Consider the following 72,089-nt stretch of genomic DNA (forward strand, 5'->3'; position numbering starts at 1 on the left):
CAGGCCATGGACTAGAAGATGACATGAAAATCAACCTCTGTCACGTTTTCTTTGCTTACCCATCCTGATTATAGAGGTGAAGGCTTTCACAGGGTACAAAACAAGAAGTTTCATGATTCCTTTGTTCCAACTTTTTCTTCCAGTGCTGGAATGTTTCAACACTCATACCCCCCCCCCTCCTTAAACCAATACCAAAAATGTAAAATGCAATGTTATGAGTATGACTTCACTTAATGACTCTCAAATTGAAAGATTCAAATTGCCGGGTAAACACAATTTCTACACTATTTATTCTGGGAAAAAAATGATGGTCGTGCATTTTTGTGTTTTAATGAGAACGCTGCAGGGCCCCTGGGAACACACTACCCTTGTGTCTGTCCTGCGCACTGCTGAATTATTGATGCAGGAACAATGTCTGCTTGACAAGAGTGTTTCCAGAAGTTCTGGACTCTCATTCCATCGCAAAGAAACTGACTGCTTTCCAAACAGATATCTCATAAGTAGCTGCCTTGCTAATCAGGCTGGTTATGTAAAGGTTTTGTGACTACCGGGCCCACGCACATGTCTGAATTTTAATGCCCGCACATAAAGATACAACCATTTCCTCCTTTCCAGTTCAGTTCCAGTAAATGGACTGCACTTGTCCAAAGCACTTTAAAATCGATGCCTCTCATTCACCCACTCTCACGCATGCTGATAGGCTGCCATGTAATGTACCAATCAGTTTCTTGGAAGCAATTGGGGGTTAGGTGTATTGCTGAGGGACACTTTGACACACCCAGGGGCGAGATCGAACCGTCAACCCTTCGACTGCCAGACAACTGCTCTAAACCTCCTGAGCCAATATCTTCCCCATTAAATTCCTTTGTTGTGTTAAAAAAAGCTAAATTAGAAAGACAGCATACTTATCTATTTGTAAGCTGTGCCAAAATCCAGAGCAGGATACATTTGAATTCATTTCAACTATTCATTTATAAAAGTGGAAATTTAGTGAAGTAATTTAGATATACAGTTATTTAAACATGATACTGCACTACTACCATACAGGAAAGGAGGGTGATTTTGCTTTTCTTTTATTCTTCTTCTTATTCAGTCACATGTGCACACACATGCAGTACTTTGGCAAGGGCAGCCTCCATCTTTGCCATGCAGAAGTTTTGTTAACCTTCTTCTTCACCAAGATGACAGACAAGAGTTGGAAAATAACAGTTCAACATCCCGCAAATGATTGCATGTGGGGGTATTTTTCTGGAAAACTGGCAGTGGCTCGGGTATTAAAAGTGAAATTGCATAGAAATCATGGAAACACAGACACCAGACAAAGACATTACCCAAATGTGGAAACTATCCAAAAACAAATCATACCCCCAGAGTCACACAGACATTACCCAACTGTGAAAACGTATACATAGACATGCAGACGTTACCTATCTCACAGAGGTGATTAATCTACAGAATGCACCTCAGACTTAAACTGAGCATGGTGCGTTTTCAATCTAAGATAATTTTGCAACCAACTCGGTGACGGCCAATGAAATAAATGAATACAGGCAGAAAGTATGCAGTTATGAGAGAAAGAATGAGTCTGCACTGACAGAGGATACAACATTAGCATGCTTGGCTGACATTGCATTCAGAGCTTAATGACATGGTGTACCCTGGCTCTCTCTTTGCTCCTCGGTTTTAAACTTGCTGAGTGAATGAGGGACTAACAGTTGGCTGTTGCTCCCCTCAGCAACTAGTACTCCCAAAAAAAACAAATATATTTCCACACCAAGCAGTCATTTCCCCCGTTTAGCTGGTTTCTACTCCGTTCTGTTTGAATTCCTCAGGCTGTGTAGTGTTGGTCAACACTGAAGTGATCACAGCTTGCACTTTCACACTCTGACCTTGCTCTAAGTCACAGCATACAGGCAGAGTGGATCACGTGGAGAAGGTGTATGCCTCTGTGTGCATATGTGTGAGTGTGCGTGATGTGTGTGGTGTGTGTCTGTAAGTGTGCGTGTGCATGCATGCGTTTGTATGTGTGTGTGTGTATATGTGTGTGCATGTGTGTATGTGCGTGTGTATGTGTCTCTGCGTGCATGTGTGTTTGTGTATAGGATCATATTCACTCCACCATTCCCTTGGTCATACTCTGGACACAGAGCTCCCAGCTCCATGGCCCTGGCACGTCAGCAGTCTGGTGAGAACAGTTCAGATTCAAACAATGAAAAAACTCTTCACAAAAAGAAAAAACAGGTCACTACTGTTTCTGATACGCTGCTATCAGCCCCCAGAACAGGGAGCGGCCATTGCAGCAATGGAACTTTACACACAAACAACCCTCACTGTACGCTGACTCACCTTACATGTATGATGTCATACTTGTATGGGAAAGCTCACCTTATCTAAACAGACTTGGTACATAGTACACTTGGGAAAGCAGCATTCAGTGTGAATGGACAATCAAAGAGTTACAGAATACGGATGAAATGCGGTGTTTCCCAAGTTGAGCCCTTTTAGAAGAAACACGGGTCGGGGATTAAGAATACCAACAGCGTTGGAATCAATGCTGCTCTGTCTCTCTTCAGTAAGAGTTGTTGTCAGGAGAGGAAGACGTAATCTGAGGAGACATCATCTTCTTACCGCTTTAATTTTTAAGACCAACTGCCTGCTTTCATGCAACACTAACAGGTTCAGACAGTTCCTCCGTTGGGCGAACTTTTCTGGAGGTTAATACTGCAACAACAACACATTAAACATTTTTTGTGATATTTTCTTTTTCTTTTCTCAGATTTTGGAAAAGTCCAGCCATATTCATGTGCCAGTAACTTCACTGCGATGTTCTCTGTCAGTTCTGAGTGTGGACAGGCAAATGCTCCAATGTGCTGTACTCAAAGTGACTGCCTTACTGCAGAATTACTGCGCAGCTAAGCTAGTGAGCCACAGAAGCAGCGACTGGACAAAAATACATACAGCTTAAGGATCATACAGCCATACAATGGGCCAACAAATACATCTTGAAATTCCACTGACATATTGGGGATAAACATTGGTTAAATAGCTTACGGCAGTTTGGGCAAAGAACAAGACTTTTGATCTGATGAATGTTGACTTCAGGCTTTTTTTGATAGGACATATTTTGTAAGTAAAATAATCCCAGAAGGAAAGGACATATTTTGTAAGTAAAATAATCCCAGAAGGAAATTTGCACTTCATAACATACATTGATCACATCTGTCCCTCAAAGAAACTTAGGAGAGATTAGGCGACACCAGATCAGCAGTATAGAATGGTTGTGAGAAACGTAACTGTATAAATAAATATAATAAATAATAATATAATATAATAAATATATAAACCCCTTGTTTCAGTTGCTTTAATGTTAAAAAGAGGAGGACAGACCAACGCACTTACAGGGACTTATCTTTATGGGCGAGTATCTCAGTCCTGGCCCCAAAGGGTCTGTCTACCGCAAGTACCTCTTTAAATCCTCTCAAAACGGGTGAACTTGGTGAACAAGGCAAGGACCGAGTTACTTTGTAGATGTTGGTAACCCCTGTAATCTGTATGACTAGTTCTCAGAACATATTACATTATAGTACGTGCCAGTGTGAGCCAGGATGCTTACATAGCATACATACATATGACACATCGTCACACTGACCGAAGTGATTCAAGATAAATATCACATTCCAGGTTACAGCAGTAGTGTATAACCCATTCTTTGATAAGTTCTACACACAGCCACCGATGCGAGAGATAAGATATCTGACACCCTCCGTACCTCCAGGGCCAGCCTCCGCGCAGCGGAGAGGAAGTGGGGGAAATCCAGAGACGCTTCCGACCTCATGACTTACCAGTCTCTCCTGGCGGCATTCTCTTCCGATGTCACTGCCGCCAAAGCAAAATACTATCAAACGCAAATTCAGAACTCTGCTTCTAACCCCCGGAAACTTTTCTCCATTTTCTCCTCTCTCCTCAACGCACCGCCTCCTCCTCCTCAGTCCTCCTTCACTGCTGATGACTTTGCTGATTTCTTCGATGAGAAGGTCGCAGTCATCCGCAGATCCTTTACAACCGCCGCCCCCCTCACTGTGCCCTTCCCCCCCTCTAGGCCCATCCCTTCCTTTTCCACTTTCTCCCCCCTTACAGACTCTGATGTTTCTCAACTCCTGCTCTGCCACCGCCCTACAACCTGTGCCCTTGACCCTATCCCCTCTTCTCTTCTCCAAACTATCACACCTGACATTCTCCCATTTGTCACCTCCCTTGTCAACTCCTCCCTGTCTTCCGGCTGTTTTCCGGCATCCTCCAAGAGGGCCCACATCACTCCGCTGCTAAAAAAGCCTACCCTGGATCCCTCCATCATCCAGAACTACCGCCCGGTATCTCTTCTTCCTTTCCTTTCTAAAACTATAGAACGAGCCGCTTCTACTCAACTTTCTTCCTTCTTTTCTAACAACAACCTGCTAGACCCCCATCAGTCTGGCTTCAGATCGGGCCACTCGACAGAGACTGCGCTCCTCTCCGTCAGTGAGTCACTTCATGCCGCACGAGCAGCCTCCCTCTCCTCTGTCCTCATTCTTCTAGATCTCTCTGCTGCCTTCGACACTGTGGATCACTCCATCCTCCTGTCTGCCCTGTCAGCAACGGGCATCTGTGGCACAGCCCTGGACTGGATTGAGTCCTACCTCTCTGGTCGCTCCTTCCAGGTTGCCTGGGCTGGTTCGGTATCGACACCTCGGCCCCTCGCCACAGGAGTTCCCCAGGGCTCAGTCCTTGGCCCGCTTCTTTTTTCTCTCTACACTCGCTCCCTTGGCCCTGTGATCACTGCACATGGGCTATCCTACCACTGCTATGCGGACGATACCCAACTCTTCGTCTCGTTCCCGCCGTCTGATACGCAGGTTTCAGCCCGTATCTCTGCTTGCCTGAGGGACATCCAGAGCTGGATGGACAACCACCATCTAAAGCTCAACCCAGGTAAAACTGAAATGATATTCATCCCTGCTAATACCTCTCCCCATCTGGATCTCTCCATTTCCCTCGGGGATACCACACTCACGCCGTCACCCAGTGCAAGGAACCTCGGCGTGGTGATGGACAGCAGACTGTCCCTTTCCGAGAACATTGCGGCGGTGACCCGGTCTTGCAGGTTCTTCCTATACAACATACGGAGAATCCGCCCCTTTCTCACCCCCTACTCGACCCAGCTCCTGGTCCAAGCGATGGTTCTGTCCCGCCTGGACTACTGCAATTCCCTCTTGGCTGGCCTCCCAGCGTCTGCCATCAGACCCCTCCAACTCATCCAGAATGCAGCAGCTCGTCTGGTCTTCAACCTTCCCAAATACTCACACGTCACCCCCCTGCTTACTTCCCTCCACTGGCTGCCTGTCATGGCTCGCATCAAATTCAAAACATTGGTGCTAGCCTTCCAAGCAGTTAAAGGGTCTTCCCCAGCTTATCTACAAAAAATCATCAGACCCTACACCCCTGCCAGACCTCTTCGTTCAGCCTCCACAGGCCGCTTGGCACCTCCCCCTCTCAGAACCTCCACCTCACGCTCACGACTACTGTCTGTTCTGGCTCCACGGTGGTGGAACGAACTCCCCGTTGAGGTCAGAACTATAGAATCCCTCCCCACCTTCAAGCGCAAGCTGAAGACACACCTCTTCAAACAGCACCTCTCCCCATCCCTCCCTACCTCCCTGTGAACCTTAATTGTTGTCTCTGTGACTTGTGTATCAGTATTTTAGTTGGCTAGGTAAGCAGTGTTTGGATAGTTAACTTTGGTGACTTTTGCTCTGTTTGTTTGTTTGTTAAAAAAAAAAAAAAAAAAAAAAAAAAAATGGCCCTTGTCCTTATCTTTGTTGTACAGGTAGCAGTTGAAATTGTACTTACCTCTAGGGTCTTTCAGCGAACTTATCCCTGGTTATGGGTATGCACTTTGTTGTACGTCGCTCTGGATAAGAGCGTCTGCCAAATGCCAATAATGTAATGTAATGTAATGTAATGTAAAAGATATTGTGCTAAGAGAGCTTTGTGAAATGGCCTCTCGACTGAAGCAGTTAAAGTCTGTAGCCTGTCTTCTCAGTGGCGCAGGGTTTTCTTCTCCAGCACAGCGTCACATGAACACAGCGCCCGTTGAACAAACACAGGACCCAGGCCGTGCCAAAACAAAATCACACAACCCCCCATCGCTCTTCCTGCCTGGCACCACCAGAGAGACCATGGACAGCGTTCAAAGCCAGGTCGTGATTGATTTTCTGCCGTGTCACAATCGCTCACGGCCTCGCTCACGAAACCAGCTCTCCACGGTCTCCGGCTGGGGCGGGGGCACAAAAGAAAGCCGAGAATAAATCATGCGTGGTCGTCACAAACTGTTCCGTGGCTCAGCTGGTCTTTCCTTTTAAAGGAGCCCTCTGAATGCTGAAAAAAGCCACTATGTTTCAACTTCCAACCAGGGCCTGCACGCACCTCTCACCCCTGACCTCTGTCTGTTGCCCATGCACACCTGCTTTTCTCACACATTGACGTCACAGAAAATGTGTCATACAGAATGTGCTGTTCAGAATAAAATACACCTCCCCAGACACACCCCTACACCATAGCAGAACTCTCAGCAACATGGGACACACTCCCTGGAGTAGTATAGTATATGTCTTTCAATGATATTGGCCCTTTTTAAGGATATTTTTAATGCTGGTCTGTGATCTGGTCTGTAAAGAGGGAGATACATGTTTTATTTTGTTTATGAATGAACCTTTTTTCTTATTCTTCCCCTATTTTTAATTATACCACAACTCACACAAAGAAAAATAATACTTAGTTACAAATATATCAAGTATGAGTCTTTGTCGATCGCTACAGTACATAAGTACAGTTTTAGTAACATAACATCTCAGCTTTCCAAGAAACTGCTTTCTAAATCAGACACTAAAGTTTCATATTTTATAGCAACGCTCATCCATCTTATCTTGAATATACAACATCAAAAACATTTCATGCCCAGGGCTTTTTGGAAGCGCAGCTACTTAGATACTGTAGATAGATATAGCTTGCTACTAGCTCACAGCTATTCCTTAATTAATTTAATGTCATTCCTACTCTATTGTGTTATGTAACTTGGCAACGCTTGTGCAGAAAGATTCCACTGGTGCAGATATAAAAAAATTGACACATTTTACTTTGTATTGCTTCTTCTGTATCCAGAATTACAGATCTGGCAAAGTTAAAGACTCTTTCTGACTGGTCATTCTGTGTCTGGTCTGCACCTACTACACTGCACTATATCTACTGCACCTGACAATGTGTGCTCTCACTGAGCCTCCTGAACTCCTGAAGAAGGCAGGCTTTTCCAACCTGCGAGCATTCCACCGCGAAGCAAGATGAATCCTCCTCTGCAGAGTAATTATCCCACAGGAATGCTGAAATGGAAAAGAAAGATAAAAATAGTCTGTTTTCCAGGCCTCCAGTCTCTGAAGGAAGGCGGACGGTCTGAACGTGAGTGATAACCATCTCCCTGAGGTAAAAAATAACTCTCAGGCATCTACGTATGTGTACACTATGCGCGGGTGCCAAGACCTCCATTATCTAGAGTCTCCTTGATTCAGTAAATGAAAATATAAGAGCCTGTTGCTTCCCACATCACTAAAACAAAGGTTCTGTCTCCACGACTCCCATCCAGAGGAACCCCTTCAAGCACTAAATCTGTAGACCTGCAGGGACTAAAATATCAACTGGAGCCAACAGAGAGTACAGTAATTACATAAAAACAACAAAGACAGACTAAAGAAGGTAAATGCTACTAAAACAAATCCACCAACATGGGGGTGCCTCTCATTTAATAAACTCGACCCAAACTGAAATTATAATAACCATTAAATGATTATTTCCAAGTGAAACAGTATGCCCCCAGCTGTCACTGTCACGGATCCCGTATACTGCCCATAAGTATGGTGGGCTGACCCAGGGAAGAGAAAGCCACACTTGCATGTTTACTTAACCGAGACTCTCTCTTTTCCTTGGAAGGTTATGTAAAAGTGTGCAGGGTTTGACGAGAACAGATCGGTGTCTGGCAGCAAGGTCATTGCCCTGATACACCTTTTGCCCCCTGGCGTGTGATCAGGTTCATAGTTGAGCGTCATCCCTCAGGATTGACAGTTTGGACCTCCGGCAACAAAGTCCCATAACCTACAGATTCTTCTGGAGCTCATGAAGTCAGTTTCACTGTGAAGGTTTGGCTGGAATCATACAGAAGGAAATGAGATGTCTGGCCTGCTTTAGTTATCGAAGTCTCTCAACACTATCTGAGCCAGGACATTGTGGACACTAGACAGGACCTAGGCTGAACATCTGATGGTTAGAAAATAGGTTAATAATAAAAGTGGTTCTGATGTGGGAGCGCACATATGAGGAGGTTACCCTGGGAGGCAATGACAATTGCCCAACCATAGATGGGTTAAGGACACTCACAATGACCAAGAATCTTCAAAGGAAAGGACATTCTACAAGGAGGGGATTCTTAAGCCCCTTTCACACACAAATTGCTACCCGTAAATGGTCCGGCAAATTTCTGTGCTGCTGTCATGTGAAAGGGCCTTAACACTCACAAGTGCTGAGTGTGTGTGCTGAGTCAGGCAGTGTGAAGGAAGTCCCAGTTCCCAGTCGAACTGATTCAGCGTTCCTCCCTCTTAATAAGGCCAATGGGGTGATACGAGAGGTAAACCTCATTGGTTGTTTGAGAAGGAGGGGGGGGGGTAGAGGCTCCATAAGAGGGGAGCAACTGTACCAAAACGTCCCCCGCCCTCTCCACCCAAACCCCAACCCCACCCATCCCTTCAGCCTGCCCAACCGGGTCAACTATCTCCTCTCGCCTCTCCCCACAGCTGCTGTTTGGAAACCACAGGAACTCTAATCTACAGTGTCAGAGAGGCATTTACGTGCACGCATGTTTTCGTCCGGCTACATGTTTGTCATACTTGTGCAGTGTATATAGGCTGCCTATCTGTACATGAGGTTTTGAGTACATCCACAGTATGCTTGTGGCCTTCCACGCATAATACTGGACATCACACATCATCAAAATGGGCATGAAATATCCTGTGTGAGTTATTCCCATAAAACTCCCTTTAGATATCTCCATTAGAAACCTTTATGAATTTCACTGTGAGCATGATGCACACTGTGACTCAAGGCTTCATAATGCTCCACCCAATCATCCCAACAGCTACACTAAAGAAACTAAATGCTGTTACACGACAGTAGCCTTTTACCAAAAACCTTCTCAAATGTTTTGTTACCTACTTAAATTCTAGCACTGTCCCACATTTAAAAACTTTTAAAGGCAAAGTGTGACATCCTTTTATTTCTGAAAGGTAAATGGGAATTTGATGATTTTGTTTTTCTTTTTTGCTTCTGAAGCAAGTAGTCATTGGGATATTATCTCTACCAGACAGTTACTATAGTTACAGTTAAAATTCATCAACAAACACTGACAGCCCCCACTGTGTTGAAATCCCTGATAGTTAAAGTTTATTTTTAATTCTTTATTATAATATGACAACTAATGATAATTCTTTCTCAGTACAAATGTAAACTACAGTATTTCCTCTTCCAGATGCCAAATCCTTCTCTATAATATTGATAATAATTTATTTAGTCATGCCAACAAGCATTTGCCCTCCATAGTCATTCAGGCATAACATTAGCAATCATGTATTTACGATGTTAACTAAAATAAATGGCCTTTTCAAGTAATTTCGACCCCCAGCAAGTTTATTTTCTTGAGAAAATGACCAATGCACAAAGAATGTTATTATTACTGAAACAAGGCCACAAGGCAGCTTAATATAAAACGGAACAGTCTGCCAGCCATTAAGAAGCAGCTTTTTTAAAGTCAGGGAACATTGAACAAGTAAGACTTCATGCACATAAAAATGCTCACAAATGCTTAAATGGTCCAGTCCTTGACCTAATGCTTCACACCACAGCCTGCCTTCAGGTACTTGAAACTAGTCAGATTCTCTGGTGGAAAAGGCTTCTAAGCATGCAGCTATCATGTGAACATTAAACACTGCTGTCTGTTATTGCAGGTCCTGATGTTCAAGCTAAAAGCTCCTTTCAGAAGAAAAACAGCCACAACATAAAAGAAAAAGATGAGAATCTTCTCAAACATTGCAGAATGATTTCAAAATATCGGGAGACATTGACTAAAGTAAAATCTGAGAACAGCTATCTGGCCTCAGCAAAGCACACAGACCATTGTGTAATTCAGTGCATTTGTATACCAGGATCTTTCAGGAAGGATTAATGTTGGTTGGTTGTGTAATCACGAGTGAAGGTCCGTACTAGAAACCAAATAAATAAAGAAGATCTGAGTCACACCAGGAGCATACTGGCTCAGTTTAATCAGCAATGGCACAGGGGGAGTGTTCCCTTGGCGCATGCAGTGAAAATAATATTTTTATTTTATTCTACTGGGGACAAGGTCTTAGGAGGACATGCGGGCCTGCTTGTGTGGAATCTTTATGTCCCAGTGCAGGGGTGATTAGGGCCAGGTATTCAGGCTCCCCCTACACCCCATAGAGCTGCTGCCCCATCTACAGAAAATGTGATGATACATAAGATTTAAAAAATTTGATTGAGGATAAAAAAAAAGAATAATAATAATTATGTATATATATATATATATATATATATATATATATTTATAAATATATATTTTTTTATCCACTGTCTAGGAACGAGGATTTCTGAGCTCATAACAGAACTACACGAGATAGTAGGGACACTCCGCGTTGGTGGAGTAGGGCCAGAGTAGGTATTCATCACTGGTTGTCATTTCACAGATTGAAATTATATCGACAACGCTTAATTCTGCTGGCTGATCCATTTTCCATTGACCCTCTCGCCCTCTCTCTACCAGGGACAGGGTGCCACCTCACCCCACTCCACCCCGCCATTGTTCCTCTGGTCCTCCATGAATATTGTAACAAGGGAAAAAAGGTGTAACCACCCACATAATGAAGGTGATTATCTGGATTGGAGCTTGAAGGCATCAACCAGGAATAACAATAATAGCCAGCTTTTAACCTCATCAAGAGCAATGGTACATGCTATGATGATTTCAAAACCACAATGGTTTGTCATCAAACTGAGGTCAAATAATGTATTTTAAATACTATAATTGACCATCATCGGTAGATAGCTGAAGATTACCATTTTAAATTTTCAATATCATTCACCTCCTTTCAATTTTGCCAAGAAATTCTCATGGATCAACAGAATAGTGTGGTCTCGTTGTCAGGCACAGGTGCAAATCCACGGTCCTTATACTTTTATTGATTTATTTGTTTATTTACTTACTTTATTGAGACAATGAAAAAGCAGAGAGGACAGAGTTGGCACCGCAGCACAGTCAGAGCCGTGGTGGGGAATGGAAGCACTGGCCACCTGGGGGGTTGGGGTTCGTATGAGTTCAGAGTTGGCCACCCTGCTGACTCATGAATATGTTTAAATAACGTCTCAGGTCACTATGGGCATATACATCAGAGTTGCCAAGTTTCAGGGCTGTCTTGGCGTCAGATTAAATGCTGCCCCACTGAAGAAATCAAATGTTTAGCGTGAGATGCATCACCCTCTATGTAGAAAATCACAATGTGAGGGCGTGAGACTGAGACCGAGCCCGAGTATGAGTATCACGTCAAAAGCCTGACAGTTGTCAACTCTGATGTACACACTCCCAGTTTCTGGGAGTGACTACCGAATTCAATATACGGTAGGCAGGGACACAGTACAGTAACTGGGACACTTTGTACTAAGTCTGGCTCGCAAGGAACCCAGGTTATGGGGTGTAACCATTTAATTGGTTACACAATATATTGGGGACCCTCCCAATATAGCTTGTTTGGCTCCGGGCCGGAGAATTCATAGCTGAGGCCCTGATGGGAGGCATCCTGTGGAGGCAGTGGAATGTGGCTATACAGGGGAACTGGAATGACTCCACTTCCCTGATCTCACGGTGGCTGTAAATAACCTGTGTCACTGATCGTAGCCAGTTTTGATTGAGCATTTTGTGTTCGCTTGACAGCTCCATTAACCGGAAGCGTAAGTTTATCCGTAGTGTCAAGTTTCCCTTGAAAATTCAATACTGTCAAGTTTGTGGACTGCAACATACGGTCAGAACCCAGACCGCAGAACTGGTATGAGTCGCCGCAATAGGAGCAAGCAGATTGGGTGGAGAATCTGATAATTTCTCAACAAATGTACTTTTCAGTGATTTTTATGTTGGTTTGGATAGCTAAGGTAACTAGAAAGCTTGTCAGGTTAGCGAATATGCAAACTATTAATTAATACTTATACAAACAATATATATACAATATATGTAAAAATGGCAACTGTATGAAAACTCTTTTGTATCCTGACTAGAACATGAAATGGTGTTGTTTGCAAAAAAAGCAAGCTTTGCTCATACCGTAGTGCCTACACCAACAATCGTCCAATATGATTCTGGTATGTTACTCACTACACACTGTGAAGTGTAGACTATCCCCAACAACAAATTTGGCTTCCAGATTTTTTTTCAGCTAATGAGTTTCAGTAGGTAGGTAGGTAAGTAGAATAAATTGGTGGTTGTCACTGTCCTTCATAACCAACCGGATCCAACAGGATTAAACACGCAAATGAGGAGTGAGAACTTAAGTTGCAGTGTGTGTGGCCAATGAAAGAGAAAAAAACACAACTGAAGTCAGATGCAAATCTTACAAGGATCTTTATTCTGATATTTTTACACCACAAACCTACTGGCAACAATGAACATTATGTCCTCTGTAGTCTTTCTGAAACAATCTCTAAATCCTTACTACTTTCTCTCTTCTCCACATAAAACACTATCCCCCTTCCCTACATGCAGTTTCTTTTCATTCTTGCTGGCTTTTCACCAGCACCTCACTTCGTCCTGTGTCTGAGCAAGGCACTTTGTATCTCCCACCGTACCGCAGTATAGTGCCTTGTATCAAACCCCTTCTTCTTCTGTTCAACACTTCCATCTTTTACTTCCAATCTACACATTCTCAAACCCTCTGCTACGTACTAGTTCCTCCATCTCTGGCATATTTACATGGCCTCGGTTGCCCTCAGTAGCCCCCACAGATCAATAGGTACAGTCGCAATATCAACAAAAGTCTCATGCGCGATGCTACATTGAAAAGTAAAAATGATCCTTTACCTCAGAGTCAGCTTGAAGCCAACATGGCTCAGTGTGTATTTTACATGAGTAAAAAAAATTAAACATTACTATGCTTATATAATGTTGATTTCTCTTTCTTAAAAAACTAGAATACATTTGGATTTAATTTAATGCCACTGAAAATTCTTTGGGGTGTGAGGTGGGTGGCTGCCTGGATTTAAAATAAAGTTGAGGAATGTACAAAATAAGACTCGCCTTAACTACTATTACGACTTTACAATGCATTTCTTTTTGGGATGCATAATTATTCAGTTGTCTGTTGACACTGCTCTAAAAACTCCTAACATTCCACAGTTTTAAATACTTCTAAAAGATAAAACAGTGCTGATTTGAACACAAATAAAAGAGCTAGATTCATTTCTATGAGGATATAAAAATGTAAAAAAAAAAAAAAAAAAAAGGTAAATAAAATAACATTAATGCATTAACGCCAGACTGAAAGTAAACAGTACTGGATGTGTGTGTGTGTAATAATTCTCTTGGGTAATGTCCACACACACCCCTCCACAACACTGCCTGTACACACCAGACTGAGCCTCCATACTGGAGTGAATTAGCTGCCATTGAGGACAGTAACACGAAACACTGCTGTAGAAACACAAACACAAATATTTATATATATGTACACATAAACGTCCTCTTGGGAGCCCGCTTCACACCATGGTCTCTTTCCTCTTCCCCAGCGAACAGCGGGACTTCTTCTCCTTTTTGGCTTTGTGACGCGGGGAGGGTGCGGTGGAGGGAGAGGTGGGGGGTGAGGTGGCGGGAGAGGTGGGGGGAGAGGCGGGGGCTGCGGTGGGGGACGGGGCAGTCCGTGCGCTGGGGTGCTCGCCCTGGGGCGAGCTGGGGGCCGAGATGGCCGTCTGGGGGCAGTTCTCGTCGGCCTCCTCCATGTGGACGATGGCGGACAGGCTGGACGAGCAGCGCTTGTGCCGGCTCTCCGTGTCGGGGAGTGTGGGCTCGGGGTCCGGGGCCCCCTGCGGGGCGGGGCGCAGGGCGGACATGGCCCCCCGGAGGCAGTTGAGCCACTGCTGCTTGTGGAAGATGTCGTTCCCCTGGAGGGTGTGCGACTGGCCCTGGGACTGATCCTGGAACCGCACGCGGAAGATGTTCTTCGCTGTGGAGAGGGAAGGAACAAGACGATTTGAGGAAACGGCGAGACGACACGGCGTCATAACAAGGCATGGAAGCAGGAGCAGTGCTAGCGCTGTGTTGAGAGAGGACTGTGTGCTGATTGGCTCACCTTTGTCGGTGTTGCTGAAGGCCCCTCTGAAGGAGCCGCCCATGCGCACCTCCCCGTCGGGCAGGTCCTCCAGCACCAGCTCCTGCACCGGGATGGGCTGCCGGTACACCTGGAAGCACTGACGCTCATTTCGGGTCACGGGGCGGGTCAGAACCAGCACTTCCGTGAAGAGGAACACGTGCAGCTTCTGCAGGGATGAAGAAAAAAACGAAACAAAAAAAGTTACTTAAGCACGTAATTTTCTGTTCTGAGACAGATTGCTATGGGAAAGTTACTGAAAACAGGTAGAACATCAGCATTTTTCTGCTCTGGGACTTCCAAGAATGCTATTGGAAAGTTTCCCCTCCAAATATGTCCTGCCTTTAAAAAGCAGCATCCACATATTGGTCCACTTCCTTTTATGGACCCAGGCCCTGGTGTGTGGAAGCTGGTGCCAAGGCACAGCTGCCTCGGGCAGAGAGGGGTAAGTGCAGACGTTGTGGGCAGTGAGGGGGAGCGGGGAGAGGGGTAAGTGCAGACGTTGTGGGCAGTGAGGGGGAGCGGGGAGAGGGGTAAGTGCAGACGTTGTGGGCAGTGAGGGGGAGAGGAGAGAGGGGTAAGTGCAGACGTTGTGGGCAGTGAGGGGGAGAGGAGAGAGGGGTAAGTGCAGACGTTGTGGGACTGACCGTGCCGCTCTTGTTCCGCAGCTCCCCGTGGCACAGCATGGCCTTGCTGCTCTCGATCCGCGGGTCTCTCTGCCGCTCGTCGAGGTACTCCAGCTTGTCCATGTAATACTGGCACTCAGACTCGCCCTTCTTCATGTTGATGTCTGACAACACGCCCTGGATGATGGCGATCTGGAGAGAGGACAGAAGGACACTTCATAAGCCCCCCATCGGGAGAAATATAACATAACGGGGAGAAGTGACGCTCGCCTTTTCCGACCACTAAAGCGTAACCTACTGCTCAGTTTGAATAAAAGCTCAATACTATCTAGCAGCATGTCAAGCATGTCAGGGAGAGAGAGGGTCGTGACGTACCGCCTGCTCCAGATCTGGGACGTCGGGGTGCTCTGCGGGCGTGTGCCTCAGGATCTCCTTCAGCAGGAGCGGGTACTTGACCAGCCGGGACCGCGGGATGTCCAGGAAGCTCCACAGGTCCAGCTTTCGGCTGAAGGGCGACTCCAGGCAGCGCTGCAGGAAGTCCTGCACCCGCCGGTCCTGCTTCTTCTGGTCCAGCAGGGCCTTGGCGGCCAGCTGGTTGCTGCAGTAGTCGCGGTACGCGTTCAGGCCCGGCAGCTGTAGCAGAGGAGGGAAGGGCCTGGATTAGACCGCTGGCTCACAACGCATATGTAGGTGCGGGTCAAAGGTCAATGCACGGGTGAGATGCTTACCCAGCTGATGACGATCTGACCGATTTGTCCCACGGTGCCGTCTGGCCCGGTTGCTCTTGCCAGCTGCACCAGTAGATCTGTAGCAAAAAAAAAACCCCACAAACAGTCAGACCAAAAACACACTTACTGCATTAACTTCCTTTCAGATGGTTAAACTGCTATGCTGTAGGTGCCAAGGCTTCAGACATTCTGTAATGCTCTATATTTCCTAATAAAACTTTGGGAAGAGGGAAGAAGTGCATCTGACGAGCCTCACCTTCGTGCAGTGGGATGTAGGCGTCCAAATCCCCAAATATGTGTGTCAGCTCCTCCTCCGACATGATTGACAGCTTCAGCATGGGGTCGTGGTACGCCTGCAGGCAAGAGAGACCCCCAGTCACTCAAAAGGCATAATTACAGGACATAAAACAAGAAGAGAGGCTAAGCTAAGTATAGCTTTTTAGAGAGAACAGTTTATCATTCCTGTCTATTCATAGCTCAGGCCGTTTATTGAATGCTGCCAAGCTCCGATTTAGTCTGTTTGCTTTATAAGTCCTGTTGCTGGCAAATTATTTTCAGAACGTACCTTTCGTGCGAGCTGGAGGTCCTCGATCAAGTCATGTTCCCCCCGGGACAGTTCAAATATGGCCTGTGAAAGATAAAAACACACTTAAAAACTTGTTGAACTAGCGGTAACAAAATTACTTTCTGTTTACGTTCCCAATTGAGAGAAGATGCCTCTAGCCAGGCCTAAGCAGGCCCTAGGAGTTCCCATGATCCCTCAGTGTTGTTCAGTTAGGAAGCTCTCTCAGACGGTACATGGGCCGTGTTTGCCTGCGGGCTAACGACTAACTGCGATGTCTGAGCGGCAGAGAGAACTACACTGGCGGGAAACGGTCAAACTGCTGCTACACAGTCTTCACCCCGCTAACAGTGTCTGTACAGACCGGCCGGAATGTGCCCAGACTGCTCTATCAACACTTGGCGTGCTCGGCCGAAATGCCAAGGGGGGAGCTTTCGGAAACAAAGGAGGCCTTGGTCAGGCTTGCGGAGGGAGCGGGGAAGCCGGCCAAGCCATTTGGGTTAAACTACCATAAAGTCAGATGGGCTGCCAATGGGGTTTAATAACTCATAACGGCGAGCTTGGATCCTGTCTGGGCTTAATAACCGTGGCCTGTGGCTTTATTATCTACAGAGTTTGGATGATACTGGGGAATAATAACTCAAGCAGTCAGCGCTGGGGTTTAGGGGCTCGTGGTTAGGGTCTCACCTCCTGTCTCTTGATCTCCTTGGTGGAGAAGGTGCCCTTCTGGTGGATGTCCAGAGTCTCGGACCACAGTGTGCTGTTCCTCCTCTTTGGGGGCGTGGGGGCCGCCGCCTTGCTGCAGGCCTTCTGGGCCACGCCCGGGGACTTGCCATCGCCCCGGAAGGAGATGGACTGAAGAAGGAAGAGAGGAACGGGACGGTTAACACCAGGAGGCCGTGCTGTTCCGGTTTCCACCAACAATGCGTCCACCCCAACGCTTCGGCGAGGATTAGCCCCGTTGACGGGCGACTTTACCTGGATGGTCTGCCCGAAACGCCTGACCGCCCCGCTCCTCACGGGGGAGATGAGGTTGGCGAGCGACGTCACCCTGCCCAACGGTCGCACGCGCTTGTTACTCGGCTCCTGAGAAAGAAAAGAGAAGAATGCTACAGGTTAGCCACAGTTCAACATGACCTGCACGCGTTCACACTGAGAAGCGCCCAGCAGTCGTCTGAGGAGACGTGGCTGTTTTTTTATGGACACGGGAGGATACACTCGCTGCATGGCAAGGCCGTTTTTATCAACAGCCTTTTAACATCTGCACACGCTCAGCTTTGGGGGATAACTGGGGTCAGACTGCGCGGAGCTGTGCTGAGCTGCAGACAGCCGTCTCGCTCTCTCTCCAGGAAGCGGAGAACAGCTGTTTCTCCCATCACCCCAGTCTCCCGCGGACCCTCCGACCGCACAAAGGAGCAGCGGCTCCAGCAGCGGAGGGGGGAGCTGGGGTGCTGGAGGAATGCCAGGAATGCAGGAGACCCAGGCCTCAGCTGTCTCAGGTTGCAAACTCACACACACACACACACACACACACACACACCCCGCAGGCACACACACACACCGCAGGCGAATGACCCGAGAACAGTAAACGGCAATAAAAAGCTAACAACACGTCAGTCTTGTTTACCTCAGACCGCACAGGGTTAGGGCCTCTCAGTCACGAGACGCTGCCAGGCTCAGGAAAGCTAAATGTTGTTTGGTTTTGGTGAAAGTATTTCCTAACTCCCAATAGTCAGTTGATATTAATGGGACCAAGCTGGCAGAGAGCAGAGACCAACTCTCCTCAAAAATGCCCAATAAGGACTCTGCCATCGCAGCAGGTCTCAAGAGGGGCTCAGAACCCTGACTGAAGGGTTGGCCTCTCTGTGCGCTAACAGAAGGCTGTAATGGGAGAGCTCTGTGCGCTAACAGAAGCTGTAACAGGAGAGCGGCGCGCTAACGGGTGTTTTATGAGTTAGTGCCGGGGGAAGGCCCCGCTTGCCTTGCGTGACAAGCACAGCACACCTGAGTGCGCCTCAAACAAGGGGCGGTGCAGCGCACTCTTACGGGTCGAGGCAGGGCTCACCCAGACCTCGCCCTGGGGCAGAGAGAGAGAGGGGGGTGGCGGTGGTGGACTGAAAAAAATCACAAACCGCTGTGGGAAAGCAGCCAACACCAACAACTCACACAGGAATATTCAACAAAGAACCAGACTAGAGACGCACAACAATCGCACCACTCCTTTAACCTCCTCGACGATGACCGTATGAGACAGACAATTACCTCATGCTAGAAAAGGACTGTAAAAGCGGAGATGAAAGGTCTTACTGGCCCTTCGCGAAAGCGTTTCAGCTTTGCTAAGCACAACAGGCTTTAACTTAGCAGGGACAGCTGCAGCACAGCAGAGCTGTCTGTCAGAATTGAGGTCAGGGGTTGGCTACTTTGGACTGTCTGCCCAGGACTGGCAGACACTACGGCACCAAACAGTCCAATTAAGAAGCTCAAATAAAATCGTAATCACAAGCTCCAAAGTCAAAGCGGTGGAGACTGAAAAAAGACACCGCTAAGCTCAACCTTCAAAAGAACACGGCCTCCACTGAGCAAGGCTTTCCTTCTGCTTCTCATATTTGGACATAGAATGGAAGGGAGAAATAATAAGCTACGGAAAAAATGTGGGAGAGAAACGTATCGGTGTTATCGGGCAGAGGGAAAGGGGCGAGGGTAAACGCGCTTTTTCCTAGGCGCACACCTGAAATAACAAGCACACCTTTCCACTCTATTTTCACTCCTATCTGTCAGCTGGAAAGAACAACAGAAAGCCAGACAGATAGGAGCTGCTGGTCTGGACGCCTCTGAGAATGGGGGGGTTCCTGGGAGAATTCCCAGCTTCCACTCCCGACAGGAAACCTCCCAGATCCGGAGGTTTTGCTGCCTGGGGTCTCCCCCCCCCCCCCCCCCCCACAACCCACCTCCCAGATACTACAAACTGTTTAAGACTGGGGCCTCTGAGTGAGTGAGGGGTGTTTGCAGTCTAGAGTCCACCACTGAAGTGGTCTGGTTTTATAATGACAACCCTCTGTGACTCAAACAACATAATCTCTTTCACATCCCTACCTAATGATGCAGCCCTGACCCCCCCCTTCTCCCTCTCTGATGTGGTTTGCACATCTGTGGAACGTATTGAGCCCCTGCGTGGCAGATAATGAGCCTTCGAGTGGGGTTCGCAGGAGTAGAAATCATCCTGTGTAAATATTTTTACTCTCCAAGGACTCCCAGGCTTGGCCACGGCTGAGTGACCAATATACCTGTAGGTGCAGGCCTCTCCCGACTAATGGAATGAGGAATAACACACCTCCACCCCATTCAATCTCCGGGTTTCCAACCGCCATTCATGCGAAACACTTCTGCTCTGAACTGAGAAGTGGAAACGGTACGGTACCGTTTCCCAGCATCGGAAACACAGAACCACAATAAGCAGTACACAATTAAAAAAAGGGGAATCTAACCTACAGAACTGGCTGAGGAAGTAGCTATCCGACAGTAAGTAAACTAAAATGTGTACCTGAAAGAGGCAGCGCTCTTATTCCCCTCTGTGTCTGTCTGTGCTGTAGCTCCTGCACTGTGTGACAGTTCAGTCACCCCCATTACCGAGAGTCTCGCTTTTCTTCTTAGCGCGGCTAACATGCTCCGCGCTCTCTAAGACCAGGGCTTTCAGTACCTGCAACTTATCCCCCCCTGCCCCCCAGGCAAACTTCACAGCTAGAGCTGTGTATCAAATGCACAAAAGAACAGAGTATCAGGTCCTTTAAGGGGGCCACTTGGCCGGGGACAATAAAACCGCATGCAAAGGAGAGCTGTGCATGCAAACCACTCTCTGCTCCGCTTGCCCATTCAGGGGACCCTTTAGAGTTCACACACACAGACACACATATGCACGCACACACACTACTATACTTGCAAATACCTTTACCCTACATTAGTGCACCTGTACTGGCAAACCTCAGTTAGGCAACGCAGCAGGAGATAAGTGCCAGGTGCGGTATCAGCGATCTGATAACAGGCAGCACAAAGGTACTTCACCATGAAGTAATGGTTCACAGGACAAACTGACAATTTATGGCTTCCTGAGACATTCCTCCACATAAAAAGCGCATTTATCACAGGTGTAAACTTGTCTTTCTTGTTTTTTTGCAGGTAATTTTCTCACCTCTGTTTCTTTATTTGCTTGGTTCTGGTAGTCTATGACTTGAAGGGTCCGTTTGATTGGGACAAAGCTGCCCAGTTCATCATAAGCCACCATTGTCTTCTCTCGCAATCCGCGTCCGGAGTCCTCTACCAATAATCCAGGTGGAAAACTCCTCAGGGTTCGAAAAATAAATAAATAAATATTCCTGCGGTCCCCGCTGCCTCTTCAGCAGGGCTGTAGCTAGCCTGGTAGGCACAGTGGCCTGGATTTTCCGTCTGATCTGTCTGGGGGAGGGAGTGAGGGCTGAAGTACTTGTACTCTGAAACGAGGAGTGGCTATCCCCCGAAACTCCGCCCTCCACAGCAGGCAGGGGGGCGGGGAGAAAGGAAACTCTTGGAAATACTTGGAAATGTGTACTATGAGGGGCTGTGGGCTTTGTTTTGGGTTTATATACACCTAAAACACTAGTAAGAATTCCGTTATCAGATCTTCTCCTAGAAGAGTTTATACAAACAACGTTAAATGCGGGCCACGAGAGGCAGGGCTTTTATGGCCTGTAATAACAGCTGTGTTTGAGCGTGTGATGGTGGTCTGTCTTTAGGCTTTAGGAATGCGTGGCGTTCTCATTTAATGGCTATTTTATTTGTGGAATTAAGCAGTAAAAAAATGGGACTTCATTTTAAAAGCAATTCAAAGTGTACTCCTCTGTCTATTCATTCCACTGGAAAAGTTTCAGTAAAACTCGGTGGGTGAACAGTCTGTTTCTGTGAAACTCCCTGAACAATGGATTCCAGAAACCGAATGGGACAGGGTATCACAATTCCATTTTTTCCAGGGGAACGCTGATAAGCACAGGGTCGGTTGGTACCAGTGTCGGCACTTTCATTCACACACGAAAATTAAAGATACGCTGAAGGAATTTGGTCAAGTAGGTCTGTCAATACTATTACTATTAAGTGATTACACACTGAAAGAACATGATAAATTACGCCAGCTTTTAAGAACCGATTAAACATGCATCTTTGAGTGCTATCTTTCACGTGATACCGGGCCGTTTTCACTTCTTTTTACCCTGTCTAGTTTGCATAATTTAAAGGACAGACATAATTTATGCCACCAAAGTTCGCATCAGGCCTCCGCTGAAACTCTGGGCTCTTGGAGTTGAGCACAAAGGAATCTTATTAGCTCATTCCTGGTGTTAAAGGCATTCTGCAGCGACCTGGTGGGAGGCGTGAAGCACCAGGTCTGTTTGTTCTCCGCATTAACTAATGACAGAGAGACCTTATCAGCCACTCATCAGCAGGGGACTGTTACCAATTACAATATCAATTAGTCTGCCCCAAAACCCTGCTGGAGCTCTGGCCATTCCCACCCACAGATGCACCTTTAGTTTTGGGGGGGGTTTTCTTTGTTCAAGATCAAACAGTGGGAGAAGTGGAGGTGCTGGTGCTGCAGTGACTGCTACGGCAAAGATTCTTCCACATTTACGGCAAACAGCGAGAAGAGTCAGGTTTACAGGTAGAGGAAATGGCTTTGAAGTAGACCGCAAAGGGCACGTGTTTGCCAATTGCAGGCGACGTTACAAAAACATTGGGACTTGGAAGATTGAAATAGCAATCTCAAGAAACTTGATGGACAAAATTTTAAAAAAATGAAAAGGAAAGAAAAGAACGCAGGGACCCACAGAAACTGGTCTCGTGTGAACGGGGCTATAACGTCCATTTGCATTAGCACCTGTGCAGAGGAGCAGGAGGTGTGGACGTCGCTGAGGTCTCACCCAGGTGCAGATGGGTGGGAGAGGGGCACATTCAGTTCACACCCCGCAAGTTTCACAATAACCCCAGGACTTATTACACCAAGGGGAAACCCGGCGTTCACAGCAAAGAAACGCTCCAGGTAGTATTTTGCTATTCCTTCAGGCTTGACATATTGCATTGGCCTACACACTCATGTCAAGTCATCCAACCGGATCTGTGTGGGAACAGGAAACACTTTGGAGCAGCAGGACTGGTTTAAAAAAAAATTTGTGGCAGCTAATTATGAGTGGCCCTTAAAATGAAGGTGGCTCCCTGTCATTTTGCTGGTTGCTCACTCCATGTTCTTCTCTAGCCAGGCTTTTGATATGGTTGTAGCTTTTTTGTGTTGCGTTGCATAAGCTGACACCCAGGGCTCACAGAGTCTCATTCAGATTCAGAAATTCCTCTCCCTTATCAATCCTCTAAATATTTGCCTTTGCCACAAACTAAACAGAGGTAATGTAAGGACACAGTGAAGCAAATGTTTAATGACAGCACCACAGAAATTCAAATGGTAGCCCCCCCCCCCCCCCCCCCCCCAAGTAAAGAGTCATTTTGTCATGACCAGAACATTTTAGTACAAAAAACTGAAAAGTAAGTAGGGACTGGCCAAGCGGAAAAGATAAACTGAACAGTCAGGTGTAAAATTTGTATATTGACGGTATAGAAGTGTGACATATGGAGTTAAACTCCAGAATCCCACATACATACAATCCTAATGTATCCTTATATCAAAGGTTACCGATATGGGATGGGGAAGATGAGAAGGAAAAATAGATTTTAAAAAAAGACTAATTTGGTGCAGACTGACTTGAGCATTGGTCACAAGTGTTGGCCACACAGGGCTAACAGCGCACCATGTCTTAGCAATAGAACTAGGATTCAAGCAGCAAACCCTGCTTCCTTTCCCAGAGAAACACTGCTGATGCACCATGTAACAGACTCCAGGACAACAGCACCCTGGGAAACAGGGCTGGTAGTGTGCGCTATACGGTGTTCTCTGACCCTGAAGCACCTTTGTCGCGCGGATAAATGACAATAACGCTTCCGGCCTCCCGTTTAGCCCCCTGAGTAAACGCTGAAGTGCGAATCAGGGCAAATGCAGCCCACCTGCTCTCCTGCGGAAGAGACGAGACCGTAAGCAGTGTGTCAATACGCTTGTGTGAACCGGGACAAAAGCGACTGTGTGGAAGAGCCTTCCTGCCCTGCGGAGATGCGCACAGAGCTGGGGCTGTCACCGAGGGCTCATTCAGCGCCTGTGTCAACACCGGGGCGTGAAGGAACGAAGACGCGCCCTCAGCGCGGCAGCCAAACAGGCCCTGTGCGCCCGGGACGCACCGCGCGACTCTGCGGAATGTGCCGGCTGAACTCCTAACCTCTCTGCTGCGGAGGGAAGGTGGCTGAACGCGTTTCTCGCACGGCACCCAGACGCGTCCCCAGCCGGGTTAGACGTAAAAACAAAAGCAGCGCTGACGCGTCCCTAAGTCCCTCGACTCTGCTATGACAGAGTCGAGTCTGGGAATGGTCGGCTTATGCCAACGTCCTTCCAGTGAATTTTAGGGAGAATTTTCCGTTTTCCCAGGGGGGAAACTTCAAGGCATACTCATGGAATTATGACGCTGAAAACAGAATGGCAGATGCCATGTCTGTGAGAACAGCAAAGCCCCCTGGTGGGCAGTTTGTCCTGGTGCTCATACAGAGTGGCCACGATGTGCAGAGAGTTTATCCTTCCCCCCTGCCTTACCATGGAATAAGTAAACTACCGATTCCGGCATCTTCAGTCACAGGGACATCAACATACCGAGACTGTTTAACTTGAGAATAAAAGCTAATCAGTCTCACTTACCTCATCCTTTAATTACAGTGCACGGTCTGATGCTACATCTGGTGTGTGTTAAATACACAGCACATTAATAAAGCGGTCCCTTTCTACTGGAGCGGTAGAAATTCTGCGCTTTGTTCGGGCCAAGTCAAGCTGTGTACCAAACTGGAGTTCAAACAGCTGCCCATCTCAAATGCCCCTGGATCGGAAGTGCCCCAACCAAATACCCCCAAATGCCCCTCAGTGATGCTCAACTGTAATGAGTAAGGTTAGAAGACACTGGATAACAGGGGGTATGGGATTGAGGTCGCCTGAGTGAATCACATAGCCCATGGAAACAAAATTCTTATAATTGGCTTCCAGTGTAGTGGTAGACAGGCACAAACCCGCTGGAGCCACCCTTCCGCTCCATCAATATCGAAAGTAGCCAGAAACAACATCTATAGCTTTTCACAGACATCCTTTGTCACTCTATCTCTCTGAAATTGACTATTTCAGTACGTGCTCACACCCTTCGGCGGGTTGCTACCAACACAGCAGGTAAGCAAACGCTGACTCACGCCCGTGCCCAGGGTCAGCACCCAACAGGAATGCACAGACACCGCATCCCAGAGTGTCCCAAACAGAGACCTGTGTGTGCCACAGTCCTGCATTCAGACCTTAAAGCGCTGCACACACAAGTCTGTCACCGGGTGTCACCGCTTAGAAAAAAAGCGGATACGCCTAGTTCCGGTGCTATAAGCTGATCAGCAAACAGTACTCCAGGCAGGGTTGATATTCATTGTGCAGCATGTCTAGATACAGTGTTGTACGGGATAGAAGAAAACAGGCTTCGGCTTCAAAAGAACTGGAACTCTTAGTGCATAACGTTTGTGGAACACTTTATATTGCATTAGATATCAATTACAAATGACCGTGTTGTACTTTTCCATCAGATGGATGGATGGATCCATTGAACACTTTTTCCGCACAGTGATGAGAAAATGAAACTGAATGTATACTGTGAATATTCGCAACCGCTTCAGGTGTTCCAGCAGTGTGCTTTACATCCACCCACATGGAAAGATTTCAGGATACGACATGACTCTATATTGCTTAACAACATGCTTCGCAAGATTCAATTTAGAGTATCTTCCAGGCTTTCAAGGAATCCTCCTGAGCTCGGATGTCAAGTGACAGCAAGCCCACCCGGGACTGCGTCATTACTCAGAAACCGCCTTCCAGGCGGGCCCATGGCCCCACCCTGCGTTTGCCGTGGAAGCCCCGGTGCTGAAGAGCATTCGAGCAGATGCTGGGAAGGGTGGGAGGGGGGTGGGTTTGGGGAATGGATGACTCTTGTGTCTGAGACAGAGCTGCCTGTGCCAGGAGCTGTGGGAAGGGGTGCTGTGCCTGGAGCTGTGGGAAGGGGTGCTGTGCCTGGAGCCTGTCGAGCTGGTTCAGTGGCAGTCTCACACACCAGGGAGGAAGCAGTGAGCACAGGGAGGGTCAAAAAATGACCGTCTTAACAAGCGTTTTAGCGTTTTATTAGCTTAGGTACTGTTTGCTTGCATGGTCAGATCTTGAAATGAGTCCAACAACTCATTGGTAATATTTTTGTCTTGTTTACCAAGAAAGTGAAAAAAAAAACATTTGAAGTCTCAATGTAAGACTAAAATACTGGTAACACTTCACAAAATTATTCGATGAATTAGCTTTAACTAATGTAGTTGTTAAGGAACTAATTACTGAGAATTTAATCGGTACAACTTTGCATGTTTATTTGTACATCAATTAATTCATGTTAATAACTACAACTACATATTCATATTGGAATGAAAAATGTATTTGTTAATGGCTAACAAATTAATCTGTGCTTCCACCTATTCTATGGCTTGCTTGTAGAAACGTTCCTGTAACTATTGCATTACTTAGTAGTTAAATACAATCACGAATGAAAAGTTAAATTCATGGTTAATTAATGTTTAACAACTACATTAGGTAATGCCAACGCATGTAACTATTGTAAAGTGTGACCAAAATACTGAGATGGACTTATTTTTTGTTTTTGCAGGGCTTGGCCTGATCCGGTGGGTTGCAGAATCGGAGTGAAAATCATTATCGAGTATAATTACATGCGAACGTCCGTGTGCGTCTCAGTATTATTCCATGTGAACGTACACGGGACGAAACCCGCGTTGGGTGTGCAGCGAGGTCAGGACGGCAGCGTGAGCCCCTATGGTCCTCGCCCCCATCTTCAGGCCCAAACACAAACATTTCTGCGAATGAAATGCGGAGCAGGATGTCTGGCGGCAGAGGAGCAGGGCACGGACCGGCATGTCCCCCGCGTGTGAACGTAGGCCGGGATCTGCAATGCCTCAGACAGAGCTGCCTAAATGTGACGCGTCATCTTAGATTAACTTAAATTAACCGCTCGTTATTCCTGAGGAGCTGAAAATGACTGCACTGAATTCAACCAGTGTATATTCTAGGCTGTGGCACTGCGCCGACGGCCTCTCGGTTAAAAAAAATAATTCTGCTAAATCTGGGTAACTGCGACCGCTCGTCTCCTGATTTGGGCTGTGATAAATTCCTATGGGTTATGATGACAAATTTGTTTTGTTTTTTTCTTATGGCAAAGACTAATGTCCAAATAAATGGTCAAAAGTATCAATTTATACGGAATGAGAGTAGCAAATGAACTGTGTTTCAATTGCATACCATCTTAGGGTATGTAATAACCATTACCAGCCCACAGTAAACCCAAGTACTAATGTTTACTTAATTTCCCCTGTAACCTTTAATGGTTGATCAAAGAGCAAGCAACACATTCACATTCTTGGGGTTTAAATAGCCAGAGGTATCCACATCAAAGTACATTTATAACCACAGAAATGCTTGCAGGTTGTTATGCAGCAATGTTAATTGGTCAAAGCAAGGCGAGAGTGTTAGATGCACTGAGTCATAGCATTGGTAGCCACAGTAGAAATGTGGATGTTGATTCTCAAGACTGAACTCGGAAATAAGCTCTGCCAGCTAACAACCCCTCAGTCGTATATAAACATTCACTGAACATAGCTAGAGTTGAGTAAATTAATTTAAACAGTCAAACAATAATTTAGCCAATATAGCCAATGAGGATCAAAATAGCTGTGGCTTAGTGCTATGCCACATAAGTAAACTGATAACACTGCAAGAAACAGTACACCCACAGAGGGAAAACCAGGTTAATAAGCAACTAACCATGTCAGTTTGAACCTGAACATTTTTGTGGTATTTCTGTAGAAAATGTAATGTCGTGGGAGTACTCTATTATTTGGCTTTAAAGTGAGAGTGGGTTTATATATTCCCATGAGGCACAGACAGTTTAGATGAAGCATATTTCAGATATTTAAATAGGTTTCTGACAACTTGCTAGCTTTACAATGGCTGGCATTCAGTGTTTGTTTTGTTTAAGCAGCCTTTCAGTTAGCTTGGGTTTCCAGGCTTAAGAGATATAGGAGAGAAACATACATTTTATTTTTATTATTGAAAAGTGACCTGTCACTTTTACAACCTTAATTCTACAATAACATTTATCCATGTGTGCAAATGGGCCAGTAAACAAACCCCTCAAGAATCTGTCCAAATTTCTTATACTCGGCAAGCCAGGCAAAAATGAGGGACAGATAAAAAAAAAAAAAAAAAAAAGTTGGAGCAGGCACCTGCAACCTCTAACGATTTTATTGGTTTAACTGAACACTACTTCAAAGTAGAAAACCTTCACTGAAATGGAGCCGTGAAATATTTATAAACTCCCTATCTTCTTCCTGTCAGTCCAGCTTCAATGGAATTGTTCTGATACAGCCACCTCGCAAGTTCCCCACAGACTTGTGTGCTCGACATTCTTGTTCGAGACAAGGAATAGGATGCCATGTTCCCTGCGTGTCATAATTATCCAGTGACGAACAAAGTCCTCAAGCCCAGGAGACAGCATAGTTCTTAAAAACTGGCCCTGGATCCCCCTCCGCTGGGGTCGATCCTGGACTAGTACGTACTGGCATCGTTTGGCTCATAGGGGCCTGATGAAGAACCAGGGACAGCACAGTCCCCTGTGGGTCTTTGAGAGTGTGGGTCAGTAAACGCCAGTCCTTACCTTGAAATCAAAGCTGCACAGGCTGACTGCATCATCGTCCTTCTCTCTGCGCTTTCTCTTCTGCGGAAAAATTAGGAGGGGGTCAGTTCTCACTGTAAACACGCCATTAGCACGAAAAACCCTAGCTATGCTCACATTAAGATAAACCACATGCTCCTACATTATAAACACATGTATACAGTGGTTCAAAGTTTGTTCTCTTCAATACCCATTGGAATACTAAAGAGAAAGTGTTGTCCTACATGCCTATATACAGTACGAACAACCTTTTTAAATACATTAATTTTTTTTTTTTTTTTAAGATATTTTTTTAGGCCTTTTTCAGCTTTATTGGACAGTATATAGTATAGAGAGACAGGAAGAATGGGAGCGAGAGAGAGGGGAAGACATGCGACAAATGTCGGACGGTCGGATTCGAACCGCCGAAGTCGCGGCTCGCAATGAGCATGCGGTAAGTGCTCTACAGGCTGCGCCACCGAGACACCAAATACATTAATTTTTAAGATCCACGGACACAACATAAACTTACACGTCTATGTAAGTATTGAGAAAAGAAGCAGGCTCCTGTCAAAAAGCTGCCACACTGCTTCAGTCTATTGTACTACAACAATGGCCACCCTGAAGGCCCCATTACGGCAGGAAAGGGTTCATTAACCGGGGCACTTTGTCACCTGCGGGGGACAGGTGTGGAGAGAGAGGTCCGGAGGGTGAGAGGGTGGTAAATTTAACAAGCAGGAGGAGGTCATCAGGAAGCACTGCGAGGCAGGCATGAGAGACATGAGGAGTTTGAACTTCCCAGCGTTCTAATGCCTCCAGTTAAAGTTGAGTCATCGTAGCTGAAGACTGAGGCTAACCAGATAACCAAATAGGCCCCTGAGGCCCCTGAGGCTTAAAAACAAATAACAGACTTTTTAAAAATAGTTCCAATCATGCAAAATATTTTATTTCCATTGCAAATGGCCTTCCTTTCCCTGACAGAAGACGTCAGCGGATAGTAGTCACTGTCACTACGGGAAGACGTGTGCTAGATGTAGGATGGGAATTTGCCACGTCACAATAGCCCCTTTCACACCTGGAGCAGACTCATTTAAAGGAATTAAACAAATGATGTCAGTAAAAAAAGGTCTTAAGAACACTGTAACCTTTTACGTGTTGTTACTGTTGTTCACACTGGAGTTGTTCCTGTAAATCTTACTAGGTCCTGTAGAAAGTGGACGTTTTTCTTACACTCCTGCATGGGAAATTGACGGATTGTTTTTGTGTTAAGAATGATGCATGGGGAGTTAACAGAGACTGATAAGTACCAATGTGATCCATTTACATGGCAGGCTTTAAAAGGACAATAAAAAACCCTCTAGTGAATCATGGGTTAATGTTAATCCTCTCATAATCATTTATACCTGTGGCCTGTCTACTAATCAATCACTGCTATAATTAACACATTTTGGGATGCGAATAATAAAAACATAAACATGGAATCTGTCAACAGTTTGGTAATTTCCCCACTGATGAGTAGATCAGTCAATGAGATAACCCCTATTTCAAGATGAGGCAATGGAGTAACTTAGAGCTATTGTGATTCCCCACCCTGTTCTCCTAATATTGAAACGGATCCTCTGTACAGAATGGAAAAATGTTCACCCATGTTATTTCTAAGTGAGGTTCACAAACAGTAAGTATGGCTTGGCTACCTACTGAACCAGTTCCCTCTTGTAAAATATTGTACATGACCAGTCCGTAGGACTGCTGGCATGCTCAGGTGGATGGGGAATGTCTGTGTTTGAACAGGGGAAAAACACAACAAACTGGCCTCTTTCCATCAGTCTGGAAAGAATCACAAAAACACAGCCATTACCCAGAGTTACAGCCCAGAGAACTGACCTAAAGCCAACCTAAACTACATAAAATACATAAACTCTAAACCCAAACTGACCTAAAGCCATCCTAAACTATATAAAATACATAAACTCTAAACCCAAACTGACCTACACCCCAACATAGGCTATATTAAGCCCTGTGGAGAATTTCAAATTAAAATACGAGTGTAATTTAACTAAGCAATTGAGGCAGAATTGCAGATGTACTCATCCTACACCGAGACAAGAAATATGAATAGCATGAGCTATTTCAGTAAACTTTGACATTTACAAATGACTAGTTATAAAAACGGTCCTACTTGAGTGAAAAAGACATCCAAGCCCCCATGACCTGAGACCTAAATAGCCACTATCCAACACAAACAAATAAAATAAAGATATAGCATGATAGATGTACTACGCATTTTTATAAAGTAGGGTTTGCCATCGGTTTACTAGAATATTCAAAATCATTACTGGAAGTAGACAAGGGTTTAACTTCTTACATTTGGTTAAAACATACATACAAACATACACAAGCTTCTGTGTATTTCTACAGTACTTGTAGCCTATGTTAGAATGAGTAAATTTGCATAATTGCACCTATGTGTCCACACCCCCACCCCAGTGAGAATGGCTCTGGAGGGGGGGGGGGGGGGGCAGGGTGGTGAATGGGGTGGGAGTGAGGTTCTGGTAAACAATCTGGGTGGAGTTCCTCTCTGGGCTAATTTGTCATTTCTGCCTATTGTTATGTTCTTCTTTTGACACATGAAAGTACTGCAGTAAAGGGGGGGGGGGGGTTTGGTGTTTTGGTCTGCGCCCAGAATACACAAAATGGCACCCCTGCATTTCCATCACAAAACCGCCCAGGTACTCTAGAGGAACTGCGATGACTCAATCACAAATCCGCACAGTGCTGTCTGCGGTTTCGTACGCAGCTGAATCGCTGCAGGAGGGCGTCGATACTGACGCTGAACCCACAACCCCAAACACACGAAAACCAGCCAAAACAAAAAACAACAGACTACACGACTTCTAAAAGCAGGCACAGCCAGCAAATAGTTCAGATTAGGTGGACTTTGTGGATCAAACTTGATAGAAAAAAAAAGGGGCCCAAACGGTGAAATGAAAAAGGTGCTGTTACTGGGGGGCATGTGATCATGACTATATGAATCCTCCTGGTACATCTGGGCTTTCCTGTGCTGTGATCCCTTCTCTATCTGTCAGCCTCTCTGCTTTCCCCGTCTGGACGAAGTAAGAGATACGATAGGAGGGACATTCCTCTTTATTTAAAAAAGGATGAAGTTACAAACAACAGCAAAGTCTGCGCACTGGAGACAAAACAAAGTCAGCCGTGCATGATTCATATCTACAATCAGCGAACATGTTATTAAACAAGTAATAAAAGCCAGGAGGAATGTCCTGAATTAATGTAGTGTGTGGAATATCCAGGAGTTAAAGCCTGATTTTAAAGCACAGAGATCGGAATGCTGTGCAGGACAGCAGGTCTTGTTGGACAGCATTCCCATATGTGCCCTATTCTGCCTGACCTACTGCCGGGATGCACTCTGGAACTCCGGCACACCATGCTCACAATGGTTTTATGTCTCAGTCCTGCAGTCTCCTACCTGATCCAGTTCAAAAGGCCTACTCTCTATCAAAGACACTATCTAACCATCTATCCAGCCAACATGACCTGAGACCGCTTACCTCTTTAAAGAGTAGGAAGAAGCACGAGAGAGAGAGAGAGATGGAGAGATGGAGAGAGAGAGAGAGAGAGAGAGAGAGCGAGCGAGCAGAAACAAGGGGAAAATTCTGGAGATAAAACACAAAGATAACGGGGCCTGATTTGGAAACTTAATGAGGCCCATGTGTCTGGTGGTTCAGCTAAATGGAACAGGCCTGGGCATGGGATGAAACACCTTTTCTTTCCAGTCCTGCGGCATGCTGGCCCCAGACAAACTGAGGGTTGGGTTTCACCTTGGCTTCCAAACCTCCAGAGTGCTTTGTTACTTGCGTTCGGTTCTTATCTCACGGCCGCGGTCTCTGCCAGCTCTCCTAAAGGGCAACGAGTGCTGGCCTTCTCAGAAGGGTACGAGATGGTGCTCCACTGGCTAATCCTGACCAGCTGCCACTGTGGTCGCTGGCCAGGTACAAATGACCTTCCAAAAAACATTAAACAAGCCTTTGCACGTCATAACACACCATGAAAAATCACCAAACGAAACCTAAAACGCACAATAAAACAACCCCCATTATGAGAACAGAGGCGCATCAATCTGTTCGCAATAGTTTAATTGTTCCAAGCAATAGGCTATATTTAATCAGTGATCTCATTTCTGTCTGATCTGAAGTTCATACAACAGGAAAAGCAATTGCAGGACAGTGAACAAAGGATTTGAACCAGGACTTTCTATGTCTGGAGCAGGAAAGAAACCAAGCCACTCCTGTGCCATTGGCATGCTATGAAACGCACAAAGAGGGGGCAGACACTCCAGTCTAGTAATGTTACTACAAAGTAAGAATGGCTGTAGAAGCACTCAGTACTCTCAAACGAGAACAGCTATAAAAGCCTGGCAGGAGAGACGGAGGCGATAGTCCCTGTAGAGGTGGATGTTTTGCCTGGCTTCACCACAGACCAGAGAATACCAACATTGTTTAAAGTGGGGCACGAGGGTGAGAGGTCGACAGGGTCTGTTAATGACAAACAGGACCGGCTGATTTAAAGGACAAACGCGAGGTGGAAGACAACACTGGTGCTTGCTTAGTGTAGCCTAATGGTTGGGGAACTGGGGTTGCAACTCCAAGGTTGTAAGATAGATGCCTTACTGCACCCCTGAGAAAGGTACTTCACCTGAATCGCTTCACTAAATATCCATGTATTGTTTGGGGATTTTTGTAGTTAAGAAACTGTAAGTTGGATCATAGTGTCTGCTAATAGTCCTGATCCTACAATAGTATGATAAAAAGGAATTTAAGGATTTTTAAATGTTCATAATATATGCCTTAAATGTCTATAACTATCCACATCAAGTAGCAGTATGTTTAGCAAGGTTCAAATTATGACTAAAAACATTAAAACACTGAATCCACTCATTGTAAAACAACGCAATGGCAACAAAACAATTTATCCCTCCAAAATCACAATGAAAATATACTTACATTTTAGGAACAAGCATTTTTTGGTGCCAATACACAATGTAATCCAACACAAAATATCTGGCTGCTTGACATAGAAATGAAAAAAACGAAATGAAGTAGATTGTGTTTACTTTATGCTCTAGAATGAGCACCATCTTTGAACGAAAAAAAACAAAAAACGAGAAGAGACTGGATATGGTCAGTCACAAAAAAATCCAATCGAATCTGTCAATTAAAATGAGAAAAATAGAGCCAATGCCAAAATCTCATCTGCACTAAATTCTAACAGTTTGAATGTTTGAACAGTCAGAATTCTAACAGATCTTATCCAGTACCAGTGAGTGCACAGTTTAAAGAACATCAGGATAACTGACAGCCTGGTGCTGGATTTTATATAATCTCAATCATAGTGAGAGCCCAGTGAGTGTTTTATAAAGTTTATAAATAAATAAATAAATAAATAAATAAATAAATAAATAAATAAATAAACCTCTTACCAGAGTGAAGTCCCACTGCGGCCCAGGGGTGAGGAAGGTGAAAGAGCTTCCTCTTCGCAGCGGAGGCCTATAGCCAAGAGGGAGAGATAAAGACATGACCTCCTGCCTTCTCCACACATGCACCGAACCGTTCAGTTACTATCCGCCAGGTCTCACAGCCCAAAACGGGCCCTGCACCCTGCTGCTCCTGCAGGTCTGCAGCCCGGATCAGCTGCCAGCTTCGTGTACCCCTGCCCTCTCGCAAAAACAACCCGTACTTTCCAAACAAAAAGGGAGAGCCCCAACATGCTTCAACACGGTTAAATATGAGGACTACAAGGTGCTCCAGGACAACAAATCAGTAAGGACATTTTTGTTCTTTTGACTCTGAGGAAGACGTCGTAATGTCAAAACATCAGTTTCATTAACAGTGCGTTTTGCTCTGAGCTTCCTGTGTGCTCCAGCGTTCCTTATTTCAGGCTAGTCCCTGAGCAGTCGTCCAGGTAAGACCTTACAACCCGACCCGTACTTACCACCTCAGTGTAGGCCTTGACCTCCTCTCCTCCATTCTCAAGCCTTCACTAGCATAACCCAAAAACAGTGAGGACTTCAGCCCTCAGGAGTGCCCTGTGCGGCTGCCCTTTAATAAAGGCTGACCAAAGCGGCCTTCTGACCCCACACTCTGCGGACAGAGGGTCTGTTTGCCCAGATAACGCACTGCCCACCGCGGACACAGGCTGCAGTACACAGATGCGCCCAGGCCACTCCTTCATCAGGTTATCAGGTGTGAACGTGCTGTGAGAGCACAAGCCTCATAGATGAACGTGGGTAAGGAGAGGGATAAAGGTTGAGTCAGATCTTGTCGCGTTGCACAACTGCCTACACAGCCCACAGTGAGCAGATAAGACGCAGGCCCTGTCCGCACGGCCCCCCCGCCCCTCCTTTTGTTCCGCGCCCTGCACTGTTCTAATTATTGATCCATCACGAGGGGGTAAGCTCAAAGCCCAGTCTACATCAAACAGCCGGCTTCAGCCAAGACGAGACAGGACGGTTTTACATTGTGTTTTGAAGAAAAGAAGAAAGACAAGAGCTCATGGATTTTCCCAAACAGCAAAGATAAAGATCAAACGATAGACGTACCATTACTATTTTTTTCCCAATTTATGTTTCCACAAACATGCCTCAGCTACACCCCATGAGTATTCCCTTTTCAAACACGCAGCTTCACCCTTGAATGTGATGGAACTTTAACGCTTAGTTGTGAGTTATGAAGGAGAACCTCTGTTGGCATTGTGGAAAAGTTGTTTGGACAATTTATTGACTAAAGGGCTGAAAAAATGAACAAAAATGCTGTTCCTATGTTTGTGACAAGAAAGCCTGTATCACCGGATCATGTACGTAAAACTTAATTATACTAAACAGCTACGTTGCATCTCACTAATGCAAAACATTAAAAAAAACGAATGAATTATACCTAACAAACTAACTACCAAGTACATGCTGCCAGAATCGGACATCTATGTCATTCAGTTAACCAAACATTTGCAAAGCTCCTGTAGGTGTGTGCTTTGGACATGTAGCAGGGTGTTAGCTGTTGTGATTGCACCTAACATTTTCTTAATTCTCAAGCTACTTAACAATAGCTTGCTTTTCTGTCTAGTAAACAGAAGCAAAGATAAAATCCTGCATAGTCAGTACTGCACATGTCTTGATTATCCTCTCAGCTTGCTTCCACCTCATTGTTGGCTCTTTTTGAGCATTTGACAGCTGCCAGTTCACACAGCAATTACTGACACAGTCACGTGTCAATGCTATCAACGGATTGCCTTTGCTTGTGTGGACAAGAGAAGCCACTAGCGCTGCCAGAAATGTTAATGTGGCAGTGTTGCATGTTGCGTGTCACGTTGAGTGCGTGAAAGCGGTTTGTGTGTTTTGAAGAGGGCAGGAGGGTGAGAAGGGACAGAGGTCAGGGTTGGTTCTGACCCGGTATCAGGGCAGGGCCTGAGAGTCCGGGGCGTAACAGAGCACAGGGAGTGTGTGGGGTGGGCCTGGGAGCCGAGGGGGAATGTTCCTAGAGAGAGTGTCAGCAGGTGAGTGGGCTAGGCTATATCGCAGCATTGGACCTCTCGATTCACAGGAGTTATTTGTTATTCAGCTGACGCTTTTATCAAAAGCAACATATAGTTGACTAGCCTAAGCAGGCTTGAATCACCAACCTTCCAGGTCGCAGTTATGTACCTTAGCCACTACGCCACAGATTGCCCAAGTATACTGCAAGAGTACGCTTGTCCAACAATAGCACACTCTCTCAAAACAGAGCAGAACAGGTAGGTAGTGATGGGATTAAAGAAAATTCCTTCAAACGTCAGTTTCATTCCTTGTGTGTTTATCCTGGCACAATAAAGATGGGTTACTGTGTTTACAGGCCTGCCTGCCATGAACAATGGTCCCATGACCATTTTCTCAACTTTTGATTAAGATATAAATGCAAACATAAGCACCATTGGTGCATTCTGCTAAAATGGCCGTTCTGAATAGGTGTTTTCGCAGGGAGCTAGAATGCAAAAAAAACAACACATTTAAAAATCTTTATCTTTCAATATGTATGGCACGCTGTTATTGAAGTGGGGACCCTGGTAACAGAATAGTAAACACAATGAGATAACACACTAATTGTGGGCACATTTGCAAATGGAAGATTGTTTTTTATACACTGTTGATGTCAGGCACAATGAATGAACATAAGGGTGTGTTTCTTCATCTGAGATCCACCCCAGAATAAATGAGGTTTGCATCCCTTAGATGGCTGTTTGACAGCATGTTGGGTGTACATATGGTCTTGTTAGAATAACTGAAAGAACTTTATGCAGGTTGCCACTACAGATCCAAGCCTCATAAAGAAGGTGGGCCTGAGGGTAATACTTATCCACTTACTCACGCACTCTCTCCCACACTTACAGATACACAAACAGTGCGTTCAACAGCCTTTGTTAATGTTTAACTAATAACCATGGTGATGCACACAGAGTGACACTAGTCACGTACACATCACACTAAATACCCTCAGAAACATGAAACACAAAACTATCATTACACTAACCATCAGTAGACAGGTGAACTGCTGTATTCTACATTCCCATGGCAAAGGATATTAATGTGTTTCTTTACAGTACAGTTCTCTCTGATCTCAACAAACATAGACACTCTCAACGAGGGCCAACGTGTCTTCGGCTGTAAACTGATATGATTCTTGGTTGGTTATAGCGTAATTGGTGTTAGCTAGCACGTAGCATCCATGTATGCATTACCACAGTAACTCCTTTAAAGCCATGAAAACTGTGACCGGGTGCTGGCCTTTAATTAATCTTTTTGCAAGCAGAACATACAAGGTGCCACGTAACACAGCTGAACATTTCAGTTAAAGTATTTTCAGTTTTCAGGTTTATTTTTGACTTTGTTCAATGAAACTCATCAGATAAACATTTGTCATAAACTGCAATCCCGTCATAATTTGTGAACTGAAAGCAAACTAAGCCTAATATTATACCACTTTTCACTTTCCTCAGAAAACAGTGGTTCCCAACCCTGTTCCTGGAGATATCCTGTAGGTTTTCACTCAAACCTTATCAAAGCACACCTCATTCAATAGCTAAAGATCTAGTTCAGCTGCTAATTAATAGAATCAGGTGTGGAAATTTAGGGTTGGAGTCAAAACCTACAGGACTGCAGATTATTATAATAATAATAATAATAATAATAATAATAATAATAATAATTTGCCATTTAGCTGACGCTTTTATCCAAAGCAACTTCATTGATTGGACTAAGCAAGGGGACAATCCGCCCTGGAGCAATGCAGGGTTAAGGGCCCAACAGCTGTGCAGATCTTATCTTAGCTACACTGGGCCTTGAACCACCCTCCTTCTGGGTCCTAGGTATGTGCCTTAGCAACTAGGCTACAGGCTGCAGATCACCAGGAACAGAATTGGGAATCACTGTTCTGAAAGATCAGTGGATTTAATTAAACCTGTGAAGTGACTTTGATTTCAGTTACCAAAGTGGCCTTCGTTTCAGCTTTCCAACAACACCCATGGAATGTTTAAAAAAAACTAAAACAAAAAAAGACCTTACTGACATTAGGTAAGACCTGGGCAAGCTGTCTTGCCAGAAGACCCAATGTTATCTTTGCCATCATGTTCCACTGGAGAAGGACACATGCTCTACAAAGAACATGAAGTCCTTTACGGCTCAGGCAGTATGATGCAAAGAACCTTGGACCATCCGCAGAGTAGAAATGTGTTTTTGGTTCATCGCCTGATTTAACTTGATCTATACCGCCACCTAGCGGTGTAGGTCAAGTCCTTATCACATGTAAAAGATACAATTCAGCATTATATTTCAGCTGCTTTAACTCCGATGTTCATCCTAATATTGAAGTGTTCCGACTGTGACTGGGCTTCAGTCATTTACATTTAAACCTTATTCCAGCATGTTCCAGGATATTATTAAGGGAATACTGACGCAGCATTCAGAATACGCATCTGCCACTGATTACAAAACATTTAATAATTTAAAATTCTAACATGAATATCGCATTATGACTGCTTGCTACCCAGAAATAAACTTCCGGTTTTTTTTTCCAACAAAGAATCTTGGGTAATAAAGTGCTCCCTAAAACGCGCAGCAGGAACAGGCCCAGTGGCTGTTTGTCGGAGCGTCCTGATAGAGAAACAATAACGAAGTTAGTTCTAATTGCAAATTGATACTCATCGAAACATTCGGCAAGTTGGAGAAAGGATGTAATGTATATGCATCATATTTAAATAACTATGAAGGTAAGTAATGATGCACTACCCACAGGTAGCTAGCTAACGGTACACAGAGGCATAGCTAACGGTAATGGACTTTGGGTAACGTTTGGTATACAGCCTAATATATTGCTAGCTTCATTGTGTCGTGATATGTAGGTATTTAATCACGCATGACTAAAGCACGTATCAGTGTTTTGTTAATTGGGTTGGCTACGTATATTATGTACTACATAATATTGTTTTGTTATCGCAAACCAGCGTCTGACAAGGTGCAGTAGGTAAGTGTGAAGGCCTGTTTAGGATACCCTGATTGCCATGTATGTAGTAGTATCCTGTAATTATTTCATTGTGTTTGTGTTTGTGTGTGTGTGTGTGTGTGTGTGTGTGTGTGTGTGTGTGTGTGTGTGTGTGTGTGTGTTTTTTTTTTCTTCCTATGGTATATGGTGTAAACAATCTTAAAATAATAATAATATAAAAATTCTAACCAGGACAAGCATATTAGGGTCCATTACTCGGAAATACTATGTGTATATAAAAGTAGTCCCATAAAGATGTTATATACTTGGATTGGGCAATTCCCTTGTTGGAGGGGTTTGAAACTAATGTTATTTGAACGAATTATCCTGACCTGATTAGCTATATTAGAAGACAGGAGCTAGATGGGCATCTCATGAGATTAAGACACGAAGAGTCTTCAACTGCATTCAGCCGAAAAGTTCAATCGTCCAGTCAATCGCTTCAAGTTGACAAGGGCAGATAGGGACAACGTCCGTTGCCATTTTGCAACAAGCTAGCTATCCAAGTTATTTACTTAATGCAACTGTATAAATGCAAATTATAACTCGACGTTCAGTTATGAGCGTTGCGTTATTAACGTGTGATCTTTTTGTGGAAGGAAATTGGAAAGTAACATTAAATTATGTTAGCTAACGTTAACCGACTCCCTGTGTGACTAATTGAGCCACATGTGACCCATTTTTTTCTGCTCTGATCAAATAACTATCATTAATGTGCTCGCTACGTTTTACTTTCGGGATATACAGTGGTTAACGTTTCATATGTTTGCAGAACTGCATCAGTAGTAGCTAACGTTTAACACCTAATGAACTAGTAGGTAGCCTAATCTGAATTCGAACGTTAGCTAGATGGCACAATACTAGCGAGCTAACTAGCTACTGAGACACGGTAATGAGGTCCGATTAATGGGTATCCAGATTTGACATGTTACAGTAGTTCGGTGTGCCTGCCACACATGCTGATTATTTAACATGTAATCCGAATATAAAACCAGATGGAAAACTAACGTTAGCTACAAATATCCTCACCGTTTAGCGTTGTTATTGCTTTCAGGGGAGGTTTCGGTGTCAATGGACGACTTTCTTTTCTTGGATCCTATTCGTCTCTTCGGTTCTGGAACCGGGATTTTGGGTTCGTCCGTTTTTTCCATTTGCAATGTTTGGACCAGAGTTAACAGTTCAATTTTAATTATATTTGGAAACAGTGATTACTGTATCCGACTTTATGGAAATTAATTTGACTGAAAAGGGGAAGTTGGTGAATTCAAACTGCTGCCGCCGGAAGTTTGAATATGGCGGAAACATCATCGGGGACCAATCGGAAAAGACTGAAGGCGCTAGTTGCCAGGACAATGGTAAATGGGAGGGGTTAATGTGACAAAAAAAGAAACGATAAGCCGTCAGACTTTCAAGTCTTTTCAAGTCTTTCATTGTGCCGTTTCATATCCATTGTATTTTTTCCCATCTTAATTTTTTTCTCGTTTGGTAGTTTAGCATAATATAGCCCATTGAACGACAGGAGTATGTGGCCAGGCAACGAAGGTGTTTAATTGCAGGAATAATAATAAAACATATTTTTATGGATATATCCTTGTTGCTAAAATTGCTGTCCACCCATTTAATGCTAGCTGTATGTTTACTTGACTTTTAATATTGGTTTGCTACTGCTGTAAAATAATCACCCCAATCCTATGACTACTATAACCACAATGATGTTGTATTCACGTGTGCCTGGTCAGGGACCACAATGCTTCAAATTTCCATCTGGAGAAAACTTCATTATAAATAAATGTGAAAGTTCAAGCAAATGAGGCATGGCATTAGGATTAGAACCCTACATTCGTAATAAAGTTAAACGCATACAAGCAAAGATGCTGCACCTATAATCAATACAGAGAAAATAATTAACTTATAATAATTAACTTTTCATGGTCATCTCCACCCTTTTATTTCTCCCCAATTTGGAATTGCCAGTTGTACTGCTGAAACTGAGACTGGTTACGAGACACTAAGTACCGCAGAGCAGTCACTGATAACTGCAGGAGAAGCCTATCCCTCACTAATAAGAAATGGTAACACTGGGACACCTAAAATTGTGTTACAAGAAACTAATGCAGAGGCAACCAAAGGAACGATGGTCAAATGTTCGTCACCATTCCCCGATAACACAATGCACGGTATGATGCAGTTCAGACTTGTTTGTGGGGACTCCTAGTCATAGTCAGCTATTGGCAGCCCAATAAACCCCCTGTTTGACCGTACCCAGGTAATGAAACCTGTTTCTGTCCTTTCAGAAAACATGTGCAATCACGTTGCATGGCCACAAGGGGACACAAAGGACACGGCGATAGATTTACAAGGTTGAATGAAACTTGGCGTGTGTTAATGTCCGTGTTTGCATTTGACTCCTGCTAATGCGGGGCCACCAGAATGCATTAAGGCAGAGAAGGCATCCATCTCCCAGGCCCAGCGAGACAACTCGTTAGGATGATGGGTCCATTTTACAGATAATTAATTGCTTTCGGTGGTCCATTTCACATGAATGTACGTTGAGGGAGCAAGTTATCTTTTCCTAGAATCACAGTGGCCATGTAATATAGAGTTAGAGCATGAGAGAAAATGATGCATGCAATTCATATTTTAACTACCTGGTAACCATGTGGAACATGAAATCACTATGTATAGAAATGTCCTCAGGATGTCATCAAAGTTAGTTGAGCAGTTTGTTTTGGAGGACTAAACCAGCTGCCTACCAGTGAGACAAGCTTTGACAAATTTTGCCCATAATTCCATGCGCCCTTCCCATTTACATCATCACAACAACACTGAAAAGAATCATGCTTGAATCAGAATCCACAACTCTGCTGAATTCTGGTGTTCTCTCATACTTAAAGGTACAATGGGTTTTTGTGTTAAAACATTGTTACAAGACCATTGTAAATCCCTCCCTGTCATTGAAAAAGGCTCACTGACATGTTAACTCGCCCTCTGCCTGCATTTATAGGTTTTAAATTCGGGTTTCAAAATGTACAGTTGATGGGCCGACACTAACAAAACATTGTATAGCTGTACAACAATAATAACTAATTGGTTCAAATTGCCACAGCCGTGTGTGTGTGTGTGTGTGTGTGTGTGTGTGTGTGTGTGTGTGTGTGTGTGTGTGTGTGTGTGTGTGTGTGTGTGTGTGTGTGTGTGTGTGTGTGTGTGTGTGTAAAAAAAAAAAAAAAAAAAATGAATGAGCCCAGGAAATACACTGTAATTAAAATGTTATTTTTATTGGCAGGAACACACACATGCACAGAACTGCAAATTAAATCGCACAACCACAACACTGGAGATACAATTATAATGCATGCATTATTAAGAACATACAAGTTGTGATCATCTAATTGGAGAGAAACACAACAGATGGCATATATTTCTCACCCAACAGTAGGCGCTGTCCAAATGAAAATCTTGTCCTGCCCCTCACTTCACCTCCCAATCTGGCCAGTTACCTTTGAGTTTTAGATCCAGTGGTGCTTCCTCCATTTCCTCATCATCCTCAGTTTGATTGATGCAGTATCCACTGATGAAGGATTCAGCTGTGACTGGTCCAAACCTCTCTGCCCCTCCCCTCCTACCTGGATGGACCAATAAGACTAATTGAGGTGAGTGAGAGTGAGAGTGAGAGTGAGAGTGAGAGTGAGAGTGAGAGTGAGAGTGAGAGTGAGAGTGAGAGTGAGAGTGAGAGTTGGGAGAATCAAATCGACTCCCAAAACTAGTGACTGAAGAACCATATTGGATTCTGTGACATTAGAACATGCAGTCCCCTCCAAAAGTATGGGAAAGGTAGTGAAGTTTCTTATTTTCACATATAAATAATACACATGCTGTATAAATACAATGAAATGGAAGCTGACTGTCTATACTTATGTCTCATTCATCTTCATCTCCAATCCAAAAGCCTTAAATATGTATAAAAATAAGAACATTTCACTCCACTGGTCCCGTACTTTTGGAGGGCAGTGTAGCTGCTTTCTGACAAGATGAATTGTACACATTGTCACAGCATGGGTTATGAGTGAGGCTAAATGCACCATTGTAAGAGACTAGCAGCAGACCTGCTGTTATTCTGCTACAGTCTGCTAGCTTGTGAAATGGTCTACATTTTTCAATCGATTGGCCTTTTATGAACAGCCTGTGTGCTATGAATTAAGGCACACATTAACACATTTATTTGTTTTAATTTTTACTGAAATAAAGTATTAGCTTTCCAACTGACCTCTGGTGCAGAAAACCACTTACCCAGAGAAGCTGGAAGCTGTACTGAACAGAGGTGGGAAAGCTATTGTTAACGACATGACCATGGATAATAAATGATTGCGATTTCACAGATTGAACTGGCTACTTGAGTTGAAAATGCAGTGTGAATGTGAAGTGGGCACTTGTTCAGTGAGGTCTGAAGACTGAGGAATTTCTCTTTGAGGGGCACATGATGGGCCATAATCCCAAAATGAAGTAAATTTTATTTAAGGGTTCATAAATTTTTGGACGGGTCTCCTGTCAAAGGTGCTCCATTACCACCTGCAAGCACATGGCTACACGTGGAATTCTTGTATACTTCTTGAAGAACTGATGAAAGTCACAAATTCCCACATGCAGAGTATGCAATGCAACATAAATTCCATAAAATGCTAAATGAAATCGCACATCATTAGTGTTGCTCTAAAAGTGTTGCTCTTCTTTTCTAGTTTTGAACGCTTCATCATAAACTATGGTATTTTCAATTTGTATTCAGCTAAACGTTTCTGAAGAAAGGAGACCATAAACTCATTTATTATGGATCATATTATTCTGGGAATCCCCACCCTGTTCCTGGAGATCTACCATCCTGTAGGTTTTCATTTTAACCCTAATTTTGGCACACCTGATTCTACTAATTAGCAACTCAACCAGACTGAACCTACAGGATGGCAGATTTCCTGGAACAGGGACAGGCAACCCTGCTATAAATCATTTTTAACATTTAGCTGATACACATACACATTTTTACATGCAGGTATTTTACAGCAATTACAGTTAAATACCACACTCAAGGGTATAATGGCAGCATTCCAGGTTAATAATTCATTTGAGTGCAAAAGTCAGAAAAGGATGTCATCTAACTTGCATACTATTTGAATGAACTAAAAATACACAATAAGGAACCCACACATCTCATTTCACTATGTAAAATACCCACCCTTCTTCCCACACTGTGTATATTGTGATCACAGAAGTCCTCTGTACAAATCCCATCCCAAATTCAGCAGTCAGGCCAAAGAGGTGAAACGATGAAATGATCCCCAGTCATTATAACCGATTTCAAATGGTGCTAGAAAACACAGGTGACTCTATGCACCAGAAGAAATCAGTCATCCTTTAGTGGGGAAAGCTGGAGGGATGTCCAGTGATGAGGAAGGCCTATGGTCCAACTTTCAGCCTTACTAGCGGTTGATCAGAAATACTTATTTACTTATTTTTATTTTAATGTATTTTATTGTATAAGAAAAAAAAAAACATGTTTACAATTTCAGTTGCATAGGAATGGAATGCTCCAATATTTGTGTGCAGCCGTAAAATGTCTATAGATTTGTTGCTGTGGAATGGTAGCATTCCTTGTGACAGTCAGTGACAAGCTTGGATGTGTTACTGCTGATGTCAGGGGTCAGAGTTCAGACATTTTCTTCTCTCAGCGCTGCTCTTCTGTCCCCAGGAACACTGATTTCAAATGGTGCTAGACACTAGAACACACATCTAAACCACCACAGGAAACCAGATTCCAGGGGAAGACCAGGTCAAGGATGCACGCTTGCACGGACATGAGAGAGGCGAAGATGAAGGGTATAAACGAACATAGTGGGAATTTGGGAAGATAAGTGCTGTGGCTGCCAAGATGTAGCAGGACAGGGAGTAACTTTGGCTAACCTTGGCTGTGAAATAATATATGGCTTTACAAAGAGGAAGTGACTCTCACCAGAGGAATATCATTACTATAGCAGCAGAGTAGCTCGAAGGTGAACTGCAGGATGACATAATCGCCCACACCCCTCGTGAGTTTGCTCTTTGCAATAATGTGAAAAATACTACACAAATCTACTGCGCATACACATTACAAATTCACAGCTCCCATAACTAATAAATAAGCTTTACAGGAGTTACTTGATACAATGTCTTCTTGTTATTTCAGTCTTATAAAAAGGTTAATGCCACATTTTTTGCTCCAAACTCCATGACTGTTAACATTTCAAAGCCCTTGACAGTGGCTGGAAGGAAATCGCTGTGATTTCTCTACGTTTCATAACAGACCGTCATAAGAAGGTCATAAGACCTGAATAGAGAAATGAATTTGATTGTCAAACATTCGTTTGGGTATTCAATTTCAAGCACCCCAAAGCTCACAGAGATGAATAACCAGAACTAAATGTCCTGAGTGGCACACCATGCTGTGCGTCGCCCGCATACTCACACTGACGTGGGCCCAGTAGAGCCTCCATGCCTGTTGTCCTCACTGTGGAAAACCTTGGGAAAAGAGCAGATATTCAGTGAGGGAGCAGTGCGTGTGAGCGTAGATGCTGGCGTTTGGTAACTGTGCCACATGTACACAAACCAGCTGCCCGGTGGATCTCTATGGACATTAAACTCACAAAGGTGGCCATGTGACCGAACAACCACCCCTCCTCTCTCACACTTGAGATGTTGCCAGTGATGATGTCACCATTACCCTCTGTACCTCCCATTCAGATCTACAGAGTCATTCCACCTTCAGATGAAAAGCACAGGTTCCCTCACACAGCACATTCGTATCCGCTCGTAAAACGCAAAGGGAGCAGTAACGTTAACGCGGCAGTAACGTTAACGCGGCAGAGACGACTAAATCGTCTCCTTAACGAACAGCCTGGAGCAACAGGAAACATTCTGTCCAATCCACTGTCCAGATAAGAGGGGTGTGGTTCCACCCACCACCTACAGTACGAACTCTGACGTCTACCATTCAATGTAATACTCATTCACAGGAATGCATTGAGGCCAAGCCAAGGTTGAATGTGATAAAACAGGTCTTTGTTGCAGGAGAAGGAAATCGAGCCGCTCCGTTATGGGAGCCCTGACGAAGCTTATATAACAGACCTTCCACACGGCCGGTGGAGGCGGATTTCACCGAGAGGGTCTGGGAGGTGTTGTGTGCGGCATCTCTCCATCCTGGCACCCTACACGGACGTGCCCCCTTCCCGCCAAGAGGCGGTTAACAGGATACGTTTTTGACCCAGCCAGCACAACATCCCGTCAGCACTGCTGCGAGATTATCGACAGTCTTGCCACTGAAATGTCAAAGCGTATGATGGTCATGTGATGGTTAGTGGACAAAAGAAAGGTCACGGTGAGAGGAGATATGGCAAAGTCTCAAAACACATAACATTTCACGCAAGCTGATAAAGTGCACTGAAATAGCAGCCTTTGTGATTTGCCATTTCAAAAATAAACGGCAGAGGGCGCTGTCACACCACATTGCAGCTCATCTCACAAAGGCAGTGAGGAGTGACTGATAATAACACGTTGCAGAACCCGGCAGGTTGACTGACGGGTTAAAACACAGCTTTCACATCCCTTCCACTAAAGGCACTGATCTAAATGAACACTGTGGCACAGAATAGCATGAGCACTCTGATTTTCTTGTCTCTCAGAAATCAATCCACAGGACAGAGCTCATACGTGATGATTAAAACAATGTAAAGTCTATTGGCGCATCAGCTGGCGTTGAACTCGATGCCGACACTGTTCCTCTCTGGGTTTCTGTCTGAGGGAGCATGAAGAACATTAAGTTCAGACCTCCCAGGGTGCAACATTGTCACTACTAAAGATAAACGTGGAGCAAAGTCCTCTTAGTGACTTGTATGAGTCAGTCAGTGATAGTACAGTAGCTCCACCCGTTATTGTCCACATGATGATTAAAGCGTTGCTGCTGTCTCATACAACCTGGAAAATACAAATGTATGGCGATAAGGTTTCCTGCAATGTAACATATTTTCAAAGCCCTTATAATAGACCAGATCATCAATGTCAAAAATGTAGCCTGAGCTTGGATTTATATCTAAACATCAAACATCTATTTTGTTTTATTTACTAGCATTACATAATTTAAACAACATATGCTATCCATGCACTGCAATACTGATAGTACTGATGCATGTATTGTACTGTATGTTTAAATATATCTTCTGTTGGAATAGGTTCCCAGCACCTACCCACAATCCTTCACACCCATGGCCAGGATCCAGCCTTGACAGGTCATCGAAATATCTGTGGCAGGAACCAGATATGTTCTCCTCTCAGATAAGACTACGGCAGTGCCACTGTCCCAATTTGTTTCTGTGAGCCAATATTCCAGAAATCTTCGGTAAAAGCTGACACCAACTCTCACTGTCTTCCTTAGCAAAGACATTCTGTTTTCTAAGCTTACAGTTCCACGTTGCTCTTCCTTCACCTGGCCAATCGGCTCATTCCTCCATTATGACATCACGGCTGCCTCTGGCCCAATGCCCCCAGTGTTCATAAGACAGAGAGCCCTGTGATGGCAGGAGGAAGTGTTGCATTGAGAGGCACACCGTGTGATCATCGCTGTTCTTGGGAAGGAAGCGGGCTATAATGCAAGCCCTGTGTCAGCCCTACTGCGGGGAAAGCCCACAAACCCCGTCCGGACACAGATAGGCCCTGCCTTGGTTAATAAACAGATCCTCAGAAGAGCTTGGCAAGAATAAGGGACTTTCTCCTCAGACAAAAAGAACATCCGGGAAGCTCAAATCAAAGCTGCGTAGCCAATCTGCTGCAACTGTCTCTCCTCCTCTCCCGCCTGGTCACTCTTTTTTACAATATTGACATTCTGCAAGGAGTTCGGATACCATCTCCCCCTTCTGTCTTTTCCTTTTCTCTCTGCCACCCTCCCTCTCACACACCCACACACAGCACTGTGAACGGGGACTCAAATGCAGGTACCGCGCATCGACTAACTCAACAGCTTGAGAACCTGGTAAAACAAGACAGAATCAGAGTAGCTCCATCACATCACCTTACAGTTCAGCAGAATCACAGAGTGGTTTCTTCAAATCTCAGAACAGCTCGGTCAAATTGCACAACAGGCCTGTCAAATCACAACGTCTACATCACATACACACACAACAGCTATCAGAAATGTTTCTTGGCCTATGATTTTTCAGCAGTTCACGGCCGGAACGGTGCCCCTCATGTTATTGCTGTGCAGTTGCCCACTGTGACAGTAGGAGTGCTCATCTATTCCTGTCCCATTTTGCACCTTATGAGCGGGGAGTGTGAAAGCCGGAGCTCGGTGAATTGTAATGCGAGGATTGGGGTTGAGTGGCGCGAGTGGGAGAGAGGAACTGCAGTGTTTTCTTCAGGGGCCCACGCTCCCGCCGGGAGGGGCCACGTAGCGAATGGCGAGGGCCCTCCTCGTCAAACAGGATGTCCCCTCCGGTGCCGAGACAGCGGAGACGTGAGTCACACCTAGCTAGCTCCTCGCACAGCCAGGCTTCAAGGCTACCCGCCGCTCAAATTGCCTTCTTCCACTGCGGGATTACTGATCAGTCCGTCCCGTGCGACTCCACAGCACACACAAAGTGCCATGGGGGGAGGGGAGGGGGTGTGAGTCATTTAATTCAAACCTTCTTGATGCCTGCGCACTTTGGCGTAACAGATTGTGCTGTGTACCGTCTGTTGTCAGAGTGCACAATAAAATAAAATAGAATCTTTGGATTTCATTTTTAATTATGGTGCTTTTATGTAATATTATTAAGTATATGTGGCTTCACCTGATTAAGTACTTTGTACAAGTACTTAGTCAGTACTTAATTTACAAGTGCTTAATCAGTTGGAATCACATACTGTACACTTAATAATATTGCATGCAACCATTTTCCATAAGTATATCCAATGATTCATGTTTCTGAGAGCCATAAGTTCATGGCTTGGCTTGAGCCACACCATGCCACATCCTTCCTCTCTTTGTCAAACAGTCAGTATTTTCAGCCATAGCTGGCCAAAATCTCCACATCATCATATCACTTCTGCATTACATTAATGTGAGGGAAGCTTTACTTCATGAGAGATATGATACGTTCCATCTATTAATACGTTTAAGCTGCTGTGCTGCAGATTGATAATCCTACACGACGCAATAAGGTTCTACTGGGTTTTTATGGACACTCCTGCCCAATGAATGACAATTTGCTGACATTAACTGCTGATGCACTCCACAGCTCTACTTACTCACTTTTATTGACCTTCACATCACAGCAGGTGGCTGGTTGTGTGGTCACTCCAAGCAGGTGTGGAGGAAGTGTACAGTATTTTAGCACCTTAACAGAAACCTCCCACCTGACTCCCACCGCCCCTGACTGAGGGGTCAAGCAGCAGCAAAGCCCAACGATACACACACAGTGAGCAAAACCCGACCCCTGCTTCCTGTAAATAGGCAGAGAAAGCAGCGGTTCCTGTAACAGCGCTAAGGAACGTCGATGGTGATACGAAACACATGCTGCTGAAATGGGTGACTGGCAGCTCATCAGAGACTGCGGCTCTGACTCACAGATGAGAAGCAGACAGCGGGTCGTTATTCACCAGGCCTGGCTTCCTCCCCCCTTCCCACGGCTGGAGCTCCACAGCCAGCCGCAGCTCTTTAAACCTAACCAGCGGCTCGCTAACTGCACCCAATGCAGGTCGAATAAAATCCACAGTCGGGCCGTTGTTTAACGGTGTTAATTTGGTGCCGTTTAAGCGATGTCGTACAGCCATGATTCCTTTCCTCAAAATGCAGGAAGAAGTGCTCCACCTGCCTGGCTAAACATGCCCTTCCTGGAGCAATGATGACAACTGACTGATTTACAACGCTTGTGGCTAGGCTAGGACGGCAGTAAAAGTGCTAATGGTTTATCCATCATGCTTAAGGGTAGATCACAAAGCTCATTGCGCAGGTACATGGAAAGTTAATGTACCTGGCTATACTCCGTTGGGTTCATATGTGGGGCAGGCAGATTAATAACCTTCACGACTGTACCTATAATCCTTTGTGTAAAATCACATCCATCCTGTATTAATCAGAGCTAGTTCCAATGGTCCACGTGCGAAACCATCTATCAACCCACATCGGACTTCCATCAGTTTGATAATGCTGAAGACACATTTGTCATGAAGGTTATACACAGCATGCACACACGGATGTTGTGTTAAATATGTGGACATATTTTGGAAAATATAATTAGAAATATTTCATTACAATGATTAAACAATATTATTTAAATATTAATAGCAATTAATATTGTTGCTAAATAAGCAGTTGTTGCAATACCTTCTGAAATACATTTTATGTCAATATATTGTCATGATATTTAAAATTAATAAAGGAAGACTCCAGTGGGTACTGTACTGCATGTGAGTTTTTTTTCCCCTTCTTAACAATCAGAGAGCTTAGCTGTCACTGCTAGATACCTCCGACCTGAGAAAATATGTGATTAGATCATACCGCCTCCTACCCTAGCAACAGGTTATCACCTCGGTTTTCATTTACTGAAATTGAAATTCTCTCTGCAGGCAATCATTTATGCTATTGTCGAATGCTGCAGGGACTTTATTTATGAGGGTTCAACCACAAGGGTAAACACGGTTTTCCCGGGAATTTCAGCTCCCACATGTTTTCTAAGAAAGGCCTGGATACGCTTGCCGCCACTGGCTGACTAAGGAGCCTTCCCCCTCACTAACCTGTGACCTAGTTACCGCAGGTCTCGCTGTCTGTTGAACACTTCAGGTCCATTACAATGTTTCAATGTGGTACAAATTTGCTTAGAATTGGCACAGAATAAAAGTGTAAATAAATGGAGAGGATGTTTTATCCCTGCGGCCGCACTGTTTACAGGAAGCCAAAGTGGTGACTACCTCTGCGGAGGCATCCAAAAATCACCCCGCAGACAGCAGCCGGGCCAGCGTGGTGTTTTGGACCGGTTCTAGGGCGCGTGTGGAGCCGTTGTGTAACATGTGTCACCGCTTACAGAGATGACAGGTCTCTGAGTCATGGACCGGAGCGGAACCAGGGGGACACTGAGGATGAAAACCATTACGTACATATTTGAACCCCTGACAATTCATACAGCGCGATGAGCTCAAGGTTCAGAAGACCCGGATCACGGTGTGGAGTCCTCTCCAACAAGGTGATTAACCCCTGCCGTGCTGAACGAGCCGTCAGACCTTTGTAGGTGAGGCTCTTGAAGCTTTTGTTTTTGATTTTGCTTTCTGCAGTTTGTCATAAAGCCTTGGCGCAGTCCTAAAATTAACAGTTTGAGCGAGTGCTTCCTGTAGCTGTTGAGAGAATTTCAAACAATAACTGCCGCCGGGTAGACTAATGAATACGGATGACTGACTGTGGCTACCGAAATCTGTCTGCGAGGAAAAGAGAAAGAAAAAGACAAACGAAGGAAAAAAAATAACCTCAGGCTGATGTGTAAGTGGCCCGTTTCCTTCTGGCACCGAGCCAGGAGTGTTTCCCAAAAAGGAGTGGGGGTTTACAGTAAACGCTCTTTCCTGGAATTCCTCTGTCTACTGCGCCGATATGACTGTGAACTGAGGCCCTGTTATGACTGGGCAGAGCCATAGCCAACAGACTGTTCACTGAAGATACCTCTGGGAAGCCCCCTACAGAATGGGGCTAGTACTCTTATTGAGGGGTTCAGCAAAATCGCTGTTGGTTCACGCTGGTCACGGCCAGGTTGGAACAATCAAGTCCGGTCAGGCTGTTCTGATTGGCTGTGAATTGTATTGATTTCTTTGTTTAGATTGGGCCTACTTCATCAGATGCAACATCTCACCACATAGCAGTGTCTCTCCTGCACCAGGGTACAGTGTCTAATGCAAGCAGTGCTGAATTAGCTGATGGAAAGCAACAGAAGCAAATTTCCTGCATCCAGCATCAGTGTGAGGGTTAGTTTGGCACTGTCTTGCTTTGCTTCATCCCAGGCCAATTGAAAAGCTCCCAGCTTCATACATGCTGTGTCTTGTTCACACAGGTGGATTACAGAGGTGGAGTGTCTTACAGTAAGCTAATAAAGAAGCCCATTATCCTCATAGGGCATTGAAACCCGTAACTCCTTGCATCTCAAATACTGTCTGACTTTGGCATCGCCAACACATTACATGGAGCGTAAATCAATGAAGGACACTCAGAGAGATTAGCTGTTACTCGACAGTAATCCTCAACCTTCAGTATCATAAGAACTAATCAATAGTAGGTTTTTACAGAGGATAAAAAGTAATAGGGTGTATGTAATAATAGATAAAGATTGAATTTAAAATCAAATCACATTTGGATTCTAGAAGCTTCACTCTACCGTTGTTTGTGGCAACATAACAAACTGCACCAACTGTTGATTTGTGTAATGGCAGCCAATCGAAGAGTGCCAGTGACGCGAATCCCAGCCAACAGGAGCACAGGATACCGATGACACCGTTTTCCTCCAGAGGGGGGTCCTTCACAAAGTGGCACAGTCTCAACACAGAATAGATCCCACAGCGGGGTAAATGTATCCCATCATGTAGTCATGTGACGAGCCAAAGCTGCCCACTTAACGCCCACTCTCAACACATTCCTCTCTGTCAAGACACGGTCGCTGCCAGCCATTTTAGGTTTTCGCACTTGGGTGTTGGGACAAACAGCTCTCCTGGCTGCTGCAGGTTCTAAACAGTATTCCCAGGCAGGAGTTCTCCCAGACTTCCTCACAGTGAGCTTGGGAACACAGAGTTGTCTCAGTCTCAGAGTTGTTCACATTTCTATTATAGCGGGTCAACATGAGCCATGTAGCAGAGTGATTGTCCAATGGGCTTTTTTGTGAATAAACTGGGTCCTGGAGTGTGGTCCCAGAGATCTGCGTCACATATTATTTGAACTTCCTATCCCTATACTCCGACCTGGCACGGAGACTTGGGCAGGATGACAACACTGGTGCCTGCTGGCAGCCCTACACTGAGATATGACCAGGCAAACCGCCACAGCCGCTTATCCATTGGCTCCCGGGAGGAGAAGGAGGGGCTTAGTCCTAAACGTCAAGAATCTTTACAAGGCTCTGACACCAGCACAGCAAAAAAAAAAAAAAAAAAAAAGACATGCAGAGAGCGCTTGTAAATTGCATCGTCTGAATACCTGTTTTTATTAGAATGTTTCTCCCTCTCTCTTTCTTTCTCTCCTAATCTCTCGCTGTCTTTTCTCATGCCATAGCAACAAAAGACTGAGACGTGGCAGAGTTTCTCTCCTGAAGCGTAAACAAGGAGGGGTGTGTGCTGGCCAGATCCAGTTACCTCTCTCTGACGTACCTTCTCATAAACACACGCTTGCGCACTCACGTGCACACGCACACACACATATAAACACACGACTGAAAGATGTACATACTCTTACAGGGTACATAGACGATGGTAAAGAGGGCAAAATCTTGGTCAGACCCAGTTACCTCCTCTCTGTCGTACCTTGAACTCCTGGATCCACTGCACCCGGTTTGCCAGCTTTCCGCCGTGTTCTGGAGTCGACGTCGGAGTACAGGGTCAAACGCTCCGGGACGAGGAGATTTCCTAGCAGGGCACAGACCCCCCCTGCTTACTTTGTGCTGTTACACTGACACTGCCCTTCTGAGAGCAGGGGCACCTCACTCACTGTTTCTCACTTTCAAACCGAGGGTGTGTCCAGTTTAGCTCCCAAAAAAAACAGAGAACACTGAAAGAAGTACACACCCATTTTTAAAATGGGTGTGCTCCTATGCTGCTTTCAACTGGCGCTGTTGTCTCTCGCTCTCTCACACGCATGTCCACACACACACATACACCTTCACACGCATACACACATAAATGCAAACAGAAACACACATATACAAATACATAGATACACACACCCACAAATAAATATACACACGGGCATTTGTCTTGACTTTATCATGCGTAAGATACCTTCCACACAAAAGCCAATTTTCACAGTTCAAAATAAGAGTGCCATTCTATTTTAGTTAGTGGGGTCTTCCACACTGCTGTTTTCCATTGGACTTTTACAGGCTACTAATAACACACCAAGGTAGGAATCCATCAGCATCCTTAAGGACCGCCCCTGTACCCTCCCAGAAATTGCATGCTACGACTCTGGCATGGGCAAACGCACAACCACCCCAGCTACCACAAATTAATCACCATCAATGACCTTTGGGTTTGAGAAGACCTGTAATGCTATGGAAAAGGTACTGGCTTTTACTGGGTCAGCTAACTTTAACTACTGCTTGCATTAGCCTAGTTTCAACTGTACAGAGGAAAGGGGGATTTTAGAGAGAAGGGAACACAGCACTCTAAATACTTAAGCTCCTGTGACCATGTACACCCCACTGGAGAAGTGTAAATCAGCACGCAGAGACAGAGTGAAGTATGTCCCATGGACACACTGTGGGAGAGGAAGTTTACCTGCTAGTACTCAAGCCTGGATGAACCTGTCGTACAGCCTCTTGGGATGCAGGAAACAAGATGGCGGTCAAGATGGCGGCCTGGTAACAGAAACAGACACACGCACACTCAGGACAGACAGTAACGAGGCTGAACTTCACACCACTCCTGCCCCTCACGCCCTCAGCCTGGCAGCAGCTGCGCAGGTTGACTGCGCAGACGGTACTGGAGTGACAGAATGAGGGCTCCAGGAAGTGCAGCCGGCGCTATATATACACACCCAATGTAGGACAGAGTCCAGGTGTGCTCTCCTAACACTGTCTGGAAACGGATTTTAAAAAATAAGAGAGAGAGAGTGAGAGAAAGACAAAGACATAACAGCCATTAAACACAGCTGTGAACACTGGGAACATACTCTAATCAAATCTTACCATTTACGCTGAATGATTTGAATCAATGAAAAACACACGTACTGTAAGCCAGGCCCAATGTAGGAAAGGCACACAGTACATTATAACGCCGCATGTCAGACACACCCTAGCATACTGTCGATACTTTATATTCATTATTATTCTCATCGCAGCCATCTCCGTGTGGGAACGGGGTCGCACGCGATTCTTTATCTAAATGACGAGAGAGAGACCTGCTTTATGTACAGTACGTCATGCCCTGTAACTGGACTGTAATAGTGCTATTTCTGCCCTGGCGCGTGTTCACAGGAAGCAGCGTGACGTCTGCAGAGTACACAAACACGCACTCGCTCACTCTCGCGCTCTGCCCCTGTGACGCGCTCGCTGCAGCCAGCCCTTTTCATACGCAGTGATGCTGAGAAGCTAGCTGGTAGGCGGTGTCCTGGAACAATGTAAACGGAGATGAGTCAAGCAAGCCCGACGGTGTGTGTGTATGTGTGTGTGTGTGTGTGTGTGTGTGTGTGAGGGGGTGGGATCTTTCGTAAAGCGATACCAAGACCAAGGTCACCTCCCACCCTCCTTTTATCAGCGAAATCGGAAGTGCCGAGGACGAGAAGGCGGGGGTCAAAGTTCAAGGCACGGTGACCGCTGCGGAGTGGACATTCGAAGAACAAAAGCAGCCGTCCCGGAATCCTTTCTCCATTGTGCGCTTGTTCCGAGCACGGTCACGACTGACTAACTCAGGCAAACAGGCAACAATAACATTCCTATTCGCTCAGGTTTACATGCCCGGCACCTTCACTGTACACCTCAATACACGCCAACTGTGGGCGGAAGGTACTGTGGCACTGTGCCTAATAACACTAAATCACTTTGCATTGCAACACTGTACACCATGTGAAAATGGGACCTTTGATTTTCCCACCCTACATGAGGTTCAGCCTTGGCATATGCGAACTTAATATGCGACGGGGGGTGACTGGGAGGAGTGGTTGAATGAATCATGTGTACATGCAAGGACAACATACATGTTCCCTATTACATATACACATCATTCATATGGACACGCACACAGTGGCACAGTTATACACCTCTTAATTCTGTCTGGATTTCTAAAATCATCACCAAACCTCTGACAGGAAAACAGCCAACCCACAAGAAATGTTTAAACCACTGAGACACATAATCTCCAGAATCTCTACAAATCTCATAATGATGGAGAATCACACACACGCACGCCTACACAAACACACACAGACACACACACCTCAAAATCACCAGCACACTTCCTGTTGAAACACACGCACACACACACACACCACACACGCACGTCCGCACCTGTCCATCTCCCGATAGAGTGGTGGTAATCCTTAGCGAGGCACTGCTCCCTCTTAGCTGCGTATTCCTGAGCCACCATTCCATTCAGAGTCAGTGACTCTTTTTACTCGTGACTCGTTTTACAGTTTTAATCTGCCAATCCATGAGAGACACTCAAAAAATCCCTCTGGGAAAAGTCCCCAAGTTTCCAAGTCTGTGGTATCCAGTGGAGGCCAGTGAACTGAAACCGGAGCATCTCCTCTCTGACCGAGTCCAGCCTCCTCAGACCCTGCTCTGCCTGGAGCCTGGACAGCTCCAGCCCGACGCTAAGCCCTCACACTGCAGCAATGAGCTGCTCCTCTCTGTGAGTCCGGTCTAAGTCACTCATTCCTGCCGAGTGACTCAAAAAGGAAGCCTGGCTCAGTTGTGTGACTCACCGCTGCAGTTCCCACCACTCACCACACAGTGGCACTGTGACAGCGAGCTGGACACTGCCTGAATAAACATCGCTCACACAGATATTTGAACCACGCCACACCGTGAGCACGTGCACATTTTAATGCTTTATGCATGTCACAATCGTCTTCACAGATTGTGTAATCAATGAATGGGTCGATTTCACCAGTGTACTTGGATGCACGCACATACACACCGCTCACAATTGCCCACTCATGTTCTATCCAAATTCTTACTTGTTCCAATAATTTCCAAACACTTTTTGTCTTTGAATGAACAGCCTTTTCAAATTAGAAAAATAACAGGGAGATTAGAACAGAGGACTTAAATGATCCGTAATGTCCAAAACGTATGGTGACCAACAAGCCAGCAATATTTAACCCTTTAAGGGTTTATATCAAAGCAGTGAGTTCAAAGGAGAGAGCTCCAGGAGAACAATAGCTGGTTCAGAACCACCTTAACTGCACCCCCAACTCATCCCCAACAATCGCCAATTCCACACCATCTTCCAAGCAAAACAAGCAGCTCTGTGTCAGTTACACTTAGGAGTATCTGTATCTGGTGTTGTGACCACATGGGTCAGTGATGCTCTGGTGGACAGAACCACTAGAACGAATCTGGGAGGGAGGGGAGGGGGCTCAAAGTCACTCATCCTTCACATCAGAGGATAGGGTAAAAGGATATGTATGTGGTGATACACACACACACACAACAAGTGCTCGGTGCCGGTGGAAGTGATTCATGGACCAGGAATCCAGCACGGGGATTCAATTTCTGGTGGTGCAAAACGAGAAGACAGGCGGAGCCTGGTCCCCCTCCCCTCACTCCCCCCAGGCCAATCCTTTCGTTCCTCCGCTCTGAGTCAGCTGACCACACAGTCGTTTCCCGCTCTCCTCTTGATGTGCTGCGCACTGTGGCGCCAGCACTGACTCCTTCTCCAGAGAGGTCACCTGTCACCTCCCTCCCCCCTACTACCCTCTCTCCCTCGCTCCCTCCCTCTCTCCCGGTGACCTCTCACACAGTTCCACCAGCTCCTCAGCTCCTAGAATTCTCACAGACCATCCCACATGTCCCCAGCCCAAAGCCAGTCCCGCCCTTGTGCCACCACGTCTTGTGCTGCCACGCCCAAGCTAAGACAGCGGATGGGGCCACGCCCTCTTTCTAGACTGACAATGGCTGCCACGCAGGACCCTGTGCAGCGGATACGAATGCAGAGACCCCCCCCCCCCCCCCCAGCACCCCCGTCTGGTTCTCTAGACCTCACCAACATACCATCACACGTGCTCACATTCTTAACGAGGGCTTCATTCAAACACGCCTGTGTGCTCACGTGTTCACACCTGCACCAAAAACTACTCTACAGCCAAAGACACAGAGAGAGAGAGGGAGGGAGCAAGAAGGGGAGAGAGAGAGAGAGAGAGAGAGGCGGGAAAATAGGCAAAAACACCATGAACTCACCGAGCGAAACACATTCTTCTTGGTCCAGTGAAAAGCATATCACACAGCTCAGGTCCTGGGATAGCCATCTTGGGAACAGACACTGATCTCACAGCTCCCAGAGCACAGAGGAGCTCCAGGTCCTGGGAGCGGATGAGGGAAGAGAGATGCACTCCTTCTCCACATTTGAAAGCCTGAGAACAGTGGTCTGTCCTGTGGTTGCCCTGGAAAGTTGTCCGTCAGTTGGCTGATCTTAAAGCAGTGGTCTGTCCTGTGGCTTGGGAATTTGGGAACAGTGGATGCACCTCGCAACTGACCCGGGAACTACAAGTACAGTCCAGCAGTCCTGCAGAGTGAAGAGAGAGGGAGTTCAGACTGGTGCTCTAGCAACAGGCTCTAACTTTCACTAGGAAGTGTAGAAAAGGGAGTGTTTCGGCACAGACAATTGCATTATATACCAGCCACTGTGGGTGTGTGGAGTCATAAAAAAATGGGATAGGGGAGGGGGGAAATTAGTCAGCACGAGTCAGCGTTGGCTTTGGTTCCTCTGGATTCCATTCCTGTAGCATCATAATCACCATCATCATCCTCATCAGTCTACAACTACACAGTGCTCTTTTAAAGGAGTACAAACTCACTGCGAAACTCATAAAAATTTCCTGTCATAATTCTGATTATTATTAATCTTATCAGAGAAGGCACTTATCAGGAAAAATATCACTTTCACTTGCTTTCTTTGTGAAGAAGCAAATGTGAAATTATATTTTCTTGGAGAACAAAGCCTTTAGTCTTCTTTCGGAGGTTCCCCAGGGGGTACATTATTCACCCGCAGACCGGCCGTATGAATGCATCAATCCCAACCTCAAGTTTGAGGCACATGTGATATTACCCGGTGATGTCATGGATTGCAGTGTATCACGTCTCTATTTTCTCCTAATACAGCTCATGTACAGTAAAAGCAGACTTCTCATACACAAGTCATCTCTCCCAACAGTAGATCCAGCTTTTTCATTACAGCCCACCTGTTTCTGCAGAAAATAGCGCACTCACTAACAGCTCAACCCCGATTCCTCTTTCATGGCAGCAGATTCATTATGGCATCAGCGCGGTTAATCGTTCAGGTGTGGTTCTGGGCTAAACGCAAGGATTCCATTAGCACCTGGTCCTCGTTTTACAACAGGTACCATCATGTCAAAGTTCATCCACCCACACACATTCCTAAAGTTCCTAAAGACAAACAACAAGGCACAGGACCAAGGGGCTTTTCCTGCCGCCAAAAGAAAATGTCAAGTATGACACCATTCCGAAAAACATCCGAGACAAACCCCTACCAGGGTTACAACCGCCAAGCCCCCGTCTGCCCCCCCAGAGACACCCCTTGACCTTTCACACAGAGCAATGCTTAGCACTTGCTCTCGGTGATAAGCTGAAACATAATACTGCTGTCACTTACAGAATACCAGAGACAGAGTGCCATGAATACACTTAAATTGGACAAACTTGAAAGAATATTTTCAAATAATATATATTTCCAGCACCAGTGTCTAAATCAGCTGTAAGCTCCTCAGGGCCAGAGAACTGCTGGTTTTCCACCCTCCCTTCACCTGGGAGTCAGGTGTGAAGACCAGTAGCACTAATTGGCTGGGGGGAAAGAAAATCATGGCTGGATTTTGATTGGAGGGCCAGGTCTGATGGTCCCTGGCATGCATATTTACCTTCTCAGGGAAAGAGGTGCTTAAGAACCCTTGACCTGTGACCTTCATAGTAGATGACTTCACATTTTACATTAATCACACACCAGACAGCATGGCTGCACATTCGCCCAACCCTGCAGTGGGCAGATTCAGACACCGACATTCTCATTAGCATCGAGGAGATAAAAATGAGGCTTCTCTCTTCATTGATATTCAGAATAATGTGCAGAGGCAGATAGAATGGCCTTATTCCTAAAGATCCCATGGTTCTGCAGTCACCTGAGAGCAAAGCCAGAAGTGGAGGAACTCAGGCAAAAAACCCTCTGAGAATTCCTCCCATCCATCAAACTCGTCCCTGGTGACAGACAGTCAATATGCTCCGAGCTCCTCTGGAGGAAGTTTGTACTGTGGAAGAACAAACCCTCGGGCACAAAAGACTCTTCCCCTGGGCCTGGCTCTAGATTCCACTTACCGTGGCTCACGGATTTATGGTCAACGCTGAAAGGAAGAGTCTTGTGAATGATAAACATTGACTCTGTCATATCAAGCTCATTGACATGAGCACAGATCTCTTTCCCAAGATCACGTCAGACAAACAAATGTCCATGACCACCCGGAAATGCACACAGCTGAATGTTTTTGGCCAGTGCCAATCAAACTGCCCTCCATGCAAATCTTTCACAAGAATTTCACAAGAAGTGGAGCGCACATGGAGAGGAAGTCAAGCCTCGATTATTTGTGCTTCTCAACGCGTGTAGCTCCACACCTAACCACGGCTTGTGTAGCTGCTGTAATCCATGAGTATGGGTGCTGAATACACTCTGCTTCTGGAATCATTTCAGCCTCTGCCATGCAATTTACAAAATATATGCCATGTCTCTTGGCCCTGATAGTATATGAGAAAAATAATAACACCTACCGCATGCAAGCACCTTTTCAAAAACCATCTCAAATAAAATTAATTAAATGGATACATCCTTCACCTTTCCATTAATGAGGCACTGTCACACCGTACAATAAAAGACCTAATGTTTTTGAAGCCCACAGGAAGGTGGGAGGCTACATATCGAATCATTTCCTGAAAATATCCTTTCAGGGGATATATCAGAATCCTGGATCAATAACATAGTAGAAGATATATTTATGCATTGATTTCTTAAAGGGGGTCAGTGGGGATTGATTACAGTGTGTACTCTCCCTCATCAGAGCGGTCTTAGGTGGTCACCACAATCACCACAACAGCAGGCTGGACCATGCCTGTAGGTTTCCCTCCATTATAAGTACATAAGTAACATACACTCACCGAGTACTTTATTAGAAATTAATTAGACTTATTTTTTTACACCTCTACTGCTGTAGCCTATCCACTTAGATGATAATGTGTTGTGTGTTCAGAGATGCTGTTCTGCATAACACTGTTGTAATTACATTAATGTTAATTTAATGGCATTTGGCAGACGCTCTTATTCAGAGCGACATACTGGATTAAGCAGGAGACAACGGCTGTGTGGATCTTATGGTGGCTACATCGGGGATCGAACCAGCGACCTTGTGGGTCCCAGTCATGTACCTTAACCACTACAGGTCGCCCTGTAAGGAGTGGTTATTTGCGTTACTGTCACCTTCCTGACAGCTTTCACCAGTCTTGGCCATTCTCCTCTAACCTCTCTCATTAACAAGGCGTTTCTGTCTGCAGAACTGCTGTTCACTTCCAAGGTCCTACCAAGAACACTCTATACACTCCCTTATCGGTCAGATGTTGGAGTCACACCTCTCCTCTGTTCATCTGGCTTCTTGTGAATAGCTGCAGGTGGCACAGCTGTGATGAGAGCAGCCCAATGCCACTTACATGGGGAGGGGAGCTTTTTAAAAGCTGTTTAAAACAAATTAGTGTGACATTCTCAAAACGGAGCAGTTTCTACTATAAAAAATATATACGCTTACATTTATGCTGGAAAAGCAGCTCGATAAGTCCCAATCTAATAGAGGAAGCCAGCTTTTGCATACTTACAGTAGCGTAATTGGAAAATATGGTTCTAGTTCAACCCAACTCTTCCGGCAAAGTTATGAGTGACTTGCAAAAAATTAGGGAATTTCCCACTGCTTGAGTAATAGGGAAGTATTACGTTGGCCAATGAGTGTGTCCAAGAATTTGAACTATTTAACCACATACCTAAACACCTCACACACACACACACACACACACACACACGCCTGCACACGCAAACACACACACACCCACACACACACACACACACACACAAATCCACCCTTTGATTTGAAGAATATCCAAGCCTCAATATAAATTCATGGCACAATGCATACAACCTGTAATTCCAACTCATAATTATATAGTTATTTAATATAGAACCCTTGCAAAATATAACAATGAATAAAAGATAATAACTATACTAACGATACTAACATCTCAGACTCGCACATTAGTGGTGAAATACTTTTCTTGGCTGGACCATTTGTGCTTCTCATTCAAGCATTTTGAGGACAGACAAAGTTCAGCCATGTTGCATTTAAAAAAATCATGAACGATTAATCATCTAACAACTGTGGTGTGACAGGTATACGGGCTGCACTGAGGTCCCAGGTATTGTCTACATGTTTAAATTATCTCCCCAAAGTGCCACCCCCACCAAAAAAAAGTTTTTTTTCTGCAGTTCCTATGGCTCCATGATTAATCTCATTACTCCCACCCACAAGGGAGTGAGGTACACCTGCTACTCTCCAGCAGAGCAGGGCACAGACACACACTGACAGACACACACACACACACACACATCTTCTTCCAGTGAGTGCATCATGCAGTGAGAGTAGAAATGTACCTGCTTCACACCACAGACTGTTTCTCCATCATTAGGAAACACTTATGAACTTCACTCAAAGGAGAGTAATGGCATTTTCTGTTGCCTTCGGCAGTAACTGTGAGCATGCCCAGTTTTGTTGGCAGAGGTAGCAGCCTGCTGAGGGATTGGAGGGGATACCACATAGTTTGGGAAAAACAAGTTGCCGCTGAAAGTGGTGTTTTGTGCCAGTAGGGGGCAGTAGTCTTCATTTTGGACCAAATGGAAAAATGTTAATCTCAGACTAAATAATACATCAAAAACTTAATTTAGCATTGCATATTAATGTGATAGCGACACTATTGTTATCCGACAGTCTTATTTTTCGGACGTATCTTACAAACTTTTAGAATGTTTCCTAAATTTTATCCACTATCTCTTCAGACAACTTTCAAGCTACATGCACCAAACCAGCTCTGAACAGTCCAGCATGGTCTCAATCAGTGTATTTGTATATTTGTATTTGTTAAATTTATTCATCAAAAAATTCCCAAAGAGAATGAATGGCAGACATTTCAGATCGCAATTTCCATGAGATGGTAAATGATAAAAATATGAGTCTTGGCAGGCAGGCAACCCCCCTCTAGGTGTAAATGCTGCTGGGTCACCAGTTTAGAAGCAGTGGTGCCACCTTGTGGTGAACCACACAACTGCATTTCATCACATTAATTTGACCACAGAACAAAAATAAGAGATTTCTAAAGAACTATAGTCATTTTTCTGGAATGGGTGTCAAGTCAAGCATTGGCAAATTAACTGTAATAATGAATTATAATGCTTGAAGGAAAGCAGTGTGAGTCACTCTGGATAAGTGTCTGCGAAACAAAAAATAACAAATGCTAAATATGTTTTAGTTTGTCTTAGTTTGTCCCAAGACAAACAATAATGTTCATTATCCATTACATTATGGATTCAACAATTAAAATTATTAACCATTTCCTCTCTGACCACCAACACCATAAAACATACACACAGTTAAGTCAGGTTCATCTCATTTGGTCTGTGGACGGACTGAGCAGCGACCCTCAGGGTGAATCATGTGTGCACAACACTCGTAGCACTGAGGACAGTATCTGTGAGTTTCGTAGGATAGCAGTGATGGGTGTGGACTGATCAGCAGGAAGGCGAGCTGTGTGCAGGCATTCAGTAGAGATACCTTTGCCCGGGTGCTGCCGCAGTATACAGCGATGGTGTTGCTCCAGTCTCCCAGTTTATCTAGTCTGCTTCCTGGGACCCCAGCCAAGAGATATGCCGGATATTGGCCCATGTTCCTGCAGTATTTCACTACAGAGAGTGCTTTGACTAACTCTCACTCGATATTTCCGCAATGTTTCTGCTGCAACTCAAACACAACCTTAGTCGCAACCATACATCCTTGTTAATACTTTAAATGTGTGTTCAGACACACAGCACTGTACATTATGTTCTCGTATAATGTTTTACCAACAGCTGTGACTTCAGCCAAAGAATGCGGCTTTGGCATCATGTTCAATCACTGCCTGTACACAGCCCCAGGTCCTCTTTCTCTTCCCCTGTTGCGCTCTGCTGTTCTCTCCCTTTCTCACTCTCACTAGCTATGCATCTGTGTTTTTCTCTCTGTGAAATTCTCTAACATGAGAAGAGTTGCTCAAACTGATACAGAAACAGTGACAGAGAGGAAGAGAGAGAGTGAGAATGTGAGAGCGAGGGAGAGAGAGAGAGACGGCAAGAGTGAGAGTGAGCTAGAATGTGAGAGGGCGAGGGAGAAAGACAGTGAAACAGAGAGATAGAGAAGGGCCACTGCAGCTGCTGCCATCCCCGAAACCTCACCGCTAAGTATCCTCAAAATATTGCAACTGTTGCCATGGCACCAAGCCCCATTGACTGCTCAACCACAGACCAAACTTACCCTCCTTAACCAAGCACTCCTTCCACAGTGACAGCTCAGCCCAGCACAGCTCTCTGCCTGGGAGCCAGGGCACTCACTTACCCTCCTTAACCAAGCACTCCTTCCACAGTGACAGCTCAGCCCAGCCCAGCACAGCTCTCTGCTTGGGAGCCAGGGCACTTCCTGACAGCAGTGTTCCTCCTGACCACTCTGACTGTTGGGGCAGTCCTCAGTCCTCACATCTCAAGCCCTTCAAACAGACTGCAGAGGAACACTTAAACTGGTATACTCATACACGGATCTCTTGCACCGGCTTATAATACACTCCCTCACATTTCTGCTCTTTTACGCTGTATTTATAAGGTTGAGGTTTTGCACACTGATGTAACGCAAAGGTTCAAGTTCAAACTGCAGTTGTGAAACGTGCATAGCCAAAATTCAGTGCAGAAATGAATAATATGCAAATATAAGTGAGTCACAATGGATAAGGGAAATTGCCAGGATATTACTGATGTTACAACAGGAAATTCCAGTCACCTAGTATTCTCACTCATGAAAACCCATGCCACAGTTTCAGCGTGGTCAGAACAAAAGCATTTTACAAGTAAGCAGGCCCTGAAACTGGCGCCTCAATCAACCGGCTACAGGCAGCAAATCATTCTCATCAGAACATGAAATCCCCAGAAATCTGGCACGGAGCCAGGCCATTCTCCAATCCCACGAGGCCATGTGTGTCTGAAACATCATCCGCCCAATCACAGCGCAGTTACTTCAGCGCTGCACTGGGCCATGACAGGAAGTCGCGATGCTACTCAGGGGAGAGTATACGCTCCCTACTCTCCCACTGCTTTTTGAGTCTCGGTGCTCTTATGCTGATAAAAATATCCTACAGGCCAAATAAAACTTAATATACCAATATGGTACAGCATCTTAACCCTGCGTGCCAGGTCTGAAGTGGAGTGAGCTCACGGCACATTGACCAGCACAGAGGTACGGTCATGTTCAGATTTCTACTCCCTACAACCCATCAGTCATCAATCTGTGCATATTCTACGGTCCCGGTTGTTGTTATGCAGTTACAGTTACATGGCTGTTATTGATACAAAAGGCTGCTCTAGCTTCTCAAAGCAGCTATGACCCCACAACCATAACGTCAGAGTGAAGTCCAGAGTCCGCTTCTTGGGAAAAGTTCCAGGAAAGCCTGACACAAGTATACGTAAACATTCACATACAACAGAGTACATATTTCTTGCCTAAATATAGCAAACGATATATAAATTAATAATATATCTTACATACGGACAGCGTATTGGTTTCACAATACCATCAAAGTGCAACACTAGCTCTCACACATCAGAGAGAATACTCGATTGCTTCAACGCTACCACTCTCAAAATGCGTGAATCAACACTGGTTTAAAAATGTGACAGCGCAGTGAAAACATCATTTTAGCCGTTTATATCAGTGAAAGTCCAGACGGTTGAACATACTTACCCGTCGCTGCGTTCCACAGCCCGCCGCCCCAGCTGCGTTACCGAGGCGACTTGAAGAACAGGTGCAGAAAACGAGAGAAGGAAACGACAATCGAGCGGTAACGCACGCTCAATCTGAGGAGCGGTACTCACGACTGCTTGCTCCTTCTCACTCTCTCTCTCTTATTCTAACTCGCTACCCCCCCCCCCATGAATGAAACTAGAATATGAGTCATTGTGTTTCAGTCACTATGTTGCCTACAGTTCAGCTTCATTTAACCAGGCCACTTCAACAGTTACCAGCCCAAGAAATACTGAAACATTCAGCTATACGAACCAACAATGAAGTGCTCTGAGTGTGTCTCTCGCTCTGAGTGTGAGTGAGAGAGAGAGAGAGAAAGAGAGAGAGAGAGAGAGAGAGAGAGAAAGAGAGAGAGAGAGAGAGAGAGAGAGAGAGAGAGAGAGAGCGAGCGTACAATGTCCCTGGCAGGACTGTAGTGGTAATCTCTGTGAGCACCTTTGAAATACAGGAAGTTTATTACCTGTAGGACTTTGATGATTCATCCCCCTTGCACAACAAGCCCTCCCGCCCCCGTGCAGTCCAATGGAGAGGGGAGGATCTTGGGAGAGTCAGGGGCAGGTCCGCGGTCCACACTGGAAAGCAGAGAGGAGTGTCCTATGACCATCGAGGCTGGTGGTCGCTCAAGGCCCCTCCCACCGGGCAGCAAGGTGCGCCTGAGGGAATGACGCAACTGGACATGAACCTCCATCAAAACAACAACAACAGCAACAGCCGTAGGTCACTCAAGGACATTTACCCCTGAAACCAGATAGTCACAAGAGGTGGTCAGGCCCAAGGGACAGGGCAAAGGCTCTTCTTTCTGGAAATTTCCTCCTACTGGCCTTGTTAAATCTGTAGTAATCCACACAATATCAGTACTCCTTTCCTCTTCGATGTACCAAGTACAATTTTTTACAACACAGTTACCAAGCTGGTCGCAGAAATAAATGAGAAATTATCCTTGATTTAAAGCAAAGAAATATTTTACAAGAGACCTTGGCTGGCCACTCCAAGTGGTACCCAATGGTTCCGGTAAGAAAGGGCCATGTTGTTTTTGCATTACTGCGCATTATGTAATCACTGGCCATGATAACAGAAAGGCCACTAATTAATCCTTCCTCAGAGGAAATGAAAACATCGCCTGCCCCCAAGGGCCTTGTTCCCTTGGAGACCGATTCAAAGCCCAGATTCCTCACACATGCTGCGAACAGCGATGAGTGGTAGAGCATGCTGGGAACACCGATTGGTACTGAGCTGTTAAGTTCGGTGGAGCCGGTGGTTGCTACCATACAGTACGTCGGTCATGTATTTTCTGCAGTCGGATAATGTCAGGGGCAACACCTCTCCAATGGAAAGAAAAAGAAAAATAAAACTTCTGTGCCGACAGCCACAAAATGTGCACTCTCGAGCACAGGATTTCAATCATTTCCAGTTCCCCATTGAGACAAAAAGAGTAGAGTAGACAAAAAAATAAAACAAAATACTTTCAGGTAACACGAGAGAGTTCTGTACTTCCTCTATAACTCGTCATGTTGTTCTATAATTCCCTGCCAGGCACCATAAGTCCAAATGTGTTCTGTATTTCTGTTATGATCGCTCCTCAATGTCCCCACAGTGCACTATAGCATTCGTCATCGCCCCTACAGGACCCCACAGAGCCCTACAGTTTAACACAGACTCCTACAGGACCCCACAGAGCCCTACAGTTTAACACAGACTCCTACAGGACCCCACAGAGCCCTACAGTTTAACACAGACTCCTACAGGACCCCACAGAGCCCTACAGTTTAACACAGACTCCTACAGGACCCCACAGAGCCCTACAGTTTAACACAGACTCCTACAGGACCCCACAGAGCCTACAGTTTAACACAGACTCCTACAGGACCCCACAGAGCCTACAGTTTAACACAGACTCCTACAGGACCCCACAGAGCCCTACAGTTTAACACAGACTCCTACAGGACCCCACAGAGCCCTACAGTTTAACACAGACTCCTACAGGACCCCACAGAGCCTACAGTTTAACACAGAGCCCTACAGGACCCCACAGAGCCCTACAGTTTAACACAGACTCCTACAGGACCCCACAGAGCCTACAGTTTAACACAGACTCCTACAGGACCCCACAGAGCCCTACAGGTTAACAGACTCCTACAGGACCCCACAGAGCCCTACAGTTTAACACAGACTCCTACAGGACCCCACAGAGCCCTACAGTTTAACACAGAGCCCTACAGGACCCCACAGAGCCCTACAGTTTAACACAGAGCCCTACAGGACCCCACAGAGCCCTACAGTTTAACACAGACTCCTACAGGACCCCACAGAGCCCTACAGTTTAACAGACTCCTACAGGACCCCACAGAGCCCTACAGTTTAACACAGACTCCTACAGGACCCCACAGAGCCCTACAGTTTAACAGACTCCTACAGGACCCCACAGAGCCCTACAGTTTAACACAGATTCCTACAGGACCCCACAGAGCCCTACAGTTTAACACAGACTCCTACAGGACCCCACAGAGCCCTACAGTTTAACACAGACTCCTACAGGACCCCACAGAGCCTACAGTTTAACACAGACTCCTACAGGACCCCACAGAGCCTACAGTTTAACACAGACTCCTACAGGACCCCACAGAGCCCTACAGTTTAACACAGACTCCTACAGGACCCCACAGAGCCCTACAGTTTAACACAGAGCCCTACAGGACCCCACAGAGCCTACAGTTTAACACAGACTCCTACAGGACCCCACAGAGCCTACGGTTTAACACAGACTCCTACAGGACCCCACAGAGCCCTACAGTTTAAGACAGAGCCCTACAGGACCCCACAGAGCCCTACAGTTTAACACAGAGCCCTACAGGACCTCATAGAGCTGTACAGTTTAATACAGAGCCCTACAGGACCCCACAGAGCCCTACAGTTCAACACAGAGCCCCAAAAGGGCCCAATAATATTACAATTACAATTACTCAAATCCAAATCAGGCCCTGGTTGTCTTTTCTCCTGGGCAATTAACCAAACAATTAGTGCTACTGATTGGCCAGACTGTCTTCATATCCCAGGTGAAGGGTGGGTGAAAACTAACCGTTCTTGACCCTCGAGGACCGTGAATTGCTGATTCCTGCCTTACATTTACCCTTAAAGGTGCATTAAAGTTTACCAGAGTGCCCCCAACAATGACCGCAGTGCCATCCACAGTTCCCCCCTGTTCCTCACAGGACCCCACAGTGCAGAGCACAGTGCAAGGTGCCCCAAAGGATTGTCACCATAAGCCCGAAGCATCACATGTCCCCCCACCCAATTTCCCCAAAGTATCCTTTAAACCTCTCCCACCTGCTCAAAGTGATCCATGCTGCTCTCCCAACTGCCACAAAACGTTCAAGTCAACACCCCCGAAACCACCACCGGGGGCTCCGACACCCCCTGGGGCTCCTGTGGAACTGTACATGTGGCCTGTGACTCAACACCCCCGTGTCCTGCACAGGCGATATTTTAGGAAGCAGTGAGCATCGGTGCTTACCTAACCAAGACATTGCTATAGCACTTCCACAAGGAGCCCAGTAAAGCCAGGAAACCTTCTACCTCAAAGGCATGTGTATCACCATCACCATCATCATCATCATCATCATCATCATCATCATCATCACTCAGCAGGGCAACAGTAAACATTCTTCATCATCCCTATGAAGGCAATGTCCATGTGTTCAGGCCCTCAAATAAAAAACCCAAATGACCACAGAGGTTAAAATGGTACATTCTTATTTAAACCAAAGGATGTGCTCAGTTCCAGTTAACAGAAAATGTCAACCTTTACACATCAGCAACAGCCACTGAAGAGGTACTTTTTTACATTCACAAGTGAAAAGAACACCGAGTTGTCGTTGATTAACTGTCATCTCTGTTTGATTATGTTCATGTATGAGATGACTGAGTGAGAAGCTCTAGAAGTTTGAGTTTCAGATCGAGTTTCAGCTCTGTCCCCAGACCGGATCAAACAGAAAACATGAGAAAATAATCTAAGAATCTAATATTTTAAAATAAATAAAGATGGAAGCTTTCGCATTGTCGTTATCAAAGTAGTTTCTCAAGTGTCTCAAATGAGCTCGTTTCAGTCTTTAATTTCTTATGAAGTAGCCAACTTCTCTCCTCTGCTACTAACAACAGCTGTCAACCTCTCTTTTCCAACCGACAGAATCGCACCCTCACAATTAATGTCCAGCACAAGCTCTTGGCAACCGCTGAATATATTCGTGCATGTTACAGTGTCATGGCAACACACTTCTACAGCCTTTAATTGCTGGTGCTTCATGAGAAACTGCTCTCAGTCTTCCATTTCGGAACATAGAAGCTGGTATCCACAGCAACCTATGGAACTAAAAATTATTCATATGTCATAAAAGACTTCATAATTTAATTTTCTCATGGAACATTTGGATTATCATTTAATGCCTGTCGTCTTGGTTGCGTTTGCAGAAGTGTCTACAGCTTTTAAGGCATTCACAATAATTAAACACATCTATTGCTACAAGACACATACTCTGACTAGGCTATTGAAAAACAAAACAAAGCATATACATGAATATCTAAAAGGCAGATACAACAGCATGTGAAGTTTTGAGAGAGTCTTTAAAAATATTAATAAAAAAAAGTTATGACCCAGAAATGTCACACCATCTCACTTAGTTCAGCTAGACCAAAATAAATACAGGCTGGACTTCCGCATCACAATTATTAAAATGAAATGTCCCTGGCATTCCCCATGCTTCACAAAACTAATCTAATCTTAATAAATGCAAATATGTCCCAGATATGTCACAAATGACCCATTCCATGAAAATAACCTTTTTATCTTTCTGTTCACTGATTATATTATGGCTATTAAGTGTTGCTATACGTTGCCGTATATATTATAGTTTCCTTCATTCTCTGTCCTACATAATTCTATGATTAGGATTCTTTGGTAATGTCAGATAAGATTTCCATATGTATGTGATTAAAATCTATTTCTGTTAGCTCTAAAATTCACCTGTACTAACGGACAAGCAGCGTTATATCCTAAATGTGTTATATACTCATTTTCAGAAGGTTATATAATTCATGTGGGTTGAGAAACATAACTGATGTGACCGATTCAAAACATTAATGGTAAAGCCAGATATTCTTTATTTCCCCTACCTTTACAGATACAGTTAACTGAAACATTTACAAAACAATAATGTATACTGTTTATACCTGACTCTCACAAATACCCTAATGAACAGAATGCTGAAATTCAAGCACACCCTGGAAGGTTCCATTAAAAAAACTTTTTGATTTCACATTCAAATGCTCAAAACAGGATATAATTGACATAAAACCAAATGGGAAGCACCTTTATATTGTCTGTACGTCAAGAATAAACAGATATGCGCTAATTAATACTGTATGCAGCCACCATGCAGTAACCATGACTCCAGTGATGTCACAATGGTTCCAGCAAGACATACGTATATGACACCACAGTGACGGCCTCTTCCCATAAGAGGAGCCACGCACACACACACACACATTTACCATATCACCATAGCATTGTATCACCAATCTGATTGGTGGTATAGTATTAATTATACAGAAGCACAGCGCCCAGGAACACCCCTTTACTTTGGAGGACTGAATGTACATGCATTTTACACTAGGTCCCCACTTTACCCTCAGTTCAACACAGATGTACTGCACTTCAGTAACCAAAGGACATTCCTAATGATCTAATATAATGACTGAGTTGCTCAGAACTTGAATGGTAATTGAGTTTCACAGAAGTAATACTTTCAGAAATGTCCCATTTTTCCCAGGGTTATATCCATGTTTTCTGGACCACAGAGGGCCACCCCTGAGGAACAGGCCCCTTCCCTGGAAAGCTGTGTTTCTGTGTCAGTGGTGTACAGAGACAATGAAAACAGACTGCAGTGGCAACATCTGGCCAGTTCCACTACAGTTTGCCTGGGCTCTCCCAGAAAGACCTACCTCAGTTTGACTTCAGATATACTTCAGTTTATAGATTACAGCATAAGGGAGAGAGGGGGATGGTATGTTTTGATATTGGGTTATTGGTTCATTGGTCCTTGCAATATTTCATTTAAACATATTGTTGCACT

General features: G+C 45.1%; 1 protein-coding gene and 1 long non-coding RNA gene across 3 annotated transcripts; one reads left to right on the forward strand and one right to left on the reverse strand.

Moving 5' to 3' along the window:
* Window positions 1-12,740: 12,740 nt before the first annotated feature.
* On the reverse strand, window positions 12,741-40,148 carry net1 (neuroepithelial cell transforming 1). Of its 2 annotated transcripts, XM_061252334.1 has the most exons (12): window positions 39,915-40,148; window positions 33,800-33,866; window positions 28,306-28,365; window positions 17,390-17,497; window positions 17,099-17,266; window positions 16,415-16,477; window positions 16,106-16,202; window positions 15,850-15,926; window positions 15,497-15,754; window positions 15,143-15,313; window positions 14,478-14,664; window positions 12,741-14,351 (listed from the first exon to the last, which is right to left on the reverse strand). In XM_061252334.1, exons 1-12 carry the CDS (start codon window positions 40,034-40,036, stop codon window positions 13,888-13,890), a joined length of 1,842 nt encoding a protein of 613 aa, XP_061108318.1. In that variant the 5' UTR covers window positions 40,037-40,148; the 3' UTR covers window positions 12,741-13,887. The 2 variants fall into 2 exon arrangements, with proteins under 2 accessions (XP_061108318.1, XP_061108319.1); XM_061252335.1 differs by lacking the exons at window positions 28,306-28,365; window positions 33,800-33,866; window positions 39,915-40,148 and adding an exon at window positions 20,598-20,856.
* LOC133135382 (uncharacterized) lies at window positions 38,451-45,940 on the forward strand. Its single transcript, XR_009709385.1, has 3 exons — window positions 38,451-38,613; window positions 42,434-42,535; window positions 44,623-45,940. It is a non-coding gene; the product is annotated as an uncharacterized LOC133135382 (long non-coding RNA).
* Window positions 45,941-72,089: the final 26,149 nt, after the last annotated feature.

The sequence above is a fragment of the Conger conger genome, chromosome 8, assembly GCF_963514075.1.
Source record: "Conger conger chromosome 8, fConCon1.1, whole genome shotgun sequence".
In the NCBI taxonomy this organism is placed as follows: domain Eukaryota; kingdom Metazoa; phylum Chordata; class Actinopteri; order Anguilliformes; family Congridae; genus Conger; species Conger conger.

Bases quoted from the DNA above. Each gene is read 5' to 3' on its own strand.
- net1 (XM_061252334.1), bottom strand. From the start codon at position 40,036: ATGGAAAAAACGGACGAACCCAAAATCCCGGTTCCAGAACCGAAGAGA. The intron at 17,498-28,305 runs GTAAGGACTGGC...TTTCTTTCTCAG, and splicing joins TGTGCAGCTTTGATTTCAAG to GAGCCGAGTAACAAGCGCGT. The intron at 14,665-15,142 runs GTCAGTCCCACA...TCATCCCTGCAG, and splicing joins TGCGGAACAAGAGCGGCACG to AAGCTGCACGTGTTCCTCTT.